Source organism: Rana temporaria, chromosome 11, assembly GCF_905171775.1.
Source record: "Rana temporaria chromosome 11, aRanTem1.1, whole genome shotgun sequence".
Taxonomy (NCBI): Eukaryota; Metazoa; Chordata; class Amphibia; order Anura; family Ranidae; genus Rana; species Rana temporaria.
Genome location: NC_053499.1, coordinates 5,824,179 through 5,896,267, shown reverse-complemented (window position 1 = coordinate 5,896,267; position 72,089 = coordinate 5,824,179). Strand labels below are relative to the sequence as shown.

The 72,089-nt window shown below is 44.8% G+C and overlaps 2 protein-coding genes across 2 annotated transcripts in view; both read right to left on the bottom strand.

Annotated features, from left to right (window-relative positions):
- The window catches only part of CSRP3 (cysteine and glycine rich protein 3), a 20,731-nt gene extending 15,438 nt beyond the window's left edge, over window positions 1–5,293 (bottom strand). Inside the window, exon 1 of the mRNA XM_040327926.1 lies at window positions 5,121–5,293. The gene's annotated coding sequence lies outside the window, so the exon portion shown is untranslated. The remainder of the gene's footprint in view (window positions 1–5,120) is intronic.
- An 11,858-nt stretch (window positions 5,294–17,151) lies between these two features.
- Window positions 17,152–46,081, bottom strand: E2F8 (E2F transcription factor 8). The gene is made up of 13 exons (XM_040327925.1): window positions 45,757–46,081; window positions 40,277–40,350; window positions 39,953–40,174; window positions 35,150–35,306; window positions 32,416–32,706; window positions 31,067–31,228; window positions 29,583–29,720; window positions 28,260–28,457; window positions 26,612–26,687; window positions 23,660–24,047; window positions 22,314–22,431; window positions 20,283–20,590; window positions 17,152–18,422 (listed from the first exon to the last, which is right to left on the bottom strand). Exons 2-13 carry the CDS (start codon window positions 40,292–40,294, stop codon window positions 18,255–18,257), a joined length of 2,244 nt encoding a protein of 747 aa, XP_040183859.1. The 5' UTR covers window positions 40,295–40,350; window positions 45,757–46,081; the 3' UTR covers window positions 17,152–18,254.
- Window positions 46,082–72,089: the final 26,008 nt, after the last annotated feature.

Sequence of the window (72,089 nt, the reverse complement as noted above, 5' to 3'; positions counted from 1 at the left end):
ACACATTACACATCCTTCCCTTCCCTTCTTCCTTCTCTTCTTCCTTTCTCTTCTTTTTTTATTTCCCTTCTTCCTTCCCTTCCTTCTTGCTTTCCTTCCCTTCCTTTCTTCTTACTGTCCTTTCTTCCTTCCTTATTTTCTTTCCTTTCCCTCCTTGCTTTCTTTCCTTATTTTCCTTCCTTTCCCTCCTTCCTTCCCTTTGTTTCTCCATTCCTTTCCTTCTTTCTTCTTTCCTTTCCCTCCTTCCCTTTCTTCCTTCCATTCTTCCTTTCTTTCCCTCCTTCCTTCCCTTCTTCATTCGTTCCTTCCTTCTTCCTTCCTCCCTTCTTTTCCTTCCCTTCCTCCCTTCCCTTTCTTACTTCCCTTCTTCATTCGTTCCTTCCTCCCTTCTTCCCTTCCTCTCTTCTTCCTTCCTTCTTTTCCTTCCCTTCTTCCTTCTCTTCTTCCTTCCCTTCCCTTCTCTTCGTCCTTCCTTTTATTTCCCTTCTTCCTTCCCTTCCTTCTTGCTTTCCTTCCCTTCCTTTCTTCTTACTGTCCTTTCTTCCTTCCTTATTTTCTTTCCTTTCCCTCCTTGCTTTCTTTCCTTATTTTCCTTCCTTTCCCTCCTTCCTTCCCTTTGTTTCTCCATTCCTTTCCTTCTTTCTTCTTTCCTTTCCCTCCTTCCCTTTCTTCCTTCCATTCTTCCTTTCTTTCCCTCCTTCCTTCCCTTCTTCATTCGTTCCTTCCTTCTTCCTTCCTCCCTTCTTTTCCTTCCCTTCCTCCCTTCCCTTTCTTACTTCCCTTCTTCATTCGTTCCTTCCTCCCTTCTTCCCTTCCTCTCTTCTTCCTTCCTTCTTTTCCTTCCCTTCTTCCTTCTCTTCTTCCTTCCCTTCCCTTCTCTTCGTCCTTCCTTTTATTTCCCTTCTTCCTTCCCTTCCTTCTTGCGTTCCTTCCCTTCCTTTCTTCCTGTCCTTTCTTCCTTCCTTATTTTCTTTCCTTTCCCTCCTTGCTTTCTTTCCTTATTTTCCTTTCTTTCCCTCCTTCCTTCCCTTTGTTTCTTCATTCCTTTCCTTTCTTCTTTACTTTCCCTCCTTCACTTTCTTCCTTCCCTATTTTCCTTCCTTTCCCTCCTTCCTTCCCTTCTTCATTAGTTCCTTCCTCCCTTCTTCCTTCATTCCTTCCTCCCTTCTTCCTTCATTCCTTCCTCCCTTCTTCCTTCGTTCCTTCCTCCCTTCTTTTCCTTCCCTTCTTCCTTCGTTCCTTCCTCCCTTCTTTTCCTTCCCTTTCCCTCCTTCCTTCCCTTCTTCATTCGTTCCTTCCTCCCTTCTTCCTTCGTTCGTTCCTTCCTCCCTTCTTCCTTCGTTCGTTCCTTCCTTCCTCCCTTCTTCCTTCCTTCTTTTCCTTCCTTTCCTTCCTCTCTTCTTCCTTCGTTCCTTCCTCCCTTCCCTTTCCCTCCTTCCTTCCCTCCCTTATTTCTATCCTTCCCTCCCTTATTTCTATCCTTCCTTCAAATTACAAAGACAAAGATAGAAAAAAAAAAGCACTGTGGATGATGTCCTGCTGGCGGCACAGTGGAAATCTTTTTACTTCCAGGGACACTTTGCCGCTGAGCGGATGCAATAAGACTGCGAAACATTTATTTGTTGTTGTTTTTAGCTTTTTTTTTTCGAATATTTTTTTTTTTCTCAGTCTGTGTAATTTTAGCTGTTTCTTTTTACTTCCACATCACAGCTTTCTGTATTGAATGTTAGCAGCGGAGAAAGGCAAGGTGATATATGAGAGGAAAACAATGAAACTCTAGAATTTGATACAGTCTTTTAATTCTTATTAATATAAATATTTTGTTACATTTTAAAATTTGCTCGTCAATATCTGGAGGATATTAGTTATGAGGAAAGGTTGGGAGCTCTATACATAAGTACCAGTGCTCCCAACCTTTCCTCATAACTAATATCCTCCAGATATTGACCAGCAAATTTTAAAATGTAACAAAATATTTATATTAATAAGAATTAAAAGACTGTATCAAAGAAGAGACGCTTGTGAGGGGATATGTTTTCAATGTACAAATACCGTACTGGTGACCTCACAATAGGGAGAAAACTTTTTCGTGGAAGGGAGTTTAACAAGACAAGTGGACTCTCATTAAAATTAGAAGAAAATAAGCTTAACCTTAAACTGCGTAGAGGGTTCTTTGCTGTAAGAGCAGCAAGGGTGTGGAATTCCCTTCCACAGGCAGTGGTTTCAGCGGGGAGCATCAATCATTTAAAAAAACTATTAGATAAGCACCTCAACGAACACAACATACAGGGATATACAATGTAATACTGACATATAATCACACACATAGGTTGGACTTGTGTCTTTTTTTCAACCTCACCTACTATGTACTGTAACTATGTAAGGCTAAGGCCGGGTACTCACGACCAAACATGTATGGTGAAAGCGGTCCGTCGGACCGTTTTCACCATACATGTCTGCCAGAGGGCTTCTGTACGATGGTTGTACACACCATCGTACAGAAGTCCGCGCGTAAACAATACGCGGGGCGTGTCCGCGGTGTCGCCGCGTCGATGACGCGGTGTCGCCGCGACAATGACGCGGCGACGTGGGCGGCCCGCCTTTAAAATGCTTCCACGCATGCGTCGAAGTCATTCGACGCATGCGAGGGACGGCGGGCGCCTGGACATGTACGGTAGGTCTGTACTGACGACCGTACATGTCCGAGCGGGCAGAATTCCAGCGGACTGTTTTAAAACAAGTCCAGGAATATTTGTCTGCTGGGAAAAGGCCCGGCGGGCAAATGTTTGCTGGAATTCGGCCCGCTCACGCCCACACACGAGCAAACATGTCTGCTGAAACTGGCCTGCGGGCCAGTTTCAGCAGACATGTTTGCTCGTGAGTATGGGGCCTTAGAGTAATAGGGGAGGGTTAGTATTATGGTTACAGGGAGGGGTAATACTATGATTATAGGAAGGGTTAGGGTTGGGGTCATAGGCGTGCGCATAGGGTGTGCCAGGTGTGCCCAGGCACACCCTAATCACCCTGTGCTGGACAGATTCTCCCTGCCGCTTGGCTGCAGAGAAAGGGACTCAGGAATCTCTGTCCTCAGCTCCTTTCTCTGTCTCAAAAATGAAATATCAGTGGCCCCTGAAATCTCACCAAAGCCCCCCCCCCCCTCCCCCAATGGTGCTCCTTAAAGATTGTAAAAGAAAATAATAAAAATGTATTGTAAAAAAAATATTGTAAAAAAAAATAAAAATAACATAAAATAATTGTAAAAAGTAATAATAATAAAAATGATAAAATAAAAAGTAATAATAATAATAAAATAAAATAAAAAGAAACTACTGACAACAGTCCCTGCCCACTGACACCATCAACTGTACTACTGACACTGTCCATTGCCCTATATATATATATATATATATATATATATATATATATATATATATATATATATATATTTACACACATACACACACACATGTGTGTTTGAGCTTTGGGGTGCACACCCTAATGTAATAGGCTGCGCACACCTATGGTTGGGGTTACAGGGAGGGGTAATACTATGATTATAGGAAGGGTTAGGGTTGGGGTTACATGGAGGGGTAATACTATGATTATAGGAAGGGTTAGGGTTGGGGTAACAGGGAGGGTTATTGTTGTTGTTGAGGTTGCATGGAGGGCTAGCTTTATAAGGATAATTATTCTTAGGGTTGGGGATAGCTGAAAGACTAGTATTATGATCACAGGGAGAGATAGTGTTGGGGTTATAGGGAAGGTTAGTGTAAGGGTTAGTATTGGGGTTACAGAGAGAGATAACATTGGGGTTCAGCGTACAGTGAGGGTTATTGTCGGGGTAATAGGGATAGTCAATCTTAGGCTTGGGACTAGAGGAAGGATTAGGGTTGGGGTTATAGAGAAGGTTAATATTGGGGATACAAAGACAGTGTTGGGGCTACAGGGAGGGTTAATGCTAAAGTTAGCATTATAGGGATATTTATTGTTAGGGTTGGGGATAGTTGAAGGGCTAGTATTAATGATCACATGGAGAGTTGGGGTTATAGGGATATTCAGTCTTAGGGTTGGGACTAGAGGAAGTTATGCCGCGTACACACGATCGGAAATTCCGACAAGAAAAGTTCGATGTGAGCTTTTGGTCAGAAATGCCGACCGTGTGTAGGCTCCATCGGACTTTTTCTGTCGGAATTCCCAACAACAAAAATTTGAGAGCTGGTTCTCAATTTTTCCGACAGGAAAAGTTCTGTATGCAATTCCGACGCACAAAAAAAAAACATGCATGCTCTGAATCAATTTGATGCATGCTCGCAATCATTGAACTTAATTTTTCTCTCGTCGTAGTGTTGTACGTCACCGCGTTCTTGACGTTCGGGAATTTCAGACAAGATTTGTGTGTATTCAAACACAAGTTTGAGGCAAAATTATACCGGGGAAAAAAACAATCCATGGTTTTCTTGTGGGAATTTCCGATCGTGTGTACGCGGCATTAGAGTTGGGGTTTCTAGGGATATTCAGTCTTAGGGTTGGGACCAGAGGAAGGGTTAGAGTTTGGTTTATAGAGAAGGTTAATGTTGGGGATACAAAGAGAGCTAGAGTTAGGGTTAGTGTTGGGGCTCAGCTTACAGAAAGGGTTAGTATTGGGGTTATGGGGAGTTAGTGTTGTGTTGGGGTTACAGGAGAGTTAGTGTTGTGTTGGGGTTAGAGAGAGGGTTAATGTTAGGGTTAGTATTGGGGTTACAGGAGAGTTAGTGTTGTGTTAGTGTTGTGTCGGGGTTAGAGGGAGGGTTAATGTTAGGGTTATAGAGAAGATTAGTGTGATCCAGCACCAATCTGTCAGACAATAAATCCTAATACACCGACCGCAGCCTCTTTTAAGATGATAAGCACCGCAGATGACATCAGAAATCTGTGGGATTTAGCGTTTTGTTAGTATCAAAAAAAAAAATCAGCATCTTCTCCAGGTTGAAAAAAACTTCCAAGAAGAAATCATGAGAGCTTGTCCCAGTCCTGAGAATGGTGCCCGGTGGTGGTACTGGTTTAGCCTTGGTAAGGGGGGGACTCACCAGTCCTGAGAATGGTGCCCGGTGGTGGTACTCTTGGTAAGGGGGGGGACTCACCTGTCCTGTGGAGCGCTTCTCTGGTGGCGTCTCAGGGAGTGGAAGGTCTGTTCCCACTGTGGGACCCTTTAAATTCCCCAGAAAGATCTTTCCCCGGGTGATGATTGACGCTGAGGAACATCTCTGAAATCAGACGGCTGAAAATAGCTCCTGAGCAGTCCCTGGACTTTTTCCTAATACCGCGATAGGGATGGATAACAATGTGTTCTGGAATTCCACTCAGGATCACAGCTTTCCAGCCTGCATCTCCTATTACTCAGACCCATCCACCCTTCCCCCGAACCGCACAGGAAATCCTTACAGCGAGGAAAGGGTTAATATTATCCCATAATAACGCAGCTGTTTTGGGCATTCCGTGTAAAGTAGAATGTATAGAATTCTTTAAAGCTAAAGTTTAATCTGATTTTATTTTGCCTTCCCTGGTTCCTCCTCATCAACGTGGGAATGGAAATTTTAACCAACTTCAATACCGGGCACTTTTACCCCGCAACTTAGACGGGCAAGTGCTGTATTCTCAAAGCACTTGCTCCGTAAGTTGCGGCGGCGTATCGTAAATCGGCCGACGTACGCACCGCCTAATTCAAATTTGGATCAGGGGGGGCGTGTTTTATGTAAATGTACTGTGACCCGACGTGATTGACGTTTTTCCCGAACGGCGCAAATGCGCCGTCTGTGGAATTTTTCCAGTGTGCATTGCTCCAAAGTACGCCGCAAGGACGTCATTGGTTTCGACGTGAACGTAAATGACGTCCAGCCCCATTCACGGACGACTTACGCAAACGACGTAACTTTTTCAAATTTCGACGCGTGAACGACGGCCATACTTAACATTGTTACGCCGCACTTACGCCACCATATAGCAGGGGGCAACTATACGCCGGGAAAAGCCTAACGTAAACGGCGTAACTTTACTGCGTCGGCAGGGCGTACGTTCGGGAATTCGCGTATCTACCTAATTTGCACACTCAACGCGGAATTCGACGGAAGCGCCACCTAGCGGCCAGCGTAAAAATGCAGTTTCGATCCGACGGCGTAAGAGACTTACGCCTGTCGGATCCAACAGATATCTATGCGAAGCTGATTCTAAGAATCAGGCGCATAGATACGACCGGCCGGACGCAGAGATACGACGGCGCATCTGGAGATACGCCGTCGTATCTCCTCTAAGAATCTGGGCCAATGTTTTGATATATTGGGTGGGTGGGGTTGCCAGGTAGGCTGTATGGGGCCCCATAATTTCTAACAGCAGCCCTGCATATTTGAGTCCCAGTGCAGGAATCAGAGCGCGGTATTGTATATCACATACAGCCCTGCAATCTGCTTTTTCCATTTATAACTTTTTATCGATATTCCAGATTTCTCACCCAGCCAAGGAAAAAATGTGAGCCGCCCCCACCCACATGGGCAGACGGCCTCACCGGGGACCTGAAACGCTTAAAATAGGAGCGTGCAGACCAGGGTAAAGCACACAGAGACCCCAACTCAACCAATAGACTTTGGGCTAGATTCAGAGAGAGTTACGCCGGCGTATCAGTAGATACGCCGACGTAACTCTGAATCTACGGCGGCGTAAATTTAAGCGTATTCTGGAAACCAGATACGCTTAAATTAGGCTAAGATACGAGCGGCGTAAGTCTCCTACGCCGTCGTATCTTAGGGTGCATATTTACGCTGGCCGCTAGGTGACGCTTCCATTGATTTCGTCGTAGAATATGCAAATGAGCTAGATACGCCGATTCAGAAACGTACGTCCGCCCGGCGCATTTTTTTACGTTGTTTACGTTAGGCATTTTCCGGCGTAAGGTTACTCCTGCTATATGAGGCGTATCCAATGTTAAGTATGGACGTCGGGACAGTGTAGAATTTTGCGTCGTTTGCGTAAGTCGTTCGCGAATAGGGCTTTGCGTAAATTACGTTCACGTCGAAAGCATTGACTATTTGCGACGTGATTAGGAGCATGCGCACTGGGATATGTTCACGGACGGCGCATACGCTGTTCGTTAGAGACATCATTTACGTGGGGTCATGTTTTATTTACATAAAACACACCCACCTCTTCAGAATTTGAATTTCGCGCGCTTACGCCGGGAGATTTACGCTACGCCGCCGTAACTTAGGGCGCAGGTTCTTTGTGAATCCAGCCCCACTAAGTTACGGCGGCGTAGCGTATCTGAGATACGCTACGCCCGCACAAACTTACGGCGGGCTTTCTGAATCTAGCCCTTTCAGTTTTCTACATTCCAATAATGAGGATTTCTTCAGTAAAGAGAACCTGTCATCTTCCATTAACGAGTTGCCAAAGTAAATAGTAACACCAGTTGTCTATCTGTGTACTTGTCAGGACTCCCAACTCCTAATGCCAGGTGGCCAGCAAGACAGCTGAGCAAACAGCATGAAGCCAGCTACAGCTGCCCCCCCCCCATGTTTCTCTCATACCGAGTTTAAAGGTGCAGGCTCTGGGGGGCGCCCATCCTGCACGAGGTAAAGAGCCTTGGGCAACAAGGGCAAGTAGAGAGTGTAAACCACTTAGCTGCCATTATGCCGCGGATATGGGTACCCTTTACATAATGGAGCCCAGTGCAATCACACAGCTGGTGGACTCGGGTGTCAGATGTATTTAAAATACATCCGCAATGCATTCCCATAAACGATGGAGGAATATACAGTGCCTTGAAAAAGTATTCATACCCCTTGAAATTTTCCACATTTTCTCATGTTACAGCCAAAAAACGTAAATGTATTTTATTGGGATTTTATGTGATAGACCAACACAAAGTGTCACATAATTGTGAAGTGGAAGGAACATTATAAACGGTTTTCATCATTTTTTACAAATGATTATCTGAAAAGTGTGTGTGGGGGGGGGGGGGGGCATTTGTATGGCGCCCCCTTTACTCTGATACCCCTAACTAAAATCTAGTGGAACCAATTTGCCTTCAGAAGTCACCTAATTCGTAAATAGAGTCCATCTGTGTGTCATTTAATCTCAGTATAAATACAGCTGTTCTGTGAAGCCCTCATAGGTTTGTTAGAGAACCTTATTGAACAAACAGCATCATGAAGGCCAAGGAACACACCAGACAGATAAAGTTGTGGAGAAGTATAAAGCAGGGTTAGGTTATAAAAAAAAATCTCCCAAGCTTTGAAGATCTCACGGCGCTTCTGTTCAATCCATCATCGGAAAATGGAAAGGGTATGGCACAACTGCAAACCTACCAAGACATGGCTGTCCACCTAAACTGACCGGGCCGGGCAAGGAGAACATTCATCAGAGAAGCAGCCATGGTAACTCTGGAGGAGCTGCACAGGAGATCCACAGCTCAGGGGGGAGAATCTATCCACAGGACAACTATTAGTGGTCTCTCCACAAATCTGCCCTTTATGGAAGAGTGACAAGAAGAAAGACATTGGTGAAAGAAAGACATAAGAAGTCCTGTTTACAGATTGTGAAAAGCCATGTGGGGGAGGGGACACAGCAAACATGTGGGGGAGGGGACACAGTAAACATGTGGGGGAGGGGACACAGTAAACATGTGGAAGAAGGTGCTCTGGTCAGATGACACCAAAATTGTACTTTTTGGCCTAAAAACAAAACTCTGTGCGTGATGGAAAACCAACACTGCACATCATCCTGATCACACCATACCCACTGTGAAACATGGTGGTGGCAACATCATGATGTGGGGATACTTTTCTTCAGCAGGGACAGGGAAGCTGGTCAGAGGTGATGGAAAGATGGATGGCGCTACAGGGCAATCTTAGAAGAAAACCTGTTAAAGTCTGCAAAAGACTTGAGACTGGGGGGAGGTTCACCTTCCAGCAGGACAACGCCCCTAAAGTACAGCCAGAGCTACAATGAAATGGTTTAGATCAAAGCCTATTCATGTGTTAGAATGGCCCAGTCACAGTCCAGACCTAAATCCCATTGAGAATCTGTGGCAAGACTTGAAAATTGCTCATCACAGACGCTCACAGACCAATTTTAATTTTTTTTTGCAGAATACATATTGGCCTTTTTTTTATTATTATTATTGAGTATATTTTATAGCAGAATAAAAAACGTTTTTTTTCAAAATTGTTTTTTGTTTATAGCACAAAAAATAAACACCGCAATGATGATCAAATACCACCAAAGAAAGCTCTATTTGTGAGAAGATAAGAGCATAAATTTAATTTGGGTACAACCCCACATGATCGCGCAATTGTCAGTTAAAGTAACGCAGTGCCTATTTTGTGAAAAAAAAAAAGTAACGCAGTGCCGTATGGCGTGGTCACGAGGGGGCGGCGGGGGAGGGAAGGAACCTTCCGAGGGCTGAAGTGGTTAACATACATTGTGCAGTGCGAGCATCTTGGTAGTCCTCTATGGTTTGAGTAATTATTTATTTCAATTAGTGTTTCTAAAACAGTTGTTTCATATCTGATTTTACAATATACAATCTTTGTTTCACACCAAACGTTAAATACATGGACAAAGGGTTCCCAAAGCACTATGGGTTAGCAAAAATACAGCACAACAGGAGCTCCCTACCTTCAGGCAACCTTCACCTTAGACAGACAAAACAGAGATATCACATCAGCACTAAAGTCATATGAAGAGGCAATAAGCCTGTAAAAGAAGAACACTTCACACGTCACATTACTGGTTTAAAACCACTTTAACTACATGCCGACCAGCCGCCGCAGTTCTACGGTGGCAGGTCGGCTCTCCTGCGTGAGAGCACGTTGTATAACGTCGGCTCTCGAAGCGGCCACTAGTCCTGTCAGGGGAGAAATGCCTGACCGTCTGTTCATACAATGTATGAACAGCAATCAGTCATTTCCCCTAGTGAGTGCCCTCCCCCCTACAGTTAGAACACACCCAGGAAACATACTTAACCCCTTCCCTGCCAGTGGCATTTTTATAGTAATCAATGCATTTTTATAGCACTGATCGCTAAAAAAAAGGCCAATGGTCCCAAAAATGTGTCAAAAGTGTCCGCCATAATGTCGCAGTACCGGAAAAAAAAATCGTTGATCGCCGCCATTACTAGTAAAAAAAAATATATTAATAAAAATGCCATAAAACTACCCCCTATTTTGTAAACGCTATAACTTTTGCGCAAACCAATCAATAAATGCTTATTGTGATTTTTTTTTACGAAAAATATGTAGAAGAATACGTATCGGCCTAAACTGAGTAAAAAAAAATGTTTTTTATATATTATTGGGGGATATTTATTATGGTAAAAAGTAAAAAAAAATATTTTTTTTCAAAATTGTCGCTCTATTTTTGTTTATAGCGCAAAAAATAAAAACCGCAGAGGTGATCAAATACCACCAAAAGAAAGCTCTATTTGTGGGGGAAAAAGGATGCCAATTTTCTTTGGGAGCCACGTCGCACGACCGCGCAATTGTCAGTTAAAGCGACGCAGTGTCGAATCGCAAAAAGTGCTCTGGTCTTTGACCAGCAATATGGTCCGGGGGTTAAGTGGTTAAGCTTTGCCCTTCATCATAAAGAACAGAGAGGCAGCAAATGTAACAATGTAACTCCAGAAGATGGGAAATCTCCCCAGCCTGGTCATAATTCATTCTTGTTATATTTATTTTTAATAATAAGCTCTATAGCGTACGGAGATCAAATAACAGAAGATCTGAATGTGGTGGCAGACACACCGAGCACAGATTATAAAGGGCGATATTTAGTAACACGCTAAGTTTGTCATCTGACTCATTATCTTCACAGAATTTGGCCGCTATCTCCCCTTCACTAATAATAGACCATGAACAAGCTCACAACTCAACCACCACATCTGTGACCTTTGACTCACTTGTCTGGACCTACCTAGTCACCTTCACCTTCCTGTCCTCCCGATCAGAGCGCATGCCACTTTCCTCCCCCACTAGACACAACTACAGCACTTACATGGTCATTTCACCCAATGTTCAACATTTCTTTGGTATACGGTGGGAAATGAGGCCACCTAACAATTTTCCTTATGACTCCAGAGATGAGTTGTCCCCATTATTTGTGATTCCAGTTCTCCACATCTGCCAATTACAAGGGAGCGAGGCTCTCGCTGTGGATTCTTTAAAGGCTAAGCCAACCTTAGAGACCAGACTCAACCTTTTACCCCTAAGGAACACCTGATAAAACCCAAATCTTTGGTGATCAGTGAGAAGAATGTCCCTTACATTGGTGATCAGTGGGAAGAATGTCCCTTACATTGGTGATCAGTGGGAAGAATGTTCCTTACATTGGTGATCAGTGAGAAGAATGTTCCTTACATTGGTGATCAGTGAGAAGAATGTCCCTTACATTGGTGATCAGTGGGAAGAATGTTCCTTACATTGGTGATCAGTGAGAAGAATGTTCCTTACATTGGTGATCAGTGAGAAGAATGTTCCTTACATTGGTGATCAGTGAGAAGAATGTCCCTTACATTGGTGATCAGTGGGAAGAATGTCCCTTACATTGGTGATCAGTGAGAAGAATGTCCCTTACATTGGTGATCAGTGGGAAGAATGTTCCTTACATTGGTGATCAGTGGGAAGAATGTTCCTTACATTGGTGGTCAGTGAGAAGAATGTCCCTTACATTGGTGATCAGTGGGAAGAATGTCCCTTACATTGGTGATCAGTGGGAAGAATGTCCCTTACATTGGTGATCAGTGGGAAGAATGTTCCTTACATTGGTGATCAGTGGGAAGAATGTTCCTTACATTGGTGATCAGTGAGAAGAATGTTCCTTACATTGGTGGTCAGTGGGAAGAATGTCCCTTACATTGGTGGTCAGTGGGAAGAATGTTCCTTACATTGGTGGTCAGTGGGAAGAATGTTCCTTACATTGGTGATCAGTGAGAAGAATGTTCCTTACATTGGTGGTCAGTGGGAAGAATGTTCCTTACATTGGTGATCAGTGGGAAGAATGTTCCTTACATTGGTGATCAGTGAGAAGAATGTTCCTTACATTGGTGGTCAGTGGGAAGAATGTCCCTTACATTGGTGATCAGTGAGAAGAATGTTCCTTACATTGGTGGTCAGTGGGAAGAATGTCCCTTACATTGGTGATCAGTGAGAAGAATGTCCCTTACATTGGTGATCAGTGGGAAGAATGTCCCTTACATTGGTGATCAGTGGGAAGAATGTTCCTTACATTGGTGATCAGTGGGAAGAATGTTCCTTACATTGGTGGTCAGTGAGAAGAATGTCCCTTACATTGGTGATCAGTGGGAAGAATGTCCCTTACATTGGTGATCAGTGGGAAGAATGTGCTTTACGTTGGTGGTCAGGAAGAAGAATGCTACTTGCCATGTTAGTGGGAAGTGGGAAGAATGTTCCTTACATTGGTGATTGGAAGAAGGCTTCTTTCATTGGGGGTCAGAGGGAAGTATTCCCCCTGCATTGGTGGCCGGTGGGAAGAATGTTCTTTACATTGGTGATCAGAGGGTAAAAAGCTTCTTTTATTGGGGGTCAGTGGGAAAAATACTCCTTACATTGGTGGTCAATGGGAAGAATGCCTCTTATGTTGGTGATCGTTCAGAAGGATGCCGCTTACATTGGTAGTCATTGAGAATTCCCCCTACGTTGGTGGTCAGTGGGAAGAATGCTCCTTACGTTGGTGGTCAATTGGAGGAATTGCCCTTACATTGGTGATCAGAGGGTAAAAGGCTTCTTTTATTGGGGGTCAGTGGGAAGAATGCCCCCTACACTGGCAGTCAGTGGGGAAAAATAGTCCTTACATTGGTGATCAGTGGTAAGAATGCTGCTTACATTGGTAGTCATTGAGAATTCCCCCTACGCTGGTGGTCAGTGGGAAGAATGCTCCTTACATTGGTGGTCAGAAGAAGGCTTTTTTTAAATGGGGGTAGTGGGAAGAATTTCCCCCTACATTGGGAAAAATACTCCTTACGTTGGTGGTCAATGGGAAGAATTCCCTTTATGATGGTGATCAGAGGGTAAAAGGCTTCTTTTATTGGTGATCAGTGGGAAGAATGTCCCTTACATTGGTGATCAGTGAGAAGAATGTCCCTTACATTGGTGATCAGTGGGAAGAATGTCCCTTACATTGGTGATCAGTGAGAAGAATGTCCCTTACATTGGTGATCAGTGGGAAGAATGTCCCTTACATTGGTGATCAGTGGGAAGAATGTCCCTTACATTGGTGATCAGTGGGAAGAATGTCCCTTACATTGGTGATCAGTGGGAAGAATGTCCCTTACATTGGTGATCAGTGGGAAGAATGTTCCTTACATTGGTGATCAGTGGGAAGAATGTCCCTTACATTGGTGGTCAGTGGGAAGAATGTCCCTTACATTGGTGGTCAGTGGGAAGAATGTCCCTTACATTGGTGATCAGTGGGAAGAATGTCCCTTACATTGGTGATCAGTGGGAAGAATGTCCCTTACATTGGTGATCAGTGGGAAGAATGTCCCTTACATTGGTGGTCAGTGGGAAGAATGCTGCACATATCCATCATAGGCACACTTCTCCCAGACCGCCTCAAATGCAAAGGGCATCTTAATAAAAGGTGGTAGAGTAGAGATTATAATTTTCCAACGGCTCTCTATTAGATAAGAATGAGAGAATTTTTTTTCTTCCTGGAAACTCTCTGTGCAGTTAAGGTAATCAGACATCAGTATCCGGAGATATGTAGCCGGCTGTGATGAAATATGACATCATGGAGCACATGACATACGGTGTGAAAATGGGCACTTATCTCTGCAGTAGTGAGGCACATTCCTTCGTACGTGTCGCTCTTCAGTCCACACCATCCTCCCAGGGCTGACTGCCAAAGACTCTTCGGGGGTCCTTGAAGAGAAGAATTCTTACACATACAGTTAATGCACACCAACTGCACTCTGTAAATCAGTGCCGGGGAAAAGGTTCTCTCGAGCCCAGGGCGATCATGCCAAATTGCCTGCCCCCCCCCCCCCCAAGATGTATGATTATGTGACAGCAAAAAAATCCCCCCTCCCAATACAAAATTGAGCACTAATCAGCATTCTCCCCCTAAACAGAAATCCCCCCCTTCCTCTCAGTACAAAGCCACACCCCTGCTAAAATCCCCTCTGCTGGCAAAAAATTTGGCCCACCCCCAGCTCAAATCCTCTCTTCCCATATGCCCTCAGCACATATCCCCTCCCCCCAGGATTTGGTGACCCCTGGCAAATAGTCAATCGACCCCTGAGGGGGTCCCGACCCCCAGGTTGAGAACCACTGCCTTACAGCGTGAATTCTTCCTCAACCAAGCTACCGATTGGTCAGGACTTTGTAATTCTCTGGGGGGAATCCAATCCAAAAAGTAACCATCTAACCACAGTACTCTGCTGAACAGAAAAGGAATACAAAAGACAGGAAAATAGACAAAAGAATTTTATTTAGAACAAAAAAATAATTTTCAATTAATTCCAATTTTTATATAAATAACGTGTTACCATGCCATCATTTTATTTTAAGTTTCATACAGGCTGTACAGAAAAATAATTTGTATTCTTTGCACAAAACAAGAGTTAAACCCTCCCCCCCAGTATGGCACCCATATTTAAAATCACAGTATGTTCAATGTGCAAATCCCTAATACACCGTGCAGAGAGGATTGAAAATTACAATTCGTGTGCGCAATAACGATGTGTATTTCTTATGACGAAAAAAAAAAAAAAAAAAAAAAAAAGAAGGGGGACTCCTTAGATAAATACATAGATTTGTTCTACTAATGCTTTAGAGAAGATTGTGGTTTTAAGGAGGAAAAAAATAAAAAATAAACACTTTAGTGCATTTGAGGCTCAACTAATTAGTAATAAATTAAACCTTTACTAGAATAAAAGGTTTGGCAAGTTTTTCACATTTTTTTTTTGCAGGCTAGTAGCTGTAACATCAACAATTTGATGACTGTAATTCACAAATATCTGCAGATGTTCCCTCTAGTGGCTGCTTGTAGATCATGCAGCACAGTCAGCACCATTGCCGAGATAAGACCTGTTTAGCCACGTAGAGTCGGTTATTATTTAGTCTGTGCCAAAAGACTTGCGCTAAGAGCATCAGAAAAGCAACACTCACCATCCGGCACCAATTTAGCAGGAAGCAAAAATGGCCACCCCCTTATATATTTACAAACTATAAAACAGAAATAAGGTTTATAAAAACATCAAACGATAGGATAGTTTACATTAAAGAAGTGTATCTTAAAAAAAAATATATAAAAAAAAAAAAAAAAAAAAAAAAACACACACACACCACAAAAAAACTACAGGTTCTCTTTAAGAACACTGCAATAAAAATAATACTAATAATCTTGGGTTGGTGGGTGTAATAGGGTATATAAATTTAGAAGAAGATATGGCCTTAAATATTGAAATGGCAGTTGGAGGCGGTGGAAAATGCCCAAACCACCATCAACCTAAAACAAGTGAATGCACACTTGTATATTCCAAGCTATGGTTATGTGGTGGCTGTATACTGTATTTTGGTGGCCAAAAAAAAAAAAAAAAAAAAATCAAGGCCAGCCATCAAAGGTCATCACGCGCCACGCATTTTTTGGACCAGGTTATGTTCTATTACAGTGGCCTCCAAATTGCGGCCTGGGGGCAAGGTGTGCTTGCTTTTATTTGACCCTTGGGGCACCATTTCATCCCCCGATACCAACAATGGAGCACAATTCATCCCAATGGCACCAACGATGGGGCGCAATTCTTCACCAATAGCACCAGCGCAATTCCTCCCAATAGCACCAACGATGGAGCGCAACTCCTGCCAATAGCACCAACGCTGGAGCACAATTCCTCCCAATAGCACCAACGATGGAGCGCAATCCACCCCCAATGGCACCAACGATGGAGCGCAATCCATCCCCAATGGCACCATTGAAGTGGCACAATTTTTTACAATTACAAAAATGATGGGGCGCAATCCATCCCAATGGCACCAACGAAGGGGCACAATTTATCCACCCCAATGGCACCAACGATGGGGCACAATTTTTTCCAATTACACAAACGATGGGGTGCAATCCATCCCCAATGGCACCAACGATGGAGCGCAATCCATCCCCAATGGCACCAACGATGGAGCGCAATTCATTTCAAATGGCACCAACGAAGAGGCCCATTTTTTCTTTTTCAATTACACAAACGATGGAGCGTAATCCATCCCAATGATGGGGCGCCATTCATTTCAATGGCACCAACGAAGGAGCGTGTTTTTTTTCAATTACACAAATGATGGGGGCATTGTCTCCCCCCCCACTGACGTTGGGACCTTTTCTACTCCCAATGGCCACAGTCCGGCCTTTCTTAAAGTCTAAACTGGCCCTTTGTTTAAAGACCCCCGTTCTATTAAAAGTTAAACTGCTGATCGGATTTATATTTATATAATTTTTTTATTTGGACACTTGTCTAATCTCCAGGTCCCACACAAACATGGTGGTGGAGTCTGTAGTCCAGGACCTTTAGAACCATTCCAAGATTAGTCAGCGTCATATCTTCCATTTATAGTCTCAGTTGATTTAAATATAATAGAATATATAATTTACTATATACATACTGATTTTAATAACATTCCATTTGGTTACTCTTCTAATCTTCCAATCTCCAGGTGCCACACTAACATGGTGGAGGATGCCATGGTCCAGGACCTTTAGAACCACTCCAAGATTGGTCAGGGTTTTCTTCTATTTATATAGTCTCAGCTGTTCCAAATATATATAGCTATATACAACACACACACACACATCCCGATCTTAACATCAACACGTCTTTTGGTTAGTTTTCTAATCTTCTGATCTCCTGGGCCCACACCAACATGGTGGTGGAAGCCATGGTCCCGGACCTTTAGAGCCGCTCCAAGATTGGTCAGGGTTATGTTCCATTTATAGTCTCAGCTGAATTTATTAGAATATATACAGTATATATTCTGATCTTACCATCAACATGTCCTTTGGTTACTTTTCTAATCTTCTGATCTCTAAAAAGTTCCTTTCAAAATGGCGTTGGAGAACCTAGAACCAGGACTTTGCAAAGATTTGCTACTCTTAAAGGGGTAAGAACTTATTCCCCCCCCCCCCCAATCTAACCATCTTCTGGGAAAGCCCTTGGCAGGAGCTTTTATAAATGTAATAAAAATTGGATCTCCTTAAAAAAGCAGTGAATAGAAATAAGGAGTCGCGCCGCGCGTATACTCTATGGCCAAGTTCTGCTCTTCCAGTAAGCATAGTCATTAAATGCATATTAGCCGTAGAGGTTTTGGAGGAGGTCTTCTAATGCTCATGGCAGAGAAGGCCGAAGAAGACTTTTACAACATCAGATTCTGCCTCCATCGCATTGTTTTTTTACCCCAGTGGAAACCTTTTAATAATTTTCAGGGCTCAACCAATTTAATTTGGGTGGGGTGAGAGGAAGAAATGCCCCAATCAGTTGGAAGAATTCCCCCCTCCCCCCCTTGCAGACAGCCATCTCCAGTGTCATGCTGTTGGAAAGATGCAAAGTGGTGTAGGCTTTGCAGGCACCATCAAAATGCGAGCCCAGTCACCACCAGCTTATGAACCCCCTACCAACCGTCAGAGCAGGGGTAGGTACTTTGGCTCGCCGGCTGTTGTGGGACTACAATTGCCATCATGCCTCTCTGCAGGTCATGCTTGTGGTTGTCAGAGTCTTGAAACGCGTCGTGGAATTTACAGCTCAGCAACAGCTGAAGTTTGCCCTAGAGGAATCCTGGTTGAGAATAGCTGCAATAGGCGAAACCCGTATGTCATAGCTTAACCCATGCCGTCCTAGTCGTTTCTCCTTAAAAATCATAAGCAGGCATTAAAACGTTAAAGAAAATTAAATTCCAAATGCTTAAATAAAAGAATAAAAAGTATCAAAATTGGCACAAAACATAGTAAAATTGTGTCTGCGTGTAGAAATCGTGTGGACTTTGCTGCCAATAGCGATTCCACTTCAAGTCGAGAAATAAAGTCACAGCTCCCTAGACTGGGCTAAGAGGACCTGTATAAGGCTGTTGTAGAACTCCAGCAGCCAATTGGCAGAGGCCCCTAAATTGTCCCGCTTTGTTTCTCAAGGTGTTCCTGAGAGAGTTTCACATGACTTTTAGATGCGAGCATCCTACAGATTTAGGCAATGAGCCTCAAGACAGTAAAAAAACCGAGGGACAGGTCAAAGGCTAATCATCTCCACCCACATCAAGTTTTCTTTGCGATACATAAACAGGTCCCTGAGATCCTCCGTTGGGAGTGGAGGACATGATCGGCGAAGACGTCACACCCCCTGGGGTGCGGAAGAAGTTGTCCTTCAGTGGTTGAGATCCTTTAGGAGTGAGGGGAACCCCTGCCTGTAGAAAGACAAGAAAATTAAATGTAACCACTTGCCTACTGGGCACCTTTACCCCCCTCTTTCTGCCCAGGCCCAATTTTCAGCTATCAGCGCGGTCATGCAACACTGTATAAAGTTCTTACCATTTTTTTCCCCCCCACACAAATAGAGCTTTCTCTTGGTGATATGTAATCACCACTGGGTTTTTTATTTTTTGCTGAATAAACAAATACCGGGGGAAAAAAATAAATAAAATAGGCAAATTTTCTTCTTCACTGATGAAGCGGGACTGCACATGTTCCTTTTCAGGGAAGCCGGATATCGGCCCTCTTCTCAGGCCGTCAGCATGAGGAAAGGAGTGCTGATAACCAGCTTTTATTTACATCCGTTATCAACTGGGATTGGACACAGCTAATCACATGGTAAAGAGCCGCATATTGGCTCTTTACCTCAAACTGATCAGCAGTGTCCTCCAGACAATGCCATCACTGAGCTCGCTCCGAAAAGCAGAAGTTCCATTTTTGGGTGGAGCTCCACTTTAAATATTAAGTTTGATCTGCTTATTGTTTTTGCCTTCCCTGGTCCCTCTCATTCTCTCCAATATGCTATTTAAAGTTATTAAATGAAACCTTTCCATTATAATCCTATTTTAGGCCCAGTGACATCACTGGGACTGCGTATATGCATTCCAGATGGGTCGTGGGCGGGGCCAGTGATGTACAGCACCCTGCTGGCCCCTCCCACTGCCCATTAACAGTCTACAATGCATGCCTCAGTACTCCTTTCAAAAGAGCCCTCAGTCCAGATGCAAGTTGTGGGCTGGCTCCTGGGAGGAGGTATGCAAATATCAAAATGCCTTGATGCATGGATGTCAGTCAGGGGGAGTGGGAGATTCTATGCAGGCTGTAATTGCCAATAGGCCTCCCTAGTTAACCCCCATATGTGATGCTGAGCCTCCATAAATAAAAAAACTACATGTCCATTCAAGGCTACAGGTGACAACGCTGCTGCACTATTTCAATGCAGAAAGAACAGAGTTGTCATCCTGTTACATGAAGTAGAAAAAAAAAAACAACCGCCGCACATGGATTTATTGAGAAGATCGGCACATAATAAAAACACAACTGTGGCAATTCTAGTGACAGGCTGCATAAATATATATATATATATATATATATATATATATATATATATATATATATATAAATAAATAAATAAATAAAGCGAAACCGAAAATGACTTTTCTTCTTTTTATAATTGTATGTTAAAACACCACCCCCACCTCCTGCCACCATCACCTCCTGCTCCACAACCTCCTGGCCCAGTGCCACCATCACCTCCTGCCACCATCTTATTTATTACCTTGAAGCTGGGCTGGACTCTGGGCTGTGCTGTCACGGCTCCGTCCTCTGGCGAGTGTCACTGCCAAAGTGTCCCTTCTGACTCGATCGGTTATTCAAAAATGGCGCCATTACGTATCTGCTTATGGGATCGGGAAAGCTTGTATCCGCTCGGTGCATAAGCAGATACGTAATGGTGCCACCCGGCGCCATTTTTGAATAGCCGATCGAGTCAGGAGGACTCAGGAGGCAGTGAGACTCGTTGGCTCGTGCTGAGGACGGAGCCGTGACAGCCCAGCGACCATTTTTTTTTACGGGCACCTGATGCCCATATCGGCATGTCGCCAAAACAGCTGTTTGCGGCTAATATGTATATATGTATCGGCACCGATATATCGTTGCATCCCTAATACACAATATATATATGTGTGTGTGTGTGTGTGTCATACATACACACACACACACACACACACACTTTGGTCTAGAATTTTACCTAAAAAAAGGTTTAGACTTTGCACTATAAGTTTAGCGAGACATACCTGTGGTACAGCAAAGAGAGTGAAGGGCTGTCCATGATACGGGACGGGTGAAAGGTGTTTATAGTTTAACATTTGGGCTGTCTGCAGCTCCTCCAGGTGTTTCCTGTTTCGTGGAGAGATGGTGATGGGCTGCGAGCTACCACAAGGAGGCGATATCAGGTCCTTGTTGTGTAGGGTGAAGTTCATTATCCCCGAACTGGAACCCGGGCAAGAAGAAGCGGAAGAAGTTACAGGAGGTGCAGCCTGGCCCATAACAGGCAGAGGAGCCATTGAGCCTGGTGATAACATGAACTTCAGTGGGATGAGACCTGGAAAGTTAAAAAAAAACAAAAAACAAAAAGAAAAACAAATGAAATGTATTAGTATAATCCGTATTAAAATTTCACTCTAGGCAAAATACAAAGTCTCTAGGCACAGGTCATGCATCCCAGGAGTCTTCAGGAAGGGAGGAGAGGTTTTCTCAGCCAAGCACACCCTCCTGTATGCATACTTTAACTGAGGGCAGATGGATTGCAGGAAGTAAAATGTTACATGCATCATTTGCCCTTACCCAAGATGGAGACGGCCAGAAATGATAGGGGGAGGTGATTTTCAATGCAATTTCTCAGCAAAATGAACCATGGAGACATGGATAGATAAATTAAATAGCGTTTTTGGTTTGTGGTGCTCAGATGCAGTGAAGATCCGCTTTCATTGGTCTATGGGCACATTGGACTTCTTTCTCTCTTGCACATTGCAGGGGTATAGTCTCTGAGCTCTGCCAACACTCAGCAGAGCCTAAGGTGGCGACATTACTTCCTAAACTGATGTCCATAAAAAAAGCCAACACCTTTCATGTGTTTCCAAAGCCCACCTTCATCAGGGTTTAGGTGTCTTAGGATGGAAAGTTTCTGCAGGACAAATAGCCATCCTAGGGTTACATAGCATTTGGCTAGACAGCTAGCAGGCTATCGGACCCCTGGAAACAGGTTGGCTTTATTTTTTATTTTTTTTTAATTACTTCAATGTACAGTAAAACCTTGGTTTGCGAGCATAATTCGTTCCAGAAACATGCTTGTAATCCAAAGCACTCGTATATCAAAGCATTTATTTTTTTACAGGGTATAACAGAGAAGAGAGGCGCCTCTAAATGTAGCAATAAGTTGCTAAATGTTGTACCTTTATTAAATTGCTACACTTAGAGGCTCCTCCTCTTTTTTTTATACTCCGTTGTGACATGACGCTACTCTTATATCAAGACGTCACTTGTATATCAAGGCAAAATTTATTAAAACATTTTGCTTGTCTTGCAAAACGCTCTCAATCCAAGGTTTTACTGTATATTTTACCTGGACTTTGACTATGTCTTTGCAACTTTTCTCCTGAGAACCATTTATGGTCCGTCAGACTGGAGAGCTATCCATCTAATACAGTGGTTCTCAACCTGGGGGTCGGATGATGATTTGCCAGGGGTCACCGAATCCTGGGATGTTCCTGGAGCCCGCACCACTCTTCCAGCCTTTTTGCGGCCGCCCAGCTGGGCTGTTCCTGGAGCCCGCGGCCGCCCACTTAGCCTCTTCACAGCCGCCCATTTAGTTCAAGACATGGGTTGGGGGGCAGAGACTAGAGGTCAGCTGACTGGTGAGGAATGTGAAGTGGGAGGGGCTGGAGGAGACCCCACCTCCAGATTTCGGAATAGGTGTCACTGCTACGAGACACCACAAAGCTGGAGACACAGAGAGTAACACTACCTGTGATTAGAGTTGCCATTAAAAGTCCCCACTACAGTTCTCAGATCAGCAGATGACCTTGATCAAGAGCACCTAAGTTGGCCGATCAGAACTCTCCCCAGCATTGCCACTCATCCAAACTACTGTTAGGGGGTCCCCACAACTTGGGAAATTTTAACAAGGGGTCATGGCACTAGAAGGCTGAGAACCACTGATCTAATTCAAGTCCAGCACTCCAGAATCTAACCCTTTTTAAAAATCAGGAAGATACCCAAAGACAAACTTACAGTTATCAGGGGCAGCCAAGGTATGATTCTCTTACCTGTGACAGGAGAAGTGAATATCTTCTGATCGGTACAGGAAGTGGTGTGATCTTTCCTAGACTCATTGCCCATCTGTGCCAATTGCAAGGGGATCAGATACCCGGAAGGGAACAATCTCTGTAGAAACAAATGAAAAATAGTTCAGGTTAAGCACTAATCCTCAGCAGGGCTTGTTGCTCGTATCCACCACCAACAAAATTAATGTCAAATCAATAATTTTGCATGCACACGCATTGGTCAATTATAATTAAGTTTGCAAATATCTAGATATGTACCGGGAGGTAGAATGCAGGTGGTAAAAACAGGTCAGGGTATGAAAACGGGTGGCGTGTCTTTGCCATTTATTGCAATTAAGTTTGGCAAGCGACACTGAAGTCATTTTGGGCGGTGATGAGAATGAAATCTGCAAATCGCTGTGCAACCTGGAGCTTTGGAGCAGGGAACTAGACAGTAGCAAGGATGTAGGAGGCCTGAAGATCTAGACCCCCCAAAAAAGTGCTGCTTCTAATGACAAGGACTGGCAGTCATTTGGTGTTGGGGTGTGCCTTGGAGTGACCAGGATCGTTTGAGCTTAAAGCTTAATTTCATCTTTGGGAACACGTTGCATGTCCCCACTGTTGCAGCCGCTCCCAGACCCACCGCCTCTAGTGACAGTGAGCTGAATGCACTGTCGCAATGTACAAAATAATATATATAATTATATATATATATATTTTTTTTTAATGTATTTATCTGCGTATAACACGCACCGTAACTTTAAGAGGGAAGTTTCAGGAAAAAAACATTCCACAGCCCCCTGCGTATAACATGCAGGTACAGTTTACCCTCTATTTTCAAGGTAAAAAAGTGAGTGTTATATGCCAATAAATACAGTATATAAATAATAATAAGCGCCCATGCAGGGCACCACCCGCCTGACCACTTTATAAATTCACAGAGTTCTGTGAATGGGAGAACTACAACTACTGATAGCCTTTGCGGCTGTCCGCTTGTAGTTCTCAATGAACTACCACGTCGTTAAACACTATAGGTAGTTCATGGTTTCCTTCTGTCACTGTGTAACAGCGTGTCCGTACGAGGTATGGGCAGACAGCTTACACGGCCAATCTGCAGGAGTCTGCTGAATGCAGGCATAATACTTTGCAGGGAAAGAAAAGAAAAGAAAAGAAAAGAAAAGAAAAGAAAAAAGAAAAGAAAAGAAAAGAAAGAAAGATTTTTTACCTGCAAAAAGATGCGCATTATTATTATTTTTTTAAATGATCTTATCCAGGTCATTCCCTTCATCCATCTACAGCCACATCTGACCGCCAACGCACACAAAATTAAAAACTGGCAAGTAACAAACCTCCGCCATATCCTCTTGTCCTGAAACTTTAATCCTTTTGGAGGCACCATTGTCATATTCTGGGAGTTTCCAGGAACACTTCTCATGCAGAGAATCGCTCTCAGCTGGCCCGCCGGATACGAGAATCTTCTTGTCGTCTTCCAGTGAATTCTTATCGCCTTGAGCGGCTTCACACATGAAATTCTGAGCAGACAGGACAGCATGTCCCTGAATACCGTTCGGGTGCTGCAGATAGACCGCGTAGGAGGTCGGGGAGCTGACGTGAGGCTGGACGAGGGGAAGAGCCTGGTAAAAAAGAGGACTGGCCGGCTGCAATGGTGCGTTCTGAGGCTTTACAACGACCTTGGCGTTCCCTCTCGACATCTTTATTTTCATCTTCTTTACATCCCTGTAATTTAAAGGCAGGAAGACAATACAAGTTAAAAAGGTCTGAGGGTTGAGAGCAGGCTGTTCCTATCCCCCTCCTCAGTTTCCTCTGCCTCATCTTTCCCATCACTAACCCCAAAATGACTCCAGTGCAGAACATGGACTCGCCCCCCACACTTTTTTGGCTTTGATACACTTTAAGGGCCAATTCACACTGCAACGCAGAGCGGCTGCTGTGATTCACTGCTCCGGCCGCTCTGCATTGCTGGCTGCGCTAGGGGGCAGTATGGTGCACCATTTATTGAATCGCACTACTCCCGGGTTTTTTTTTTTGCAGTAGCTTTATTTGAAGTGTACAAAACGCTCCTCTTGATTCGCTGCAATGTGAGTGCCAAGCTGCGGGACACTGCAGTGCGATTCGAGTCGGTGCACTGCAATAAAATGCCCAATGTCTCTACAAAAGGTAACAATTGTTCTCTGGGTGTCCCTGTTGTGACAGCACAGTGTGAATTGGCATTCAAAAAATGTCAGTTGAAATCTTGTAAGCGCTTTTCCTAGCTGCTATGGGACGGTAAAACCCTGCAGTCGAGTCGTGTTTACCACCCCCCAAAACACTCCCCCTTTAGCTGCAAAGGCAGTGGCGGGGGGGGGTACGCAGGACTGTTACCCGCTGTTGCTTTCGGGAAGTGAAAAGGGCCACTGTGCAAGCACCTCGCCACTGTGAGCAATGCACATGTTTGCAGCACGCTAGTGCGGGGCTCCAGCAGGTGGTGAGGAGGCAATGCAGTGCCTCCTCACCGTCTCAAATTTTGGCCAAAGACCCCAAGCAAGAGTGAATGAGCCCCAACAGGAAGGGGGGGGGGGGGGTTCCTGGTCCCCTATTGTCATAAAGAAATACATGGTTCAAAAACCCCACGAGAAAATAAAACAAAACGAAAACCAAGCACACCATTAGTTAACTGGAATCTCCTTCCAATGGATATGAAAAGCGATATGCAGGGCGAACGCCTTCTGAGTCAGACAAAGCAGCTGTCCCTGGGATTACATCCCGGTCTAGTGCAAGACGCCGGGTTCCGTCTGTACCAGAAATGTCACGGCTGCCTCCATGTTTAAATCCCCTCTTAACTTCCCCGTCCAAAAGCTGCTATTCTTATTAACCATTTGCCTACTGGGCACTTTCACACTTTGAATGACAATTGCGGTCATGCAACACTGCACCCATACAGAATTTTCACAACAATTTTTTTCACACAAATAGAGCTTTCTTTTGGTGGTATTTAAAAAAAAAAAAAAAAAGTTATAATTTTCTCCTTCAGTGATGTGCACCGATAGATGACACTAATGAAGAGGCCCTGGTGGGACTGCACTGATAATCAGTGTAGATGTCCCTTTAACACGGGGGTGCCCAACCTTTTGAAGAGCGAGGGGCCACTGAAGCGACTTGGTAACCGGTCGTGGGCCAAAATGAGTTGAATGGGCGTATGACAGGTCTGTGTCCACGCTGCATATGCTGAATGGACACGGACACAGCCCACGCTACTTTATGGGCCCTCCAATTCAATCCCCCCCCAGACGGAATGGAACGGATCCCCTTCTGGTTTTTTTTTTTGCGGATCGGAGTGGAGGTTAGCGGGGGTAAACTGACAGAGGTGAATGGAGGATCCATTGGGTCCTAGGCAGTGCCGATCCTGACCTCCCTGGGGCCCCAAGCAAAATTACATGTCACATTAAAGTTGAGAATCAGGGGCGCTGCCGACAGTGACATGTCACATTAAAGTTGATTAAAGTAGCGGGAAGAGGGGGTGTTCTGCTGTCGGAAATGACATCTTACATTAAAGTGATAAGTGCTGATTTCTTACCTCTTCTCCCATGCAGCCAGCGAGTTGAGAAGCAGGGTGAAGGGCCGAAAATGACTTCTCACCAGGTAGGGCCTCTAGTAATTTGGGGGCTTGCATAGTGAGCCTATAGGGCGGATCGGCACTGGTCCTAGGGCTGCTTTCTCTACCACCAGCTTCATTCACAACACTGATGCTGGGATGATGGGTCAGCAACCTGCGAACTGGGCTTGCCAAACCACCATCCCAGAGCAGGAGGTCGCGGGCCACATCGGAATGCTCCACGGGCCACATGTGGCCCCCGGGCCACCCCTGCTTTAACACATGCCAGTTATTGTCTCTCTTCTCTACTCATGCTGTCAGCATGAGGAAAAGAATGTTGATAACCGGCTTCTGTTACATTGTGATCAGCTGTGTTTGGACACAACTGATCACGTTGTAAAGAGCCGCCGATTGGCTCTTTACCTCACTCTGCGATCAAAGAGCGTGCCGCAGCTGGCAGGATCGCTGGAGAAAGTCATACGATGGCCTCCCAGAACTGGCCAGCCGAGCTGTAGCCATAATTTGGCTATAGCACAGTCAGCAAGTTTCAGCATGGACACAGCAGTAAACATAGTGACAACATTCAATTACCAAATCACCACAACAGTAAAATGTTGACACTAGCTTTTAAGCATTTGGTAGCCAATCACAAACGACCTTGCAGCAAAAACGAAACAACCCCCCACCCCTCAAACAAAAACAAACGTACTTTGTCTGATCGAGCTGCTCTTTACAGATTGCTGCAAGTTGAGCCATCTTGCTGGGGATGGAGAGGTCACTGGAATCTGTTGAGAAAAAATAAAAAATAAAATTGTACTTATTAGTTGAAAATACATTACACGTGAATTGTGAGGCTACATTCTCATTGGCGATTTGGCAAATCAGAAGGAATTTTCTGAGTGGCTAGCTGCAGCCGCTGAGCCCACTCACTATAGTGACAAGCCACCAGCGGCTGCAGATCGTCCAGCAGCAATCACTGCAGAATAAAGATTCCGGCTGATGCAATTTGCCAAATCACCCCTTACCAATGTAGCCCAACTGATGAGCTCACTGGATTTCTGGAAGAATCTATAGGTCATTTGCAAAATATAACCAAATACTTTAAATGGTTTGGTTTACCAGACCAAGAAGAGAGTAACTAGAAGGTCATTATTAAGATGTACATACACTTTCAGAGGAGGAGCTCCAGGCTCCCCCCGAATTTTTATTTTTTTTAAAGTCAGCAGCTACAAATACAGTAAAACCTTGGATTACAAGCAGAATTCCTTTTTAGAAACATGCTTGTAATCCAAAGAACTGGTATATCAAAGCAAATTTACTTATGTGAAATAATGGAAACTCAGATGATTCGTTCCACAATTCATATAAAAATTATTAAGGCAATACACAAAAAAAAAAAAAAAAAAAAAGTATAAAGTGTACTCCAAAAATGAAAAAAAAAATTAACCTGCACTCCAAAATACAGTACTGTAGCTTACATCAATGATAGGAATACTGTACCTCTATGATGGGGGGGGGAACAAAAAATAAATAAATATGAATTACACTCACATGTTAAAGCGGAGTTCCACCCAAAAATGGAACTTCCGCTTTTCCGGATTCCCCCCCCCCCCCCCCCCTCCAGTGTCACATTTGGCACCTTTCAGGGGGGAGCAGATACCTGTCCAATACAGGTATTCTGCTCCCACTCCCGGCATAGGTACCCGAGCCACCTACGTATCTACACCCCTTCCGGCACCCCCCCCCCCCCTGTCTTCTGGGAGACACACGCGTCCCAGGTGACAGCAGGGACCAGTGGAAACGTACAGTGCGAGTCGCGCATGTGCAGTAGGGAACCAAAAAATGAAGCCGCAAGGCCATCTTCCCTTACCGGCGATGGCGCCAGCAACCTAGAGCTGAGGGACAGATTTGGCTTCGGGTGCCGACATTGCGGGCGCCCTGGACAGGCAAGTGTCCTTCTTTAAAAAAAAAAAAAAAAAGTCAGCAGCTACAAATACTGCAGCTGCGGACTTTTTTTTTTTTTTTTTTTTTTTAAATCGGCGGACCTCCGCTTTAAGGAGTCTGGTGTTGATTCATGTAAAGCCACTGGTGTATATGTACAGTAAATCTGCTGGTGTACAGTATATAGTACTGTATACCGTACACCAGAGGCTACATGAATCAACAGTTCTCCAGGAAGCATTGGGAGCCACCAGAACCCTCTGACCACGTACAGTACTGTATACTATACACCAGCGGCTTTTCATGGATTAACAATCGACTCCTTAACATTGTGAGTGTAATTCTTTTTAAATTAAAACTACTGCTTGTATATCAAGCCAAAATAAAATAAAAAATAAAAGGAAAAGGGTACACACCGCTCTTTACAGGACTGCTGGGCGCAGAGTTGATCTTCCGCCGGTCGTTTTCTATACTCCTGGCCAGTTTGATTAAAGACTGGTGGCGGGTAAAGCTCTGCTTTCCGCGGGAGGAAAACAGATTCTTGGCACAATTCTCCTTAGGAGATCTCAGATCCAGCGCTACAGAGCTGGGCAACGTGTGGCCAGGAGAGGACTCTGGAAAAAAAAAAAAAATTAATAATAATAATAATAATAATAATAATAATAAATAATAATAGAGAAATACGAGTCAAACAAACTGGCTACATAATGAGTGCCGAGGAACTCCACAACATAGTAAAGTGCATCTATGTATTAAAAAAAAAAAAAAAACACCTTTTAGTTTTTGAAAAGTATGGAGGAAATTGTATTATATTTATTAGTGTTGGATTGCAAACATGGAACAGCCAACGCATTTCAGGGGATCAAAGACCTCCCCCTTCTTCAGGGCTCAAAAGGTAAAGGGCAACCACCAGCAATGAGCTTTGGTTTTGTCAACTGTCATTTTTGGGCCAAGCGGCTGCAGTTTGGAGAACCCCCACCTAGCAGCTGCATGTATAAAAAGGGGTGCTGTGTGTGTGGGGGGGGGGGGGAATACGCATTACATCATTATGCCACTTTCACACTGAAGCGGCGGGGGTGGGGGACTTGGCTTTCTCTTAGGGGACACAAGGCTGCATCAGGGACAAGGCTGATTTTAGGGACAAGGCTGCATTTGGGGGACACATGGCTGCATTTTAAAAAAAGTATCGGTAATCGGTATCGGCGAGTACATGAAAAAAAAAAATATCGGTACTTGTACTTGGTCCTAAAAAAGTGGTATCGGGACAACCCTAGCCTTTAGTTATACTTTAAATTTATTAGGTGTGTATGGAATCAGTAAAAGCTGAAGGGAAATCCAAACTTTTATAGTTGTCACTAAACAGGTAGTAAGGGGAAATCTTCCAAACAGGGACCCCTTTTTCAGTGACTGCCCAGAGAGAGATTTCTGCTCATTTCCTGATGCGTCCTTCAGGTAAAACAGCAAGTGTATCGGACAGGAAATTCAATGTTCAAATAAAGGCGGAGGACACTTGGCAGGCTGGCAATCCCGCTGCCAACTGCAAAGCTCAGCATAGCGTTGTCAGCCTGCAACAGGAAGTGCCATTACTGGCAGGAGCTCGAGGAAACCAACAGCGTAACAAATGATTTGTTTGTGAAAACCGTATACAGAAAAAGCATTACACCAAATATATGGAAGAATACATTTTGGGGTTACACACACTTTAAAAAGTGCCCAGATAGATGGATGCATGACCTCACCTTGCTGTCCGGTACAAGCGTCGGGCCCCGTCCACTGGAACGCTGGTTTCCGCCCCCTCTCCTCCGTCACATGGACTTTCTTTATGAGACCCAGACTGCTCAGGACGTTAGCGATGTCATATAAACGCCGGATTTTTGCTGTAGAAAAAAAAAAAAAAAAACACAAAATAAGCCGATTGTACTCAATATAGATTATTGAAATCTTCATCGAGTGCCACCTGAACATAACCTGGTGTAATATCACGAATGGCATAAACCTGTGAAAAAGGGAAAGCACCAGTGAACCGCTTTAGGATCAGATCCCATGCAGCCTGTTCACAGTGCGGTCCACAAAACACACACACACACACACACAAATTTAGTGCGGGTTCACACAGGGGCAACCAGACTTCCAGCGCGACTTTGCAAGGCAACTTCAGCGCGACTTGGAGCAACTTACAACGCGACTTAAAGTTGCCTCCAGGACAGGCGACTGTGGTCAATCACAGAATAATCAGCTCTGTGGGAGGGAGGGGTTTGCCCGAGTAAAACTATCTTATTTTCCTGTAAAGTTGCTTCAGTTAAGACGGAGATCGGACTTTGGAGGCGACTTCCATTGAAATCTATGGGTACAAGTCGCCTTGAAGTAGTACAGGAACCTTTTCTGAAGTCGGAGCGACTTCAGTAGTGTACATTAAGACGGCTCTCATTCACTTCAATGGAATTTCTCATGTCGCACGACTTGGGGGGGGGCGACACAAGTCGGATCCCAAGTCACGGTAGTGTGAACCGGCACTAATGCCCCGTACACACCATCACTTTATGTGATGAAAAAAAAAATGACGTTTTTAAAAACGTCGCTTTAAATGACCGTGTGTGGGGGAAAACGTCGTTTTATGTCTTGTAAAAAACGACCAAAAAAAATTGAAGCATGCTTCAATTTTATGTGTCGTTTTTCAAAACGTCATTTTTTACTTCACAGAAATTGACCGTGTGTAGCAAAAAACGTTGTTTAAAACGACGTTTTTTCACCCGCGCATGCCCAGAAGCTACTTATGAAGCAAGCTTCAATGGAAAAACGTGGTGAACGTAACCTCGCTTTGCTAGAACATTGTGAGAAAAACGATGGTGTGTAGGCAACTTCGTCTTTGAAAATTGAAGTTTCAAAAACGTAATTTTTTACTTCACAGAAAATGTTGTTTTTTTTCATCACATAAAGTGATGGTGTGTATGGGGCATAAGGGTGCATACACAATAAGACATATTTATTATATATATTTTCCCCCCTATCAGTGCTCCTATATACTCCAGGTATTTAATTGACATGCACCATCAGGAAAAAAGCACAAAAAGTATATATATATATATATATATATATATATATATATATATATATATATATATATATATATATATATATAATAAATCTGCCTTCACAGCTGATTTGATTGTTCATCCAATAAAGTAACAGTTGGAACAGTTAATAAGACAAAACACTAGCTTACTTTTGAATTTGCTTTTATCCAAATCATCAATCTGATCTTCTCCGATTAGAATTTTGGCAGCAATTTCCAGGCTCACAATCTGTGGTTTGGACACCAGGAAGAGCATGACAAATTTCTGGCTCATCACTCGTAAAGACTTCTCCTTCCTGCTGTTCACTGATGCTGTGTGGACAAATGGCAAAGTAAAAAAAAAATAAAGAAAAAAATGGTGTGTGTGTGTGTGTGTGTGTGTGTGTGTGTGTGTGTGTGTGTGTGTGTGTGTGTGTGTGTAATATATACATTTTATATAGAGGAGGAGAAAGAAACCGAGAAAGAGGAGAAAGAAAAAAGGAGAAAGAAAAAAGGAGAAAGAAAAAAGGAGAAAGAAAAAAAAAGAAACAAACAAACAGAGGAGAAAGAAACAAACAGAGGAGAAAGAAACAAACAGAGGAGAAAGAGACAAACAGAGGAGAAAGAGACACATATGCTCTATCTATTTTGACATGCCTAATATAATTTGCTTGTATTATAAACATAAAAAGATAAATCTAAATCGGAGCAATTTGGAAGTTCTTATATTTTATTCCTCATTATACAGCTTAAAACCAGCCTATAGCCAATTAAACATAAAGCCCATCACACATTCGCCTTGTAAGATCTTTTTACAGAAGGTATTTATTTTCACCATAACCCTCAAAAATGATTTTAAAAATCCCATACGGGTCATCAAGGAGCTGGGCCTCTCTGATTTCTCCTGTAATTCACAAAGGGTGTCTTAGATCGCACAAATACTCTGGGCCCCCGGTCTGTGACAGCCTGGGCTCATGGAAGAGTGGTGAATGACATTGGCCATTATTTAACCCAGAACAGTAGTGCCATCTGCAGGTGACAGAATTGTACTGAAAGCAAGTATTGCAGGCTTTAATAAGTGCTGGGCTGTGCATTTTCATCTACAAGGATAAGTTCACCTTTAGGAACATGTTACACCTGTATTTGGGGTGTAAAATGTTACTGATGCAGCAGCAGCCCCCCCCCCCCCCCCATGTCACCATTGTGACAGCAGGCCAGGGATCTTCTCCCCACACCCACAATTAAAAAAATAAAAAACAAAACACACACACACACACACCACAGCTGTGCGCCGGCCACATCATTCATTCACAAACTTCTGTGAGTGGGAGAACTACAACTACTGTCAGCCATTGCAGCTGAAGGCTTGTAATCCACAATGAGCTACCAGAGCGCTGATGAGCACTGTAGGTAGTTCATTGACGCTTCCCCATCAGGATCACGAGCCAGAGAGCTACACAGAGTCTGCAGGAGCCTGAGATCGCACCCGTGATCTGCTAAAAGAAGTAGTGAGATTTTACCGGCTCTGAACTCCAGTCCCGGAAGCTCCACGAAGCTGATCTCCGTCTGCTTCACCCAGGATTTGGGAATCGGGGCTTCCTCCAAAGACTCCGGCTCCTCCTGCTCTCGTTTCTTCAGATGGAGGATCTGGTCGGCGTATTTACACTCCTCGCCAACCTGTCGCAGCGCCTCGAAGGTTTTGTTGAGGTTTTGGCGGCCGTGCCAGATGTACTTGTTCTTGGCGAGACGGCTGACCATATGCAAGCTTTCTAGGACGTTAACGATATCGTAAATTCGTCTGCGCTCAACACCTGTGAGAAGAAACAAATCAATATATGAAATTATTATGCCAGTCAGGAAACCTCCAGACAAAAAGGAAATGTGTGCGTGTGTGGCTCAGGCTCGTGATAAGGAGTGGTATATAATCAATGCTTCGGCAGCCACTGCTAGAGTGCCGACAGGGGATAGAACCCCGTCCTGGTTCATGGAAGTCCTCAAAGAACAATGGGGTGGCCCCTAAAAGTCACACATCTAGGTGTCCTGGAGTGGCAACCTCAGCCTGGACTCCAACCAGGCCCCCCCCCCCCCCCAACCTGTCATGGCTAAGCTCCGGGGGGCGGAGTGAAACGCATTGGGGGTGTGGCCTAGAGTCCAGGCTGAGGTTACCACTCTACTCGCCACTCCAGGACACCCAGATTTGTGACTTTTAGGGGGCCACCCCATTGTTCTTTGAAGACTTACCCCTATCTAGGAGGGTAGTGGCCCTGTGTCCTCTCCTTTAAAATGGTAGCTTTCAGCGTGCGGCTCCTCCTAGGCATCCAATAGGATCGCCTGTCTTTTCAGCCAACCGGGTGACGGGTCTCAAAATCCGCTTCCTGGATCAGTGTTACCATAGCGAATAATAATTTGCTGTTGTAACATACCTGGGTGGGCTCCGTTCGCATTCTTTGCAACCTGATCCCACCTTAATTCGTAGCCTATTATTAGAGGCCCTGGCTCTAAGCGGGTGCTAAAAAAAAAAAAAAAAAAAAAAAAAAACCCCGCCACTGCAATTCATTTATCCGGCTAGGGCTCTCGTGCGCCCTTAATGGACGGGCTCTCTCTACGACTCTCGTGCGCCCTTAATGGATGGGCCAACCATGCCCAGATCAGGACTACTGGATGTATCCAAATTAAAATGGGTTGTAAAGGTTTATTTTCTAAATAGGTTCCTTTAAAAGCTAGTGCATTGTTGGTTCACTTACCTTTTCCTTCCATTTCCCTTCTAAATGTTTGTCTGAATTTCTCACTTCCTGTTTCTCCTCAGTAAGCTGTTCTGGCTGACTAACCACCGCTCGGATGATGGGGGCAAGCTTACTGAGGAGGAACAACAAGTGAGAAATTCAGACAAAAGAAAAATTTTGAAGGGAAATGGAAGGAAAAGGTAAGTGAACCAACAATACACTAGCTTAAAGCGGTTCTCCACCCTAAAGTGGAGTCCCGCTGATCCGAACCCTCCCCCCCTCCGGTGTCACATTTGACACCTTTCAGGGGGAGGGGGGTGCAGATACACGTCTAAAGACAGGTATTTGCACCCACTTCCGGCCCGGCATTCACAGGCAAAAGACGGGCATTCCGTCACATCCCGTCGCCCCCCCCGTTGTGTGCTGGGAACACTCGGCTCCCAGCACACAGCGGGAGCCAATCGGCGGGCGCGGCGCGACTTGCGCATGCGCTGTAGGGAACCGGGCAGTGAAGCCGCAGCGCTTCACTTCCTGGTTCCCTCAGCGTGGATGGCGGGGGGAGCAGCAGAGAGACGAGCGATCGCTCGTCCTCTGCTGCGATCGGCGCTGGACTCCAGGACAGGTAAGTGTCCTAATATTAAAGTCAGCAGCTGCAGTATTTGTAGCTGCTGGCTTTTAATATTTTTTTTCCCATGGCACATCCGCTTTAAAGAGGAACCTATTTAGAAAATAAAAAATTAACCTTTACAACCCCTTTAAAGCGGAGGTTTCATTCCAAAAAAAATAAAAAATTAAAATTAAAAGTCAGCAGCTACTAACACTGTAGCTGCTGACTTTTAATAAGGACACTTACCTGTCCTAGCCGCCAGCGATCTCGGTCCCCGCCGAGGCCGATCCTGGCAGCTCCAAGCGCCGCCATCCACAGTAAGGGAAACAGGCAGTGAAGTCGCTTTGTGAATGGGCCGGCTGCTTTCTGGGACACACACAGTTCCCAAAATGCAGCGCGCCCCATTCACAAGAAGACACCGAGTGTAGGAGGAGGAAGAGAATCCACCGGAGGATGAAGAGGCAGATTCGGCACTTCCGCATAGCAACAGCTATTTAGGGTAAGTAAAAACATTTTTTTTTTTTTTTTGGTGGAAAAAAATTCTCAGGTGGAAACTCCACTTTAAGTTTACACATCAAATTATCTAAAGCCAATATGAAACAGCAGCGCCATCTAGCAATACACTATGAGAACACCACCCTGCCTGTATCGTGTCTGCGTGAAGAGAGTGTGGAATGTCACACCAGGAATGTGTGATCAGGGAGCAAACATCAGCATCAGCGCTTCCTCTCCACCATGACACCTTCATTCACATCCTCCCCGTTATATATCTATCATTAACTGTACACCATGTGTATGTAAAATATTCATTCACAGCAGAGCAGCAGGAACCTAACCATCCTAAAATGCAATGGCCTTTTCGGTTAAGGCATACAGAATCAAAAAACAGGAAATTAAATGTATAAATGCATCAGGAATACTTACTCAGCTCCCCTGCGACTTCATCTAAACATATGCTGTTATTGACAGCCGGATTGGGGTAATCGGGGTACCGCGCAAGAAATTTCTGGCACAGCAAACCCAAGCTTTTTTCTTTGCGGCTCGGTAGTGTTTTTTCAAGTTCGTCTCCAGAAAACTGCTCCTGGAAAAGAAAGAATTGGTATGGTTAGATGTACGATTAAAACCACTACAACGCAACAATGCTTAAAGTCCAACTCTTGCAAGTAGGGTTGTCCCGATACCACTTTTTTGAGACCGAGTACAAGTACCGATACTTCTTTTCAAGTACTCGCCGATATCGAATACCGATACTTTTTTTAAATGTCATGTGACTTTTTTTTTTTTTTTTTTTACGCAATTTTTATTTTTCACAGTGATTTCTTTTTTTAAAGGGGGGGGGGGGGGGGGTAGTGGATTGTCAGTGTTTATTTTTTATTATTACATTTTATTTTTTAATTATTTATTACAATTTTTTTTTTCATTTTTCTTAATCAGTCCTGTTGGGGGGGAAGCAACACTGGGGAACAAGAAGGCACTGAGGAACAAAATGGCACGGGGGGAGAGAAGCACAGGGGAACAAGAAGGCACTGGGGGGAGAAGACAACACAGAGAAGACTAGCCAACTCCCCCCACCACCCGTTACCTGACTGCCCAGGTATCGGGTGAAGTATCGGGTGAAGTATCGGACCATCCCCCCCCCCCCCCCCCCCCCCCGAGTACAAGTACTTGGGAAATGCTCGGTATCGGGACATCCGTACTTGCAAGGTTTACAGTGATAGTTATTTTTTTTACTTGTACCTACAGGCAAGACTACAATAAGGCTTTTTTGTACGAGTACCAATACTTTTGGTCAAGTACTTGCCGATACAGTTTTACAATACTAGGCACTTTACAGGAGAAGGGAGTCACCGCTCCGGGTGGGTATGCTGAGCAATCAATAACTTCTCAGGAAATCAAGGGTGCCGGCAATGCACAAGGCAAACAGTAGAGGCTAGAAAATGGACAGCCGCACTCCAAAAAAACTTTTGGTTGTCTTTATTGTAAAACAAATGGAAAATGCACTACAAAATGCAGCAACAAATAGGGATAGCAGCCTACGCGTTTTACACTGTAGATCAGTGCTTAGCAGGGCTGGGACAGAAATTTGGCCCTGGACTTCATCCAGACTGGCCCACTTTGACAGGTCTCTCCCATGGCAGCCGGACAACTCCCACCCCCCCGGCCACCCAAGCCCCCTCTCCCCCTTCACTAGCCGTTCTACTTTATTAGAGTAGAACGGCTGGTACTCTTATAGGCAGTACCAGTGGGGAAGCCAGACATTATTTCACCCGGGGCAAAGAATCAGTTCGGTGCCCCCCTTATGGGACAAGATTAGGCAGAAGTGAGAAACTCACAGACCATAGCTGTGGAGTCAGCTGTCTGTCCCCTCCCCCATGCTCCTCTGTCATCCCCCCTGCTTCTTTGTTCCCCCCAGGTGAGTGCTGCGGGGGAGGGAGAGGAGGTGAGCACTGCGGGAAAGGAGAGACAGGAGCGGAGGGGGGGGGCGGTGGTCCACTGTCACTGAAGCTGGCCCACCGGGAAACTCCCTGTAGTCCCAATGGGCAGTCCATCCCTGGTGCTTAGCCATGACTAAGCACTGATCTATAGTGTGAAACGCGTAGGCTGCTATCCCTATTTTTTGCTGCATTTTGTAGTGCATTTTCCATTTGTTTTACAATAAAGACAACCAAAAGGCTTTTCTGCAGTGCGGCTGGCCATTTTCTAGCCTCTACTATACGCGTTACATGTGTTATTTCTAGCACTAAAATGCCTGAAATCTGCCTTCAGTGTGAAAGGGGTCTAACCCCTAACCTTTAACCCCTTAAAAAAAAACACACACACACACACACACACACACACACACACACACACACAGTAAATAATAAAAGTGGACGAAAAAGCTGAAAATCTTATATTTTTCTCTGTTGGCTAATGAAAAGGAAAAAAAAAAAACACACACACACACAACAAAGCTCAAAATGCAGCCTGAAGGGAGCAAGAAGGAAAATAAACACACGACCCTTGCATGCCGCGTGGGCCTTTGCGCCCATGTGTATGAGCCCTAAAGAATAAAAAGAAAAAAAGCCAACTTAGTCAACTGCCTGTGTGGTGTTTGGGGAAAAAAAAAAAAAAAAGTCTCCTGCAGGCTGTATGGCTCTCTGCATCTGTGTGAATCAGCCCTTACCACCCAAAAATGTAATAAAATGTATAAATAAATAAAACAAAACTGCAAAAAAAAAAAAAAAAAAGGGTAGAGAGGGACAGATGGAGAAGCAGGATCGTCAGTAAACCTAGAATGAGCCGCCCCATGTAACAAGAACATCAGAGCTGCCAAACGACTTGACACGAGGGGCTGAAAAGGGCGACAAAGCCTAAGAATCTCAGTCTCAGCGGGGCGCCTTTCAGGTGTCGGGAAAGTGTGACTTATCAACAAGATTGATTCCTGGAATGGTGCAAAGGCAGCGTGTTCCCTCTACAGGTGCAGGATTTGCCATTTAGAGGTCTATTGTCCATAGCTACGAATAAACTCTAAACGCTCCATTTACATCTGAACTGCAATTCCAGAAAAACAACTAAAAATATAAATACACGTAGGTAGTATTAATGAGGTTCCCAGCCCTGGATTAGTTCCAGAAAAGTAAAATAAAAGTCAGGAGCTGCTCATAATCAGCATGCCGAGGCTGGTCAGGTTTGAACCAAGAAAAAGGTTGCTTGTGTAAACCAATCGGGAGTTTTTCTACCTGTGCCAATCACTGGCAGGTAATGATGAGGGGGGGGGGTAGAGTGCAAAACACAGCACAACTCCCCGACTCCCACCGAATAATCATTAAGCAGCAGGGTGGGGCACAGATTAATGGCTCTGGTTTAGAAAACCAGATAACTTGCCACGTGCTCTCCAGAAGATTTACCCCCCTCCCACCTTCAACCCAGGCCATTTTTTGCGACACGGCACTCTGTTACTTTAACTAACAATTACACAGTCATGCAATGATGTACACACATACAAATTTTGTCCCCACCCCCCTACAAATAGAGCTTTCTTTTGGTGTTATTTGATCACCACTGTGTGCGTTTTTGTACTATAAAAGAAAAAAAATAATAATAATAATAATAATAATAATAACAATAACAACCAACAATTTTGAAAAATAAATAAATAAAAATAAAAAAAAGGGGAGCTGGTCAGAGACTGCAGACCTGATACAAGAGCTGGTCAGAGACTGCAGACCTGATACAAGAGCTGGTCAGAGACTGCAGACCTGATACAAGAGCTGCTTTCTTGAGGTTTTCTTGCACTAAAAAGGTGGCAATGACCAACAATAAAATTCATATTACATTTAAATGTTGAATATAATACAAATATATATATATATATATATATATATATATATATATATATATATATATATATATATATATATATATATATATATATATATATATATAGTGCTGTCAGTTAAACGCGTTATTAACGGCGTTAACACAAACCCATTTTAACGCTGTAAATTTTTTTATCGCGCGATTAACGAGGTTCACCCTTTAAAACATTTTTTTTTTGTCAGCACGTACCTCTTAACCCTTTCACGCCAACGGGACGCATATATGCGTCCTCGGCGTTCGGGGGTTATACCAGGCATCATCCCGGTACCGTTGTTTAGAGCGGGCAATCGGCTATCCAAACATAACAACCAATGCGGCTAAAAGCCGCTCGGTTGTTATGCCGGAGGAGCGGGAGGGGACATCCCCCCCCCCCCTCCCACCGCCTTTCACCGCTCTGACCGGGCCTCCCGTCCCACCGGGAGACCCGATCCTCCATCCGCCGCGTTCTGTGTTCAGGCAGAGACTGACACTAAGCCGTAAATGGCTTTGATTCAGTCTCCGCATTGAAACCACGGAAGCGGCGTCATGACGTCACTTCCGGGTTTCTCGGCTGCCAATGGCGCCGGATTTAAAAAAGTACATAGTATTCAGAATCGCCGTTTTCGGCGATCTGAATACTTTGAAGTGCAAAGGAGGGCTCGGAGGTCTTTTAGACCCCGATCCCTCCATAAAGAGTACCTGTCACCACCTATTGCTGTCACAAGGGATGTTTACATTCCTTGTGACAGCAATAAAAGTGATCAAAATGTAAAAAAATAAAAAAAAAAACACAATTTAATATTATAAAAAAAATAATAATAAGAAAACAAAAAAAAAAAAAAAATGTTTTAAAGGGTGAACCTCCTTAATCGCGCGATTAATCGTGAGTTAACTATGACATTAATGCGATTAATCGCGATTAGAAATTTTAATTGCTTGACAGCACTAATATATATATATATATATATATATATATATATATATATATATATATATATATATATATATATATACACACACACACACACACACATACATACATACCTCATTTTCGCCACCAAAATTTCCATTCGGTGCACCCCTAATAATATTTAATAATAATATGACTATGTGGTTGCTGTGAACCTTGCACCCAACCCACCTAGAACAGCGTCAGATATGAATAATTTTGTGCACACACCATAAGTGTCAGAGATGTAGTATAATATATCCCCCCCCCTCTTTGCAGCAATAGGTTAGGGTGCTTGAAAAGCAGTCATGCCTCAGACTGACGTACCATTGCATCAGAATGGTTCAGCTCGCACAACAAGCTTTCCAACTTGTATAGATAAAAATGTGCAATGTCATGACAGGTTCTCTTTAAACCCGTACAGTTGGCATTCACTGTACCTCCAGCATCTCCCGCTCTCGGTTCCGGATTTCAGGACTGGCTGCACTGATCAGCATCTTCAGGTTTGCGGTCGGGGTCCACGGGTCGTTGTTATTAGTCTCTGGTGGTTTGGTCGGCGTCTTTAGGGTGGTAGTCGCACATTGCAGCTCTGATAACACCAACGTCGGCTGCTTTGATGGGGTGCGCAAAACTCTTTTGTTTAAGTGCAAAATTGAATTTTCCTGGAAGGAAGAAAACATTGCATTAATTGTCAGCGTTCTGTGTGTATCGCCCCGGGTGGGGGGGGGGGGGGGGGGGATATCAGGAACATTATTTGTACTCACTTTCTGAGCTTCCTCCATATTGGATGTGTTTGTTGTTTTCCTCACAGTAATGTGTATATCTTCACATACGGGCCCTGGAAGAGAAAAAAAAAAAATTATTATAAACATACAAAGAGAGGATCTGCCCTACAGTGATATAGTGAAAAGTATATACATTTTTTTTTTATTGGAAAACGGCCTAAAAGCTGCCCATATATTTTCACTGAATAGGCAGAAGTCAGAGCCATGGTTAGCCAAGTTGGCACCACCCAGATCTCCCATTTAAAAACAAAAAAAAAAAAAAGTAGCCAGGCAGAAAATTCTAGGCTTAACAGTCACTGTAGGCAAGAAGAAGTGACCACGTTTTGGGTATTCTGACAGCTGCGGCTCTTTGATAGTCAGGAAGTCCAGGAACCAGTGTACCGGAACCCTTGGAATTCCTCCTGAGATTGCTAGATTGAGGAGAAAGCAGTGGTAGATTGAAATCCTGTTAACCCTTGCTGGCTCACCAGCACAAAGGGCCACCTCGACTGCGCAAGGGGCCGCCCCGACCCTCGCCACCACAACCTTGCAAGGGGCCTCCCCGATGCCCGATCGTACATAGGGTTGCCCCGACCCTCGCCGCCCCAACCTTGCAAGGGGGTTGTACCGACTGCGCAAGGGGCCCCCCGATGCCCACTCGCACATGGGACTGCCCCGACCCTCGTCGCCCCAACCTTGCAAGGGGTCGCCCCGATGCCCACTCGCACATGGGGCTGCCCCGACCCTCACCGCCCCAACCTTGCAAGAAGTCACCCCGACTGCGCAAGGGGTCACCCTGATGCCCACTCGCACATGGGGCTTCCCCGACCCTCGCCGCACCAACCTTGCAAGGGGTCGCACCGACTGCGCAAGGGGTCGCCCTGATGCCCGCTCACACAAGGGGTTGCCCGGATCATGGACGAAAACCTCATACTGTTAGAATTCTGTTCCTTTGAAGAAAGGCCATCGATTTAACCCCACCAACGATTAGAAAAGGAAATGTTCGTAAAATGAAAAATTTGGGAAAAAACTTTTATAAGTGTTTGGCCTCTTCATTTCCTTTTGCAAACCTCCCCCGCCATCCTGGAAGCTGGTCAAGCGAAGGAAAGTCAGAGGAACGGTCTTTGTTGCAACTTCCTTCTACCCTTTGAAGTTCCGTGTACACTACAGCTTAGGTCTGCTGTGCGGGTTGTGACAGATCACATGACATCATGCAGACTGGAACCCCGCTGCTCCAGCGCTTAGTCAAGGTTTAGGGTTGGGAGTTCGCTCTTAGGAATGCAGGAAGGGTGAGGAAATAACGAGATCAGCAAAATGCAATTTGCAGGAACATCTCTTCCTTGTGGAACAAACCAACGTTCCTCCTTCAATAGTGAGGGATAGTCCATAGCATTCTGCTCAATGAAAAAGCAAGGCCCATTAGGGAAGAAGTTAATGGCATCTTGGCGATTCCACCACTGGCAAGGCGTTGACAGTGTAACATGCACCTTATGCTGGTCATACATGGCTGGAATTTCTCCGGAAGTGCTGAAATTTGAGTTGGCACCACCCAGCTCAACAAAGGAGTCACTGGGTATTCAGGCTGCTACAGGTGCCAAGGCCGTCTAAAAAAACAATAAGTCGGCAGGGTATTTAGCAATGATGGAGGAACCGAGAGATCATACACAACATGTATGGCTAGCCTGAAGCTGACCATGGATGGGGGAAAAATAAAAAAATTGGCCGATTCAGCAGGGACTGACCAAATTTGGATCCATATGTGACTGTGCCTTGGTGTCCCCCCCCGGTCACCACAACTGGTGTCCCCATTCGAAGATTTTCATTTCCCCTCTATTACTTTTCTGGGGACAACACAAAATGTGGGATTTTCTTTTAATAGTAAACAGGACAAATAGAGAGGGTGAGTCTCCTTATGGGGGGGGTACAATCCATCCTCAATGTATGTACACAGTAAAAACGTCAGGACATACATATCGATTACTGTGTACTCACACATTCCATGGGACCTTGGTGAATACTGGGACCTTCATTCTATGGGACCTTGGTGAATACTGGGACCTTCATAAACCCTGATGGATGATGGGGGTAGACCTGACCTATGTGTACAATGGGTGGAGACTAAACACGCGCAAATATAAGTATACAATGTTTTAATTTACACCGATTCCTATAGATGTGTACATTGTATATACCAGAGGGAGATGACCTGTGTGCACTCCGGAAAGAAAGAGGAAAGAAAGAGGAAAAAAAAACGAAAGAGGAAAAAAAAACGAAAGAGGAAAAAAATCAATAAAAAAAAAAAAAAACGAAAGAGAAAGGAAAAAAAAAAAAAAAAAACGAAAGAGAAAAAAAAAAAAAAACCAACGAACGAACGAGGAAAAAAAAGAAAAAAGAAAAAAAAAAAAAAAAAACGAAAGAGAAAGGAGGAAAGAGGAAAAAAAAAACGAAGAAAAAAACAAAAAAGGAAAAAAACGAAAGAAGAGAAAGAGGAAAAAAAACAAAAGGAGGAAGAAAAAAAAGAAAAAAGCAAGAGAGGGAAAAAAAACGAAAGACAAAATATATATATAATAAAGATGTCTCTCTCTCTCTCTCAGAAAGAAGAGGGGGAAAAAAATAAAAAAAATAAAAAGGGAGGGAAGGAAAGAGATCCATCTCTATCAGAGTCTCAGTGTAGGGGCGGGGCCTGCACATATAGGGGCTGGTCGTCACCAAAGTAACTTTATCTCTAATATACAAAGTTGTGAAGGTGAAGTGAAGGGGAGCAACACAGAAAAAAAAGAGAAGGGGGGAGGAAGAGGTAAAGGGCCCAAATAATCGTCATGATGACTGCGTCAAATGACCGGAAAGTTATTGCCTCACTTTTATACAGACTGACGCAATTTGTTGGACCGTGTATGGCAAGATTGTGAGAAGTTTAAAGCAGGCCATACACGGTCGAATTTCGAACAAATTTTCTTTTCAAAAATCAGAAAGGTTTTTTTTTTTTTGTGATCCGATGATGCCATCACTGATTTTCGAAATTCGGCCGACCAAGCCTTCATGTTCCCGGGAATAGCCTTTTCTCTCCCCGGGAATAGCCTTTTCTCTCCCCCGGGAATATCCTTTTCTCTCCCGGGAATATTCTTTTCTTGCACATGCGCATTTTTTTTCTCTATTATATTTCTCGCACGATTCTCCCATCATTGATCAGAAAATCATTTGTTTTTCAAAAAGTTTCCAACATGTCGTATTCCTCAAATTTGATGGCCGCGCGAAAATCGGCTGTTGCTGCAGCGCACCAACGGTGCGAAATTCGTACGAAAATTCTTTAAAATTGAATTTTCTAAAGAAAATTCTTTCGAAAATCGAACCGTGTATGGCCGCCTTTAGTCAATTTCAATCACTTACAGCCAAAAGCGTCTCACGAATGATCAAGCACACCCAGCCCCGCCTACTACCAACAGCCAATCATTTCTTAGATTGAACAGGAAGTATGGTTGGTAGATTGTTATTTATTAGTTCGGTCCTTTTTGTATTGGGGATTTGGCTGGAAGTAGGAAAATGATTGTGTGTCCCCAGCAGTAGAAGTGATAGAGTACAACGTACATAACACCGGAGGGGGCGGAGTCAGGTACATACCACCGGAGGGGGCGGAGTCTGGTGTGATCTATATGGACAGAGCACAGACTTTCCCTCCAACATATCTGATTGGCCGTCTATGGAGCGGCTAAAAGGTTTATATCATGTATCCGTGTATGTATGATCCAATCATATATATTGGTAACAGACCTATCAAATCTATGCAGCCAATCAAGTAAATGCAATGTATCAGAGTTTCCTCGGGAAGGCAGACCAGTACATACAATGTATCAGAGTTTCCTCGGGAAGGCGGACCAGTACATACAATGTATCAGAGTTTCCTCGGGAAGGCGGACCAGGACATACAATGTATCAGAGATATCGATGGAAGGCGGGGCTATTTTAGTACATACAATGTATCTATAACAGTATAAAAGTTATGTATTGTATATCAGAGTACTGAATGTATACATTGTATTATATACCAGAGCTCTATACAATCTATCAGAACATCTATGGAAAGTTTACATGTACAATGTACCTAGGAGAATATACAGTATACAATGTACCTAGGAGAATATACAATGTACCTAGGAGAATATACAGTATACAATGTACCTAGGAGAATATACAATGTACCTAGGAGAATATACAGTATACAATGTATCTAGGAGAATATACAACGTATCTAGGAGAATATACAGTATACAATGTATCTAGGAGAATATACAATGTATCTAGGAGAATATACAACGTATGTATTGCTAGCGCAATGACCTCATCGATTGGTAATAGGTCACATCTATGAAGCCAATGATTCTTATGCAATCAGAATATCGGGGGAGGAGCTATCCAAGTACATACAACGTATGATTCGGAGGATGGAGGTGATACATTGATGGTATTGAATGTATACATTGTATTTATGAGAGCGCCAAGTCTATATAATGTGTCAGAGCGTCTATTGGAATTCCTATGTACAGTATACCAAGTAACTAAATGTATTTACAATGTATCAATCTACTGTTATGTGTATATAGTACTATGCAAATCGATCAATATGTGCATGCACAACGTATCGATCTATCGGTATGCGGATCGATCTGTAGGCGTATACAATGTATCGATCTAGTGGTATGTGTGTATACACAATGTATCGATCGGTATGTATATACAATGTATCGATCTATTAGTATGTATCAATCTATCGGTATGTGTATACAATGTATCAAATGAAAATATATATATATATATCACACACACAATGTATCGATCTATCGGTATGTGTACAATGTATCGATCGGTGTGTATACACACAATGTATCGATCTATCGGTATGTGTATACAATGTATCAATCTGTATATATACACAATGTATCGATCGGTATGTATACACACAATGTATCGATCGGCATGTATACACACAATGTATCGATCGGTATGTATACACACAATGTATCGATCGGTGTGTATATACACAATGTATCGATCTATCGGTATGTGTATACAATGTATCAATCTGTGTATATATACACAATGTATCGATCGGTATGTATATACACAATGTATCGATCGGTATGTATATATACAATGTATCGATCGGTATGTATATACAGACACACACACACACAATGTATCAATCGGTATGTATACAATGTATCGATCGGTATGTATATATACACACACAATGTATCGATCTATCGGTATGTGTATACAATGTATCAATCTGTATATATATATATATATATATATACACACAATGTATCGATCGGTATGTATATATACAATGTATCGATCGGTATGTATATACACAATGTATCGATCGGTATGTATATACACAATGTATCGATCGGTATGTATATACACAATGTATCGATCGGTATGTATATATGATGGTGTAATTATCAGAACGGATCCTTCACCTCTCCCGGGTGTCTCCTACCCGGATCGGGTCATTCCTCCTCCTCTCCAGCCGGCGGGTGACGGTGTGATCCGGATTCAGGGTCACCTGATTGGCCCGGTGGGGTGACGTGGACGGGAAGACAGCCGGGTGGGGTGATGCCGGTTAGACGGTTCGGCGGGATCGGGCGCACGGAGTGACCCGGGTGGGGGGGTGCTCGGGGACGGTGGTGTGACCCGGTGGGGTGCAGGATTGGCGGGTGACCCGGTTCGGGTGTCACAATCGCCCAGTTTCTGCTTTCGGGCGCCAAACTGCTCAGAGTATTTTTTTCAATTTCCCACTTATCTGCAAAAAACGCAGGGAGCCAATCGGAGAAGAGTCGCTCATCCAAGCTGGCCAATCGGAAGAGAAGGTCAGCCCGAGGGGCGGGGCGCGGGAACGCAGTGACCTATGTGTGTACTTTGTACTGGAGGGAGATTTATTACACTGAGCCGAGTGTCTGATCGGTTATTGGGGGACTACAAGTCCCAGCAGTCCATGGACTTATATCATATATGTAATATTTATTATAATGTGTTCATCTACAACTACTAAATGTTATCTACATATATCATACTTGTATTATATTCATTACTGGGGGGACTACAACTCCCAGCACTCCATATAACTACATATATTATAGTATATTCATCACTGGGAGGACTACAACTCCCAGCACTCCATGGACCTACATATATCATCCATATATTATAGTCTATTCATCACTGGGGGGACTACAACTCCCAGCACTCCATGGACCTACATATGCCATCCATATACTATGGTATATTTATCACTGGGGGGACTACAACTCCCAGCACTCCATATACCTACATATACCATCCATATATTATAGTATATTCATCACTGGGGGAACTACAACTCCCAGCACTCCATATACCTACATATATTATAGTATATTCATCACTGGGGGGACTACAACTCCCAGCACTCCATTGACCTACATATACCAGAAGGGGGTGTGAGACCCATTTTCCGAAAATTGGCCGAAAAGTGAACACTCCTGATTGGCCGCCGAGGAGGAGGGAGGAAACGGGAGCCGCCACCGTCGTGATGACCTGCGGAGAGCAGGGGAATTAGAGGCCGCCGCTGAGCAGAGGAAGCCGCCGGTGAATCGATGGGGTAAGTGCCACCACCGGCTGCCACTGACACCAATGATGGAGCACTATTCCTCCCACTGACACCAATGATGGGGCACTATTCCCCCCACTGACACCAATGATGGGGCACTATTCCTCCCACTGACACCAATGATGGGGCACTATTCCTCCCACTGACACCAATGATGGGACACTATTCCTCCCACTGACACCAATGATGGGGCACTATTCCTCCCACTGACACCAATGATGGGGCACTATTCCCCCCACTGACACCAATGACGGGGCACTATTCCTCCAACTGACACCAATGATGGGGCACTATTCCCCCCACTGACACCAATGATGGGACACTATTCCTCCCCACTGACACCAATGATGGGGCACTATTCCTCCCACTGACACCAATGATGGGGCACTATTCCTCCCACTGACACCAATGATGGGGCACCATTTCTCCCACTGACACCAATGATGGGGCACTATTCCTCCCACTGACACCAATGATGGGGCACTATTCCTCCCACTGACACCAATGATGGGGCACTATTCCTCCCACTGACACCAATGATGGGGCACCATTTCTCCCACTGACACCAATGATGGGGCACTATACCATACCTCCCAACTGTCCCTGATTTCGAGGGACTGTCCCTGATTTGGAACAAAGTCCCTCTGTCCCTCGGTCCTCCTCATTTGTCCCGCATTTTGTAGGTCTGTCCCGGGCACCTTAATTCCAGGACAATACAGTGTCCCTGAATGAAACTGATACAGCCCCCCCCCCCGCCCCACGGGCCAATCTGATGCCCCCAAAAAAGGCCTCCACATCACCGCTTTACTCACTGACAGTACTTGTCCTGGCCGGGAATGCCTGGAGGAGCACAATCCCCGCCCCCTGCTTGTGATTGGAGAAATCATAAATCCCGCCTCTTGTGTCCAATCACAAGCTGATTTTTTGGGAAGGGAGGGTGTCCCTGAATGGTAGTTTTGGAAATGTGGTCACCCTATTGGTGCCCATCCAGCCCTGTCCAGCTGCCAGCCTATTAGAGAATTTTTACAGAGGCGAGGGCAGGCGGTGGGGCTGGATGGTCACTGACCTGTAACGAACACTCAGCCAGTGAAGTCAGAACTCCCAGTAGAGTTGTTTCTCCTCGATTTTCTGTTACAGGGAAAAACAAGTGGCGGCAAGTTTTTACCTATCAAAAGTTAGAGACACCCAACGTTTTATTCTTCTCTGAAAACACACCCAACCCAGTGTGGAAGGATGTACGTTTTTAAAAAGCGCGTAAAGGCAAATTTTACGGATGCTAACAGATGTCAGATCCGGAATAACGGGTATTACCGGTCATGTATTGATGAGAATTCCCGCCGCATAGTGAAATGCGCACCCTGGAACAGCAGTCCTGGGATTCAGGCAATGACAGCCTCTGTATTGGGGCACCTTACAGCCATTAGACATTACACTATATTACCAAAAGTATTGGGACGCCTGCTTTTACACGCACATGGGCCCAGATTCAGATAGAGATACGCCGTCGTATCTCTGAGTTCCGTCGGTTGGATCTATGCGGCTGATTCATAGAATCAGTTCCGCATAGATCTCCCTAAGATCCGACAGGTGTAAGTGACTTACACCGTCGGATCTTAGGCTGCAATTCCAGGCCGGCCGCTAGGTGGCGTTTTGTTTTTTTACACGCGACGAATATGCAAATGAGGATTTCCGCCGATTCAGAAAAGAAACGCCCGCCCGTCGCTTTTTTTTTTTACGTCGCTTGCGTTCGTCTTTTTTCCGGCGTATAGTTACCCCTGCTATGTGAGGGGTATCCTATGTTAAGTATGGCCGTCGTTCCCGGGTTAAATTTTGAATTTTTATATCGTTTGCGTAAGTCGTTCGCGAATACGGATGGACGTAATTTACGTTCACGTCGAAACCAATGACGTCCTAGCGACGTCATTTGGAGCAATGCACGCTGGGAAATTTAGTGGGCGGCATATGCGCAGTTCGTTTGGCGCGGGGACGCGCCTGATTTAAATGTTATACACCCCCTAGCCGCGGAATTTGAATTCCGCCGGGGAATTTACGATCCGCCGGCGCAACTTTAGAGGCAAGTGCTTTCTGAATACAGCACTTGCCTCAAAAACTTGCGCCGGCGGATCGTAAATCAGATAGATTACGCGGATCTAAAAATACGCTAATCTATCTGGGCTAGATTCAGATAGGTTAGCGGATCTTTAGATCTGATTTACAATCCGCCGGCGCAAGTTTTTGAGGCAAGTGCTGTATTCAGAAAGCACTTGCCTTTAAAGTTGCGCCGGCGTATCGTAAATCCCCCGGTGGAATTCAAATTCCGCGGCTAGGGGGCGTGTAGAATTTAAATCAGGCGCGTCCCAGCGCCGAACGAACTGCGCATGCGCCGTCCCCTAAATTTCCCAGCGTGCATTGCTCCAAATGACATCGCTAGGACGTCATTGGTTTCGACGTGAACGTAAATGATGTCCATCCGTATTCGCGACCGACTTACGCAAACGACGTCAAAATTTATAGCGTTTACAAAATAGGGGATAGATTTATTGCATTTTTATAAAAAAAAAAATTTTATTAATTTTTTTTTTTACTACTAATGGCGGACCGCGACATTATGGCGGACACTTCGGACAATTTTGACACATTTTTGGGACCATTGTCATTTTCACAGCAAAAATTGCATTTAAAATGCATTGTTTACTGTGAAAATGACAATTGCAGTTTGGGAGTTAACCACAAGGGGGCGCTGATAGGGTTATGTATGACCTAATATGTGTTTCTAACTGTAGGGGGGGTGTGGATGTAGGTGTGACGTCATCGATTGTGTATCCCTATAAAAGGGATCACACGATCGATGACGCCGCCACAGTGAAGAACGGGGAAGCTGTGTTTACACACGGCTCTCCCCGTTCTTCAGCTCCGGGGACCGATCGCGGGACTCCAGCGACGATCGGGTCCCGAGGTCCCAGTCACGGAGTTTCGGACCGGGTCGCGGGCGCGCGCCCACGACCCACAGCTGGGCACTAGCAGAGGACGTACCTGTACGTGCTTGTGCCCAGCCGTGCCATTCTGCCGACGTATATGTGCAGGAGGCGGCCCGGAAGCGGTTAAAATCAAAAATCTTAAAATCATCAATTACTGGTATGCCCGATGATGATGATGAAAAAATTGAACAAAATTCTTCTAGTGTGTGGCTGGCTTTAAAACGATTCTTCTGTGACCAGAGATAGGATGCTTGGCCAGTCCTCTCCAAGTGTCCGCCCTTTATTCAGTGACGCGGCTTCAACCCTTTCCTAATTTGTTTATGTGTAAACACGTCCGACCAGTTCCTTGGAAACACACCTTTGTGATCGGCATTACCCTAACAATGGATCAAAGGATGGTAAAGCTAAATTGTCAATTGTTTGCTGGGCCAGGAGGACACGCCTGGACACGTCTATGGTCACCAGGGCTGGCCCTGGAATTCATCCAGACTGGTCCATTTTGACAGGTCTCTCCCATGGCGGCCGGACAACTCCTGCAGACCCCCCCCCCCCCCCGGCCACCCAAGCCCCCTCTCCCCCTTCCCTAGCCACTAGCCGTTCTACTTTATTAGAGTAGAACGGCTGGTCCTCTTATAGGCAGTACCAGTGGGGAAGCTAGACATTATTTCACCCGGGGCAAAGAATCAGTTCGGTGCCCCCCCCCCCCCTTATGGGACAAGATTAGGCAGAAGTGAGAAACTCCCAGGCCATAGCTGTTGAGTCAGCTGTCTGTCCCCTCCCCCCATGCTCCTCTGTCGCCCCCCCTGCTCCTCTGGTCCTTTGTTCCCCCCAGGTGAGCGCTGCGGGGAGGGAGAGGAGGTGAGCACTGCAGAAAGGAAGAGACAGAGGAGCGGAGGGGGGTGGCGGTCCGCTGTCACTGAAGCCGGCCCACTGAGCCACCGGCCCACCGGGAAACTCCCTGTAGTCCCAATGGCCAGTCCATCCCTGATGGTCACTACATTGGACAGGGTCAGGTACAGCATGGAGATCCCATCTAAAGAAAAATCCTTTTCTATGGGGTCCCTTGGTGGTTCAAATAGTAAATATCTGACTATGAACCTGGTATTAACGGGGGCTTCAGACTTGGAAGCTGTTTTTATGACAAGGAGTGGATTTCTAAAACCAGTCTGTGTCTAGGGTGCCCACGTGTCCCGGATTGCCCAGGACTGTCCCACAATTGACATGTCTGTCCCTGGTCCCGGGCACCTTCATTCCGGGACAATACAATGTCCCGGAATGAAATAGAGAACACAGCCACCCCCTACTAATGAATAACTACATTTCTGGAACTGGTTGCTAGGGCCAGCGCTGCCTTGCGTCTTGCAACCAGTGACCATTTACTCTCAGACAGTGAGGCCGGGAGCGAGGCCTGCCCCTAGTGCAGCACTGCTGTCCCCACCCACCTCGGCACCTCCTCCTTCTCCGGCACCCAGCGGTAAGCAGCAGGGACTGGTGTGATCTTCACTCTCCAGATAGTGACGCCACTCCTTTCCTTCTACGCACGTGGCTCATGCAGAGGGAGTGACAGCAGCACTGCATCTGGTGGCAGGCTATGGGTGGCAAGCAGCACTGCATCTGGTGGCAGGCTATGGGTGGCAAGCAGCACTGCATCTGGTGGCAGGCTATGGGTGGCAAGCAGCACTGCATCTGGTGGCAGGCTATGGGTGGCAAGCAGCACCGCATCTGGTGGCAGGCTATGAGTGGCAAGCAGCACTGCATCTGGTGGCAGGCTATGGGTGGCAAGCAGCACCGCATCTGGTGGCAGGCTATGAGTGGCAAGCAGCACTGCATCTGGTGGCAGGCTATGGGTGGCAAGCAGCACCGCATCTGGTGGCAGGCTATGAGTGGCAAGCAGCACTGCATCTGGTGGCAGGCTATGGGTGGCAAGCTGCACTGCATCTGGTGGCAGGCTATGGGTGGCAAGCAGCACCGCATCTGGTGGCAGGCTATGAGTGGCAAGCAGCACTGCATCTGGTGGCAGGCTATGAGTGGCAAGCAGCACTGCATCTGGTGGCAAGTGGCAAAAGCCCAAAACTACATTTTCCCCCACCACCTCATCTTGTTTTTGGGGAAGGTGAGAGAGGGGGGTGTGTCCCTGAATGGCAGTTTGGAAATGTGGTCACCCTATCTGTGTCCATCCTGATTTAACATTGTGGGCAGCCAGCGGGAGCAAAGCTGCATCTCCACCATGAATGAACAGCTATGGGGTGTTAGCCCCTGTTCACATTGGAGCGACTTGTCTTGTGATTTGACCTCAAGGAGGTCAGGAGGCGAGTAGAGCCGATCAGTGGCATCTCCTCGCAGGGGAGACTGTACAGATAATCAGTGCCCTGATAAATGGTGCAGCGCCAGCAGTGCCCATTACTGACACCAATCAGTGACACCAATCAGTGTCCATCAGTGACACCAATCAATGTCCATCAGTGACACCAATCAGTGCCCATTAGTGACACCAATCAATGTCCATCAGTGACACCAATCAGTGCTGCCTTTTAGTGTCCATCAGTGCCGCCTATTTGTGCCACCTATCTTTGGCCAAAAGTGCCGCCTATCAGTGCCCATCAGTGCGGCATATTAGTACCTCCTCATCAATGCACAGAATATAACTGAGTACTAGGATTTGTAGGTAAAGTTGATCCAGGGTAAATCCGATTGCCTCTCGGGGGATCAGGAAGGAATTTTTTCCCCTGCTGTAGCAAATTGGATCATGCTCTGCTGGGTTTTTTTTGCCTTCCTCTGGATCAACTGTGGGTATGGAGTTGGGTGTATGGGATTGTACTGTGTTTTTTATTTTGTTTTTTTATTTTTTGTGGTTGAACTGGATGGACTTGTGTCTTTTTTCAACCTGACTAATTGTGTAACTATGTAATGCCACCTAATCAGTGCCCTTCAGTGCCCCCTCATCAGCGCACATCAGTGAAGGAGAAAAATAACTTCTTTACAAAATTTTTTGACAGAAACTAAAAAAAATCTTTCATTTTTGGCAAGAAATAAAAAAACATTGTGGTGATTAAATACCACCAAAAGAAAGCTCTATTTGTGGGGAAAAACTGCTAAAAATGTCACATGTTGCATGGCTGCGCAATTGTCATTCAAAGTGTGACAGCCTTGAAAACTTGAAAATTGGCCTGGGCAGGAAGGGGGTGAAAGTGCCCGGGATTTAAGCAGTTAAGTTAAATTTTCATTTTTATCTACAGTAAAACCTTGGTTTGAGAGTAACTTGGTTTGAGAGCGTTTTGCAAGACAAGCAAAATGTTTTAATACATGTTGCCTTGATATACAAGCGATGTCTTGATATAAGAGCAGCGTCATGTCACAAAAAAGGAGAGAGGAGCCTCTAAGTGTAGCAATATGGTTACATTTAATGACGGTACAACATTTAGCAACTTATTGCTACACTTATGCCGCGTACACACGATCATTTTTCGGCATGAAAAAAACGTTGTTTTTTCAAAACCTAATTTAAAAAAATATGAACAAGCTGCATTTTTTTTAAAGTCGTTTTAAACGATGTCGTTTTTCGGGTTGTAAAAAATGATCGTGTGTGGGCTAAAACGACGTAAAAAACCCGCACATGCCCAGAAGCAAGTTATGAGACGGGAGCGCTCGTTCTGGTAAAACTACCGTTCATAATAGAGTAAGCACATTCATCACGCTGTAACAGACAAAAAAGCGTAAATCGTCTTTTACTAACACGGAATCAGCTAAAGCAGCCCAAAGGCGAATGGAACTTCCCCTTTATAGTGCCGTTGTACGTCACCGCGCTTTGCTAGATCATTTTTTAAAAACGATGGTGTGAGGGCAACGTATTTTTTTATGATGAAGTTGGGAAAACATCGTTTTTTGGACATGCTGAAAAATGATCGTGTGTACCCGGCATTGGAGCCGCCTCTCTTCTCTTTTATACCTTGTAAAAAAAAATGCTTTGATATACAAGTGCTTTGGATTACAAGCATGTTTCTGGAACGAATTATGCTCACAATCCAAGGTTTTGCTGTAATTTTATAGAATCTTATGACTTGCTGCACATCGTAGATCATTTTTACATACTGTGTCATGCCAACTGTTCTAGCAATGATACATAACTATAGTGCAAACAGCAGAGCCGGAAGCCCCAGACACTGTGCTCTGTTCACACGCACTGCAGATGATCATTCAACATGGCTGCAATCAGACTGAATGTACTATAGAAATATAAAATAGATCCGCACACTGACAGAGCCAGCTAAATGTGTTATGTTAGCTAAGAAAGGCTCATTACATGTCACAGCACTTTTCTCTCTGGCTTATGTTTGCTATAAACACAATGGCCGAGCCTGGCTCTGAAATTTTTCTCCCTTGAAGGGTTAGAGGCGGCTGTATTAGTTTTCCCCTTATAAGGACCCAACGCAAGGATGGTGGCGCTTGTTGAAAGTATAGCTGTTTCCTTTTTCAAAGGAGAACTTCACTCTCTCAGTCAACATTAAAGCGGAGTTCCGCCAATTTTATTTTTTAACCACTTAAGCCCCGGACCATATTGCTGGTCAAAGACCAGAGCACTTTTTGCGATTCGGCACTGCGTCGCTTTAACTGACAATTGCGCGGTCGTGCGACGTGGCTCCCAAAACAAAATTGGCGTAATTTTTTCCCCCACAAATAGAGCTTTCTTTTGGTGGTATTTGATCACCTCTGCGGTTTTTAGTTTTTGCGCTATAAACAAAAATAGAGCGACAATTTTGAAAAAAAATTATATTTTTTACTTTTTGCTATAATAAATATCCCCCAAAAATATATAAAAAAAAATATTTCCTCAGTTTAGGCCGATACGTATTCTTCCACCGATTTTTCGTAAATAAAAAAATCACAATAAACGTGTATTGATTGGTTTGCGCAAAAGTTATAGCGTTTACAAAATAGTCGGGAGTTTTATGGCATTTTTATTAATATTTTTTTTTTACTCGTAATGGAGGCGATCAGCGATTTTTCTTTTTCGGTACTGCGACATTATGGCGGACACTTTGGACACATTTTTGGGACCATTGGCATTTTTATAGCGATCAGTGCTATAAAAATGCATTGGATTACTATAAAAATGCCACTGGCAGGGAAGGGGTTAACACTAGGGGGGCGGTGAAGGGGTTAATTATGTTCCCTGGTTGTGTTCTAACTGTAGAGGGGGGTGGCCTCACTAGGGGAAAGGACTGATCCCTGTTCATACATTGTATGAACAGACGGTCAGGCATTTCTCCCCAGACAGGACCAGGAGCTGTGTGTTTACACACACAGCTCCCGGTCCTCGCTCTGTAACGAGCAATCACGGGCGCCCGGCGGCGATCGTGCCTGCCAGGCACGCGCAAGGGAGTCAGGGACGAGCGGGGGGCGCTTAGAGAGCCGACGTTATACTACGGCCTCTTACGTAGGGGAGCCGACCTGCAGCCGTAGAACTGCGGCGGCTGGTTGGCAAGTAGTTAAAGCGGAGTTCCGCCAATTTTATTTTATTTTTTAAAGTCAGCTGCTAGAAATACTGCAGCTGCTGACTTTTAAAATAAGGACACTTGCCCGTCCAGGGCGCCCGCAATGTCGGCACCCCGAAGCCGATCTGTCGCTCGGGTGCTGCGGCCGTCATCTTCGGTAAGGGAATCAGGAAGTGAAAGGGGTTGTAAACCCTTGTGTTTTTTCATCTTAATGCATCAGATGCATTAAGGTGAAAAAAACACCTTGGTGTGCCTGCCCGCCCCCCCCCAGCCCCCCATTTTACTTACCCAAGCCCCAAATCTCCATGGGGGCGATCCCGCGTCACTTTCCTCAAGGCTTCTCGGCTCTTCATTGGATAGGTTGATAGCAGCGCAGCCACTGGCTCCCGCTGCTGTCAATCAAATCCAATAACACGGGCGCCGGGCGGCGGGGCCGAGTCATACACTCGGCGAGTGAGTGAGTGAATAACTTGTATAGCGCTACAAATGCGAACTGAATCGCCTCAAGGCGCTTGTTATCCATTGTCTGCCTTATCCTTCAGAAGAGTTGGGTCTTGAGTTTTTTTCTGAAAGCCCGATGATTTTCTTCCATCCGGATGTTAGTCGATAGCGCGTTCCACAGCCGTGGTCCTTGGACTGCGAATCTTAGTTCTCCTTTTGACTTATAGCGGGACTTGGGGATTTGAAGTAGATTTTGGTTGGTTGATTGAAGAATGCGATTGCTTGTGTACATTTGTGGGTGAGGCAGAGGGCCTTGAAAGTGACCCGATCCTTTACGGCTAGCCAATGAAGGGTCCTCATGGACGGGGTGATTGATTCCCAGTTTTCTTTTTCCTGTTATCAGTCTGGCTGCCGTGTTCTGGACTACTTGTGGACGAGAAATCTGGTATTTGGGGATTTCCGAGGTAGAGTGAGTTTGCGCAGGGCTGTCTTAATGAGAGGGCACACCTGGGCACTGCCCAGTGGCCCCAGCTGCATGGGGGCCCTGCACTTCCCCCAAAGCAGCTGGTCCTTGAGCCCACACTGCCCTGAAATTGGGGGCCCCATGATGGCACTGAGAGTGATAAATGCCAAAGGGGAGGCAGTCTGCCTCTTACCTACTTAATGTCTGTTTACCTGCACTGTCATCATTGTAGGGGCCCCAGAGCATTACTTTGCCTAGGGGCCCATGATGCTATTACGACGGCCCTGAGTTTGCGTAGTCGAGCCTGGAGTTGAAAATTGTTCCAACTACTACTGCTGTATCCTCTTCCGGGATGAAGGGGATGAGTCTTTGTAGCAGGTGGAGAAGGTGGTGAGATCCGATTAGATGAAAAGGGACAGGCGGATCCGGTTTTTATCCAATCACCCATAGAGGAGAGCGGTGTTCTGACGGGTTCCGTCTCAGCACAGTAAGGGGTGATGGACCTGTCATGCGCCGGCTCAGCAGGGATCAACGGATCGTTCCCTGCTGAGCAAGCGGAGTCCGTCAAAAGGGACATGCAGGTGCGAAAGAGCCCTAAATTAGCTCTTTCAATTCGTGATGCTCAGTTCCGCTTTAACTGGTGCTTAGCACTAAAAGACTCAGGATATTGCAAAATCACTTTGGCTGTTGTCCGATAAACAAAAAAGAAGTTTCTCCAGTTTTCAACATCTGCAGCTTATTTACCACTTTAGTAGCTTTTACCACTTCCATCAGCTCATTCCCCACGGTTACAACCTTTTTTACCACCCTATTAGATTGTAAGCTCTTCTGAGCAGGGCCCTCTTAATCCTCTTGTATTTTATTGTATTATAACTATATTGTCTCCCTTTTATATTGTAAAGCGCTGCGTAAACTATTGGCGCTATATAAATCCCATATAATAATAATTTAGGTACAGATAAAAAAAATAAAAAAATAACAAATATACAAGCAAAATCTGCTTTTTGCCTTTAGGTTTCAGTATATTTTTTTTAGAATTTTCTTTACCAAAATATTTTGTTGATAATTAATCATTGGCATACAGCTTGAGCTGGAGAACTCCAAGGGGTAGATCCACAAAGAAAGTACGCCGGCGTATCTATTGATACGCCGGCGTAATTTTAAAATTCCCGCGTCGTATCTTTGTTTTGAATCCTCAAAACAAGATACGACGGCATCTGGGTTAGATCTGACAGGCGTACGGCTTCGTGCGCCTTCGGATCTTAGATGCAATTTTTCGACGTCCGCTAGGTGGCGTTCCCGTCGTAATCCGCGTCGAGTATGCAAATTAGCTATTTCCGACGATCCACGAACGTATGAGCGGCCGTCGCATTCTTTTACGTTGTTTCCGTTCGGCTTTTTCCGGCGTATAGTTAAAGCTGCTATCTGGTGGCGTACTCAATGTTAAGTATGGCCGTCGTTCCCGCGTATAATTTTGAAAATTTTACGTCGTTTGCGTAAGTCGTCCGTGAATGGGGCTGGACGCCATTTACGTTCACGTCGAAAACAATGACGTCCTTGCGACATCATTTGGAGCAATGCACCCTGGGAGTTTTGACGGACGGGGCATGCGCAGTTCGTTCGGCGCGGGGACGCGCTTCATTTAAATGAAACACGCCCCCTACTCGCCGCATTTGAATTCCGCGCCCTTACGCCGCGAGAGATACCCTACGCCGCCGTAACTTACAGCGCAAATTCTTTCAGGATTCAAAGAATAGCAAAGTAAGTTACAGCGGCGTAGCGTATCTCACATACGCTGCGCCCACGCAGATGTATGTGGATCTGCCCCCAAATGTTGATATTTTTATCATTTTCAAAGAAGAGGGTAATAGAGTTACAAAGAGAATTATACCGAGATAGATCTGTAGAGAATAACTTGCAAGAATAAGGGTCTATTTCTGTTTTTTTTTTTTTTTTTTTTTATGAAATTTGTGTGTTTAGATTACTAATAAACCTAAACTAAAACTAAACTACTAAATCAGCTCTACCTTGTGGGCAAAATGCAGTATAGTTTTCTGAAATGCCTCAATGAGAAAATATAGCACATGTTGGCCACTAGATGGAGCTGATGATATGGGAATTCATATATTAGAGAACATACGGCAACATTTTATTCAGCTTGTAGCAATGTTTCGGACAGCATTTTTTAAATAGACCCCTTATGCCGCGTAGGCGCGTACACACGATCATTTTTCGGCATTAAAAAGTTTTTCCAACTTCATCATTAACCACTCCAATACCGGGCATTTTCACCCCCTTCCTGCCCCGACCAATTTTTAGTTTTCAGCGCTGTCGCACTTTGAATGACAATTGCGCGGTCCGTGCGACGTGGCTCCCAAACAAAATTGACGCCCTTTTTTCCCCCACAAATAGAGCTTTCTTTTGGTGGTATTTGATCACCTCTGCGGTTTTTATTTTTTGCTCTATAAACAAAAGAAGAGCGACAATTTTGAAGAAAACACAAACTTTTACTTTTTGATTTAATAAATATCCAAATTTTTTTTTAAAAAAACTTTTTATTTCCTAAGTTTAGACCGATACGTATTCTTCTACATGTTTTTGGTAAAAAAAAAAAAAAATCGCAATAAGTGTATTTGATCGGTTTGCGCAAAAGTTCTAGCGTCTACAAATAGAGAATAGAATAGTGGCATTTTTTTTTTTACTAGTAATGGCAGCGATCTGCGATTTTTATTGTGACCGTGATGACTTTGCGGCGGACATATCAGACACCTTTGACAAATTTTTGGGACCAGTCACATTTACACAGCGATTAGCTCTATAAAACTGCACTGATTACTGTGTAAATGTGACGGGCAGGGAAGGGGTTAACACTAGGGGGCGCTGAAGGGGTTAAATATGTTCCCTAAAGTGTGTTCTAACTGTAGGGGGAGGGGGACTCACAAGGGGAGGAGATCGATGTGTGTTCCTCTGTACTGGGAACACACATCAGTCTCCTCACCGCTGACAGGACATGGATCTGTGTGTTTACACACACACAGATGCATGGTCCTGCCGTGATTGCACGCGCACCGGGTCCCGAGGAATGCGCCGGGCACGCAATGAGGCTGTGGCGCGCGCACGCCCCCTAGCGGCTGGGAAAGCAAGGACGTCATATGACGTCCAGTCTGAAGGACGAAAGGTCCCTGCGGACATCATATTACTATGAAGTTAAAACGAAGTTGCCTACACACCATCGTTTTAAAAAAATGCTCTAGCAAAGCGCGGTGACGTACAACACGTACGGCAGCACTATAAAGGGGAAGTTCCATGCGGATGACGCCGCCCTTGGGGCTGCTTTTGCTGATTCTGTGTTAGTAAAAGACGATTCGCGCTTTTTAGCGGCGCTATACCGTCAAAATTGTCTCGGTATTCGGCCGCTAGCGGTGCGGTTTTAACCCCCGCTATCGGCCGAAAAAGGGTTAATATCGGCAAAGGCGCAATGGTGTCCCATTGTTTTCAATGGGAAGGAGCGGTGGAGGAGCGGTAAACACATCGCTCCTCTAACCGCTCCAAAGATGCGGCTAGCAGGACTTTTGGAGCGGTCCCACCAGCGCATCGCCTCAGTGTGAAAAGCCCATGGGCTTTCACATTGAGACTGCAGGGCGGGAGTTTTTCAGGCGGTATTTAGGCGCTATTTTTAGTGCTAAACCGCCTGAAAAACTCCTCGGTGTGAAAGGGGTCTAAAAGTGATACTTCAGCCCAGGGCCGCCATCGGGGGGGTACAGGCAGTACACCTGTAAGGGGCCTGGAGGTCCCCAGGGGCCCGGATGGCAACCCCCTTTAAAAAAAAGTTTATTTTATTTTATATATATATATATATATATATATATATATATATATATATATATATATATATATATATATATATATATATATATATATATATATATCATTTTATCATTATTAAAGGGCCCAGAGGTCCCCAGGGCCCCCGGATGGCAACCCCCCTATTTTTTATTTATTTTTTTTATATAAAAAAAAATACATTTTATTTATATATATATATATATATATATATATATATATATATATATATATATATATATATATATATATATATATATATATATATATATATATATATATATATATATATATATATATTTTTTATTAAAGGGCTCAGAGGACCCCATGTGGCAACCCCCCCCCCTTTTTAAAACATTTTTTTATAAATGTTTATTTTTTTATTTTTGTTTATATTTTTTAATTTTTTATTAAAAGGCCCAGAGGTCCCCAGGGCCCCCAGATGGCAACCTCCCTTTTTTATGTATTTTTTATAAATGTATATATTTTTTTAAATTAAAGGGCCCAGAGGTTTCTTTTTTATTAAAGAGCCCAGAGGTCCCCAGGGCCCCCGGATGGCTACCCCCGTTTTTATATATATATATATATATATATTTTTTTTCTCCATTTCTTTTTTCTTTGTAAAGGCCCCTCGCTTCTCAATTTGCGGCAGCCCCCCCGCTTCTCAATTTCAGGCGGCAGCACCCCCCCCCCCCCCGGTTCTCTGCTCCAGGGGGCCCACGCCTGAAGCTGTGCCCTGCTTCAGCCTATAAAGTATACGGTCACACAGCACAGTAGGTATTGGTGATTGTTTACTCCTTTAATTACTGGTAACAACCTAACACCACTTTTTCTGGTTTGCAAATGAATTGTTAACATTAGAATGAATGACTCCATTCCAGCTAATAGTCTTATCTGTCTCCTTTTCACTAAGCTTGCCACAGACAGGGGCTGGCCAAAGTGCAGACATATTGTGATCCCCCTCAGGGCTGTCTGTCTGCCAGCCGGCCTCTGTCTGGTACTGGCCATAGGCACGAGATAGTTGCCTGATCTGACCAACTGTTGTGGATAGTCTCTGCCAACGACGCCACAGGCTGCCAGTTTTGTATCGGATATTAATTCTAAAATCTTATATCTCTTGTTTCCACTGAACCCAAACCTACATGTGACCCCAAATCTACTTACAGGGACTACAATCTGCTATATTCCCGCCATGATTTCTCTGGTACTTCACCTATTGTGATGGAAATCCCAACCCGAAATGTTTCAATCTTCAAAGTCTATTGTCAGACAAATTTGTTTGCATGAGGAAGAAATTCAATTTCTGTATTTTTTCATTTTTTCTAATCCCATTAGGGATATTTTCTCTCACTCCCTTTCCGTGTGTGACACCAGAACAAGAAATTAGGGGTACGGTTGTCACTGACACAGAAGAGCAGACCGCAATAAAATAATTATCTCATATTTAACCACTTAAGACCCGGACCTTTAGGCAGCTAAAGGACCCGGACAGTTTTTGCGATTTGGCACTGCGTCGCTTTAACTGACAATTGCGCGGTCGTGCGACGTGGCTCCCAAACAGAATTGGCTTCCTTTTTCCCCCCACAAATAGAGCTTTCTTTTGGTGGTATTTGATCACCTCTGCGGTTTTTATTTTTTTGCGCTATAAACAAAAATAGAGCGACAATTTTGAAAAAAATGCAATATTTTTTACTTTTTGCTATAATAAAAATCCCCCAAAAATATATCTAAATTTTTTTTTCCCTCAGTTTAGGCCGATACGTATTCTTCTACCTGTTTTTGGTAAAAAAAAAATCGCAATAAGCGTTTATCGGTTGGTTTGTGCAAAATTTATAGCGTTTACAAAATAGGGGATAGTTTTATTGCATTTTTATAAATTATTTTTTTTTTACTACTAATGGCGGCGATCAGCGATTTTTTTTGTGACTGCGACATTATGGCGGACACTTTGGACAATTTTGACACATTTTTGGGACCATTGTCATTTTCACAGCAAAAAATGCATTTCAAATGCATTGTTTACTGTGAAAATGACAATTGCAGTTTGGGAGTTAACCACAAGGGGGCGCTGAAGGGGTTATGTGTGACCTCATATGTGTTTCTAACTGTAGGGGGGTGTGGCTGTAGATGTGACGTCATTGATTGTGTGTTCCCTTATATAGGGAACCACAATCGATGACGGCGCCACAGTGAAGAACGGGAAAGGTGTGTTTACACACAGCTCTCCCCGTTCTTCAGCTCCGGGGACCGATCGCAGGACTCCAGCGGCGATCGGGTCCGCGGGTCCCGGAAGCGCGCCCGCGACCCACGGCTGGGCACTTAAAGAGGACGTACCTGTACGTACATGTGCCCAGCCGTGCGATTCTGCCGACGTACCCTGTTTCCCTGAAAATAAAACCTACCCCTAAAATAAGACCTAGCATAATTTTCCAGGAGGACTGCAATATAAGCCCTACCCCGAAAATAAGCCCTAGTTTAAAATGCTATAACCCACTCATTGTACACAACGTACAATGTGTGTGTTTCGGTAACATAAATGCAGGGAAGAGAGCTCCAGCAGGTCACAAAAGCGCAGAGCGGTGCTATAATGAAGGTATGTGGCACAATTATATTACAGAAACACACACATTGTACATTATATACTACAGTAATAGAGTGGATTACAAGATTTTACAAGCATTTTAACTAAGTTCACACTGGGGATTCCTAACAGGCAGGTCGAGAGAGGGGAAGAGAAGACAGCACATTACATGGTAAGACCTACCCCAAAAATAAGCACTACTGTGTCTTTTGTTGCCAAAATTAATATAAGACCCGGGCTTATTTTTGGGGAAACACGGTATATGTGCAGGAGGCGGTCTTTAAGCGGTTAAAGCGGTATAAAGGCCTGTACACACGATCGGATTTTCAGACGGGAATTGTGTGATGACAGGCTGTTGTCGGAGAAATCCAATCGTTTGTCTGCTCCATCGGACAATTGCTGTCGGACTTTCCACCAACAAATGTGGGATAGCATGCTTTAAAAATTTTCTCGACAATAAATGTGTGTTGTCCGATTATCCGATCATGTGTACACAAGTCCATCGGACAAAACTCCAAAGTACAAACACGCATGCTCAGAATCAATGCTCACCATAACACAACATTGGCAGAAGTTGCCCAAAGGGTGGCGCTAAAGAGCTGCAAAATCACATAGTTTTGTGTTTGTTGGGCAACAATTATTTGCCGTTTTATATGCAAGACAAGTTTGCGGCCAACGTTCTTCAGGCAAAGGTCCTAACGCTTTGTCCGCAGAAAATCCGATCGTGTGTACCAGGCTTTAAACTCAAAATGAAAAAATGTAATGTAATACTGTGCAGCTTACTAATAAATGTGGTGGCTGCATTCTTTTTCTTTTTTTGGTCTTTTTACCCCTCTGTTTTCAACTGGTGATCAGGCCAGTAATGCACTCCCTCTATCATTGAATGCATGAAGGCAAAAAACGTGTGCCTTTATAACCACTTTAACCACTTAACCCCCGGACCATATTGCTGGTCAAAGACCAGAGCACTTTTTGCGATTCGGCACTGCGTCGCTTTAACTGACAATTGCGCGGTCGTGCGACGTGGCTCCCAAACAAAATTGGTGTCCTTTTTTCCCCACAAATAGAGCTTTATTTTGGTGGTATTTGATCACCTCTGCGGTTTTCGTTTTTGCGCTATAAACAAAAATAGAGCGACAATTTTGAAAAAAATGAATATTTTTTACTTTTTGCTATAATAAATATCCCCCAAAAAGATACAAAAAGACAATTTTTTTCCTCAGTTTAGGCCGATACGTATTCTTCTACATATTTTTCGTAAAAAAACATCGCAATTAGCATTTATTGATTGGTTTGCGCAAAAGTTATAGCGTTTACAAAATAGGGGGTAGTTTTATGGCATTTTTATTAATATTTTTTTTTTTACTAGTAATGGCGGCGATCAGCGTTTTTTTTTTTTCCGGTACTGCGACATTATGGCGGACACTTCGGACACATTTTTGGGACCATTGTCATTTATACAGCGATCAGTGCTATAAAAATGCATTGGATTACTATAAAAATGCCACTGGCAGGAAAGGGGTTAACACTAGGGGGCGGGGAAGGGGTTAATTATGTTCCCTGGGTGTGTTCTAACTGTAGGGGGGGGTGGCCTCACTAGGGGAAATGACTGATCGCTGTTCATACATTGTATGAACAGAAGATCAGCATTTCTCCCCAGACAGGACCGGGAGCTGTGTGTTTACACACACAGCTCCCGGTCCTCGCTCTGTAACGAGCAATCGCGGGTGCCCGGCGGTGATCTCGCCCGCCGGGCACGCTCACGGGATTCAGGGAGTGGCCGCTTAGAGACCCTACGTATAGCTAAGGGGTCTCGCGCAGGGGAGCCGAACTGCCGCCGTATAACGGTGGCTGGTCGGCAAGTAGTTAAACTACTGGTAGGGAAGTCTTGAAAAGCAGAAGAAATAGATCAGCACCTGTGCCTGTGAGGCAAAGTTGAGTGGTTCACAAGTTGTGAGTAAGTGTGAACTCTCTGGCAACTGAGATGCTTGTTGCTGAACTCCTGTGGCTTTGCAGCACCCTGAAACAAGTGGGAACCCTAACCCTTAGTGTGGGACTGATAGTCTGGCGGTGAGCTTGTTACATGATTTCCTTTATACCCAGATTATGAACGGTTTGCTTTACTTATGCTAAAGAAAGCTATTTGTGTTTACTTGTTTTGAAAGATTAATATAGACTATTCACTTTTGCAAGTGACTTGATAGTGATCTTAGGCGACACTCAGGGCCGGACATAACATTGGGCTTGACTGGGCCCAATCGCGACAAACCCCTCGTTCGAGGCAATCCCCTCCTGCAATTTCGAGGCAATCCCCGCCCGCAATTTCGCGAGAATCCCCTTCCGCAATTTCACGGCAATCCCCCGTTCGCGGCAATTTCGGCACCCCTCCTGCTCAATGACTTCGGTGGATGTATGTAATCCTCGCGCCCCCCCGCTCAACCACTTCGAGATGCTCGAGGGAGGAGCTGCAGCTGAGTAAGGGGGCCCCAAAATAGACCGCCAAGCCGGCGCCGACTTTGGTCGATCAGGGGATTCCCCCCCCCCGCTCAACAACTTCGATAGGTTTTTTGGCAGTTCCAGCCCCCCCCGCTCAACAACTATGATCGGTCGGGGGTAACACCCACCCTAAGTCCTGCCCTGGCGACACTAAACATATCCATACCTGGAATTCAAAATGTCTGTTCTTGGGTTTAGATCCACATTAATAACAATAATAATTGTTTTACGGAATTGCTGCTTTGTGAACTAGTTAGAGGTACACCGCACATCTGCGAAAACCCTGATTATGTAGCACAACACGTATTAGATATTAATAAGCAGATAATGCGGCATTAATAATGAATATCCCTCTCTGGGAGTCTTTCATATGACTGCACACAGTACAGGTTAGCTGGGTATTTCCCAATCAATTTGATAAAGGCTTTTGGCGAGGAGTAGAGTAACCCTTGGAGAGGTCTAATCTATTTCACTGAGGAACATTTCCTTGTCCCCACTGGACATTATCCCACTTTAATTCCTGAACTGAAGAGGATTAGGTAGCACGTTCAATGACATTGATGGACGGCCGTGTTCCTATCTCTATTCCCCTCTTTCCATTATTTTTGGGTCCCAAGGTCCCATCTGCTAGTGTGAAGTATGTCTCTCTCTGTTAGGAAACTACCCATAATTATCAGGTCTTCACCTCCCATTCCATGACCCTAAAACCATTAACCCTTGCAGTGTGGGCACAGCACTGCAAGGGGGAATTTTCATAAGGAACAGCAAGGAAGAGACAAGACTATAGCGGTGCCATTTAGATCGAGTATCAAACGCAATGAAAGACTCAAATATCTTTTAGTAAAAAATATATACAACATTTTTTTTTATTATTAATTAATTATACAAAAAGTTTAAGTGGATGTAAAGCCACTCTCATCCTTTCTAAACTACTGCCATTGGGCCAGATTCTCGTAGATACAGCGCCGGCGTAGTGTAAGTCATTTACACTACGCCACCGCAACTTACTGGAGCAAGTGCCGTATTCTTCAACCACTTGCTCCGTAGTTTGCGGCGGCGTAGTGTAATTGACCCGGCGTATCCCCGCGTAATTCAAAGGGGGCGGCTTGTATTTAAATTAAGCGTGCCCCCGCGTCGATTGAACTGCGCATGCGCCGGGCTGAAAAATAGCCCAGTGCGCATGCTCCAGCTCACGACGGAAAACGTCAATGACGCCGACGTGTGCGTCATTGACGTAAAGTCGTATTCAAGAACGACTTAAGAAAACGATGTACCCGACGGGAAAAGACGACGCGGACCCGACGCCATACTTAACATGGCATACGGCGGACTGGCGTAAGGTTACCCCTCATATAGCAGGGGTAACCTTAGGCCTATGGAAACTACGTAAGCGACGAGTACGCAACGCAAATTTGTTCGGGAATCGGCGTATCAGGCTCATTTGCATAGTCAAATCAGACCTGAATGTAAACGCCACCTAGCGGCCAGCGGCGAATTACATTTAAGATCCGACAGTGTAAGTCACTTACACCTGTCGGATCTTGGCCGTATCTATGCGAAAATGATTCTAGGAATCACTCGCATAGATACCCGGGCCAAAAAACAGAGATACGACGGTGTTTCCTGAGATACACCGTCGTAACTCTTCTGAGAATCTGGCCCATTGTGCTGATCTATAAGGATATAGATGCCTCCTGCGTGTATCCTTACCTGTCACATGTCTCCCCTCCGTCTGTTATAAGAACTGAAAAACTGCAGATTCTGTGGGTGGATCTGTTGTCTGGAGCTCTGTGGGTTGAGTCGTGATGTCAGTAGACTCCCCACCCACCTCTATACTCCCATTGTCCACATGCATTTTCTCCTGTGTATTCCTTACACCAGGGTTTGACAAATTTTGCTTGGAATCTAGGAGCCAGAAAACGCGCCCCGTCCCGACGAGCTCGCGCGCAGAAGCGAACACATACGTGAGTATCGCCCACATATGTAAACGGTATTCAAACCACACGTGAGGTTTCACCGTGATCGTTAGAGCAAGAGCAATAATTCTAGCCCTAGACCGCCTCTGTAACTCAAATGATGCAACCTGTAGATTTTTTTAAATGTCGCCTATGGAGATTTTAAAGGGTAAAAGTTTGTCGGCATTCCACGAGCGGACACAATTTTGAAGCGTGACATGTTGGGTATCAATTTACTCGGCATAACATTATCTTTCACAATATATAAAAAAAAATGGGCTAACCTTACTGTTGTCTTATTTTTCTAATTTAAAAAAGTGTATTTTTTCCCAAAAAAGTGCGCTTGTAAGACCGCTGCGCAAATACGTTGTAACAGAAAGTATTGCAACGATCGCCATTTTATTATCTAGGGTGTTAGAATAAAAAATATATATAATGTTTGTGGGTTCTAATTACAGGGTAGGAGATGGCAGTGAAAATAGTGAAAAATGACATTAGAATTGCTGTTTAACTTGTAATGCCAACGGCCACCACCAGATGGCGCCAGCTCACAGAAGGAAGAGCTTGGGACTTCACAAGGCCGCGAAGCCGCGGCCTCAATTACCGGCCGTCGCGGGCCCGCCGCGAGGTGGGGGGCGCACGGAGACACAAGATCCTGTGCCTCCGTGCGCCCCCACCTCACCCGCCATCTCCAGGGTAGTGCATGAGATATGTAAATAACCCGTCACTCACAGCAAGGGGGCGGAACGGACCAAGGTTTTTCTCTGTAAGTCTGTTTTATTTCACTGAACAATAAAAGAGGATTGCTCAGAGCTCGATTAACTCTGTGTGGCAAGACTGGGCACAGATGATAGGAAATCTTATACTGTACATTGTGACATTTTCGAGTTTACATCGACTTGAATAAAAATAAGAGCATTGTCGCTGAATAAATTTGCCGCAGGGTGATTCCAAGATGGTGGTTGCATTCAGAGGAAGGCTGAGGAAATCATACGAGGTCCCAACATGTTTCGCCCTTAGGGCTTCGTCAGGGGGAAGTATGTCTCAGCCGTCTATACAAAAACCAACTAATAAATATAGAAAAGACAAAGAGTTACTACTTAAGAATGACAACTATAATAATTTGTTTAGGATTGTTAACGGGTCCTCAAATGAAAGAATAGAGTAACTTACCACCAGGGGGTCTAATGTCCCTAGATGGAAAAATGAGAGAAGGGGGGGGGGGGGAGGAACCACCCTGGCGTCAGCAGGAATCAAACCCTGAGCAACCAATCACCCACAGTGAATGCTCAGAAGACCTAGCCAAACAGAAGAAAAGTACCAGAATTCCCATCAAGATAACGCAACTAACAAGATATCGTCACAGGTACATATATATATATATATATATAAATGTCTAATATTAAAAACGTCAATAAGCAGCCAAAAAATGGGGGGGGCAGGCCCGGATTTCCCACAAGGCCACTGAGGCCAGGCCTTGGGGCGGCAGGGCTCCAAGGGGTGGCAGTGGCATGGAGTCCCCCGACGCCCGGAAGATACAGTTAAGGGCGGTAAGTTATGGGGGAATCCACTCGCTCGTTAACAAGTGATTGCGGCGATGTTGCCGAAATCACTTGTAAAATATGTGCTCCCGTCCGTTCTCCCCCCCCCCCCACCCCACATACCTCTCTCTGCTGGCTCTGTCTTCGGGACTCCGTCCTCCCCCCGGCCACCAAGTCTGTCTCCTGTCCCTGCTGCCGATGTACACAGTGAGAGGGATGAGCTGTGCTCTTCCCATCTCAGCTGTGACAGGAGTTCTAGCACAGTGCTAGGACTCCTGTTTTGGAGGTGACAGGGTCAATAAAGAGAACATGTCACCTCCAATTGCTATCACACAGTAAATTGTTTTCTCCTGTGTGATAGCAAAAAAGTTAAGTGAAAAAAAATTGATAAAAAATAAATAAATAATAAGAAATAATATTTAAATTAGTAAAATAAAAAAGTTAAGAATAAGAAAGATAATAAGAAAAATAATAAGAAAATGATACAAAAATTTAAGAAAGTAAGCGACAAGCTACAAATCAATAAAAATAAAAAAAGTGATAAAAAAGTAAAAAAACAAACAAAACATATTTGATCTAACCATGCCGCACATTCTCCGTTGATTTGGGGGGGGGGGGGGTTCGGTTGGCAGGGAGGGGGTGCATTGTGGAACCTGGCCTTGGGGCGGCAGGGAGAGAAAATCCGGCCCGGGGGGGGGGGGGGGGGGGCAATATTTTTATGTTTCCTAGGGTTTAGCTTAGTTACATTGGTCCAGCTTTGACTTGGGGTAATTGGAAATGATGTAAGTGTCATACCTGGAAGATCTCTGTGTAAGCCGGAAACCACTGTAACAGGCACCCATAAGAGTCCTAACCTCTTCTGCGACTACCAACCGTAGGAAACTATGCACTTTTCACGAACACTGGTTCATCTCCAAAGAAAAAAAGGGCGTCTCTCCGCCAAGAAGCAGGAATGGAATCGCAGGATGAAATGACAACCCGTCAACACGAGACTGTTATACCTGGAACATCCGCAGAAAATTGAGTGAGATTCCGAGCCTCTAGGAAATCTTCGCCTTTTCCACTTCAAAGAGCGTTCTTGATCATTACTTCCACGCGCTGCCAATTTTATATGTCAAGAAGGCCCAGGGGTCTAGTTAGCCCAGTAAATCGAGATGTAATTGTTTTCAGGAGCAAATACTTTCCAGGAGGGGAAACAAAGAAATATTTGAAGTTTCGTTTTTCTGCTCGGGCCAAAGATGCAAAACAGTCGTTGAAAGAGGAGCACTAAATGGATGGCAATGTAATGAACGGTAAAGGGATGGTAATGTGGCACATCCTATATGAAATATGCACCGAACATCAAGCGGTGAACATTTTTTAAATTCATGGTACCTCCCTTCTGCAAACTATATATAACATAAAACAAATAAAATTGATTACTGCGCTAATGTCTATTCAGCAGCAGCTAGCATAAAATATATCGTATTTAACGCGGTATAACGCGCTCCCACGTATACCGCGCACCCCTAAAGTGCCCCCGAAATTCCTGTAAAAAAAAAATGATATATGATTTCATTACTTACAGTTTTGGTGTCTTCCCAGCGTCCATCGTCCGGTCCGGCGTCCGTCTGCGGCCTCGATGGTGTCCTCCCGGCTTCTCCAGCGCGCGCCTCAAGTCGAGTCCCCGCTTCCCGCGCTCAGTTCGAATGCCTCCGCTGACATATACCGAGTGCAGTACGCTCGGGTACATTCGGCAAGGCTCGGTGTCGCTCGCGCTCACGCTCTGTGACGTTTATGCGTGAGCACGAGCGAAGCCGAGCCTTGCCGAATGTACCCGAGTGTACTGCACTCGGTATATGTCGGCGCAGGATTTCAAACTGAGCGCGGGCAGCGGCTATCGGCGTATATCGCGCACCCACGATTTTCAAATCCAATCCGGGGGAAAATAGTGCGCGACATACGCCGATAAATACGGTAGGTAAAAATATAAAAAAGTATAAATGAGATATATATATATATATGCAGCGCTAGAAATACAAACATGAACTATGTAAATAAAAGTCCACAGTCATTGAACCTAAAGAGTCCATGTTCTAAGAAATGGCATTACCCACAGTGTAAATGTGACAAGCTGAGGTAAACTATGAAATCCTCCACCGCACACCAACACACTGGGCCTCTTACCACAGAAAGTGGACCACTAGTCCACTTTCTGTGGTAAGAGGCCCGGTGTGTTGGTGTGCGGAGGAGGATTTCATAGTTCAACTCAGCTTGTCATATTTACACTGTGGGTCCACTTTCTGTGGTAAGAGGCCCGGTGTGTTGGTGTGTGGTGGAGGATTTCATAGTTCAACTCAGCTTGTCATATTTACACTGTGGGTCCACTTTCTGTGGTAAGAGGCCCGGTGTGTTGGTGTGTGGTGGAGGATTTCATAGTTCACCTCAGCTTGTCATATTTACACTGGGCAGTGGCGTCACTAGGGTTGGTGTCACCCGGTGCGGTAAAACATGGTGTCACCCCCCCTCTGTCTAGGCTGCCCAGCACCAAGCAGGCAGCGCACGGGCACGGGGCGCACCCCAAACCAGCCCCTGTAAATGATAGTATAGGGCAGTATAGTGGCAGGTTAGGGTAGTATAGAGTGGTATAGTGGCAGGTTGGTGTAGTGGGGTGGTATAGGACAGGTTAAGGTGGTATAGGGCATGTTGGGGTGATATAGGGTAGTTTGGGGTGGTATAGGGCAAGTTAGGGTTGCATAGGGTAGGTTGGGGTGGTACAGGGCAGGCTGTGGTGGCACAGGGCAGGCTTTGGTGGCACAGGGCAGGCTTTGGTGGCACAGGGCAGGCTGGGGTGGTGTAGGGCTGTTTGGGGGGGTACAGGGCAGGCTGGGGTGGTATAGGGCTGTTTGGGGTGGTACAGGGCAGGCTGGGGTGGTACAGGGCAGGCTGGGGTGGCACAGAGCAGGCTGGGGTGGTACAGGGCAGGCTGGGATTGCACAGGGAAGCTGGGCATGTCAGCTACAAAAAAAACGGGATGGTGTCACCCCTCTAGCGGGTGTCACCCGGTGCGGACCGCACCCCCCTAGCAAAGCCTCTGACTGTGGGTCCACTTTCTGTGGTAAGAGGCCCGGTGTGTTGGTGTGCGGTGGAAGATTTCAAAGTTCACCTCAGTTTGTCATATTTACACTGTGGGTCCACTTTCTGTGGTAAGAGGCCCGGTGTGTTGGTGTGCGGTGGAGGATTTCATAGTTGACCTCAGCTTGTCATATTTACACTGTGGGTGATGCCATTTCTTGGAACATGGACTCTTAAGGTTCAATGACTGTGGACTGTGGTCAGATAAGCATGATATATCCACTATAGCATTAGGGCGGCACAGTGGTGTAGTGGGTAGC

What these genes read in the sequence shown, in the direction of transcription:
- E2F8 (XM_040327925.1), bottom strand. An exon ending in GACAAGAGGATATGGCGGAG is followed by an intron (nt 22,432 to 23,659) that starts GTTTGTTACTTG and finishes TTGTTTCTACAG; the next exon opens with AGATTGTTCCCTTCCGGGTA. An exon ending in CTCTCTTTGCTGTACCACAG is followed by an intron (nt 18,423 to 20,282) that starts GTATGTCTCGCT and finishes GTCTTTCTACAG; the next exon opens with GCAGGGGTTCCCCTCACTCC.